Source organism: Callorhinus ursinus, unplaced genomic scaffold (genome assembly GCF_003265705.2).
Source record: "Callorhinus ursinus isolate GAN/ISIS: 27379988/994484 unplaced genomic scaffold, GSC_fseal_2.0 scaffold15, whole genome shotgun sequence".
Classification (NCBI taxonomy): Eukaryota; Metazoa; Chordata; class Mammalia; order Carnivora; family Otariidae; genus Callorhinus; species Callorhinus ursinus.
The window spans coordinates 5,494,755-5,565,598 of NW_027397077.1; the positions used below are offsets into that span (position 1 = coordinate 5,494,755).

Here is a 70,844-nt window from a genome sequence, read left to right on the forward strand (position 1 = left end):
TTAATAAGCTAACATGTATTGTGAGTCTCCAAGAACCAGCAAGGGAGGTTTTACATAATTACTTGAATAAGGGATGCTTTTCATAGAGAGTCTTGCATGACCACTATTCCATGGAACACACTCTGAGGAGTACCTACTTAGTTCAGTGTGGCCTCCACATTCATTTCACACGTGTGGAAATAGAAATGCAGAGGAGGGAGTTGTTGCCCTCGGTCCCAGGTTGGTGGGCTCCGCTCCTGAATACAACCTGGGTCCCCCTTCCCTGGGCACACTCAGAACCTTTCCAAGTGGGCAGGGAGGGGGCACTACAGGTCTACTCCTCTTCCTCACTGCGCACCCTTTCTCCCATCTGGGCTCAAGGGCCAGGTCATGTAAGCCTGGGCTTCGTGTTCACAGAGAGCTGAGGAGAGAGAACAACACTCCTTCCTGGAAGGATATGCCCACACCTTGCCAGCACTTATCTGTCCACTCTACAGCTTTTTTATTTAAAAAATTTTTTTAAAGTAATCTCTACACCCAACATGGGGTTTGAACTCACAACCCAGAGATCCAAGAGTCGTGTTGTCTACCAACTGAGCCAGCCAGGCAGCACCCCTCCCCGCCAGCCTACAACTTTTAAAATTGAGCTATACATTATCTACTGTAAAATTCACAATTTTAAGAGTAATTATATGAGTTTTGACAAATACATGTAATTGTGTAACCACCAGCACAATCGAGATGTGGACCATTCTCATCACCCTAAAACATTCCCTCAAGCCCCTTTGTAGTCACTCTCTTCTTCCCAGCCCCAGCTTCTGGCAGCCACTGATCGAGTTTCTACTGCTATAGTTTTGCCTCTTCTGGAAACTTCACAGGACTAGCATCATACAATAGGTGATCTTCTATATCTGGCTTCCTTCACTGAGCATAATGTCTGTGAAGTTTATTCGTGATCTGTACACGGGCATTTCTTTCCTTTTTGTCAGTAGCATTCCATTGCAGGGATGTTCCACAGTTTCATGGGCCTGCTAATGGACATTTGGGGTGTTCCTGGGTTTATTCTGAATAAAGTTGCTGAGCACCTTCTCATACAAGTTTTTGTGTGGAGGTATGTTTTCATTTTTTTTCTTTAGGTAAGCTCTGTGCCCAATGTGGGGCTTGAACTCACAACCCTGAGATCAAGAGTTGTGTGCTCGGGCGCCTGGGTGGCTCAGTTGGTTAAGTGACTGCCTTCGGCTCAGGTCATGATCCTGGAGTCCTGGGATCGAGTCCCGCATCGGGCTCCCTGCTCAGCAGTGAGTCTGCTTCTCCCTCGGAACCCTCCCCCCTCTCATGCTTTCTCTCTCTCTCATTCTCTCTCTCAAATAAATAAATAAAATCTTAAAAAAAAAGTTAAAAAAAAAAAAAAGAGTTGTGTGCTCTATCGACTAAGCCAGACAGGTGCCCCACATTTCCTGACGGTAATCACCCAGGAGTGGAATTTCTGGGTTGTATGATAAGCTGTATAATAATATGATAATATGTATAATATGTATATTAAATATATATATATAATAAATGAAATTTATTTCATTTATTTATTTGTCAGAGAGAGAGCACAAGCAGGGGGAGCGGCAGGCAGAAGGAGAAGCAGGCTCCCTGGTGTGCAAGGAGCCCGACGCAGGACTCAATCCCAGGATCCCGGGATCATGACCTGGGCCAAACAACCAACTGAGCCACCCAGGCATCCCAAGCTTAACCTTTTCAGAATGATTCCTGGTTGTCCTTCTCCCATCATCTGCAGCGGGGAATGGGGGGTGAGAGGGTGGGCTGAGGCCAGGAGAGGCTAGGGAATAACCTGGGCCTCAGCCTTACTTCCATCTGTGTCTGAGTAGCTTGGTGTCTTCGGCGAGTTGCTCTGTCCTGCCCCGGGCTGGCCTTACTTCACGCAGCTGTGAAATGATAATAACACCACCACCCTCCCTGTCTGTCTCAGAGGCTGTTGTGGGGATGAAAGGAGATGGTAGGGGTTATTTCTGGAAGCTGCGAGGGGCCTGCACTCTGAGGGGTGGAATGAAGGTTGGTGGTGCTTGGGAGACAGAACACGGACCTGGGAGAGGGCCGCCCTTTGAGAGCTCTTGTCTCTCTCAAGTCCATGCGGACGTGACAATAACCGGTTTCTGCGAATCTTGAGAGGTTCCTTTTGGCCCTGAACTGAGTCGGCTAGGGCTAATATTCTTTGTGGCCACGCATTTGCCATAAACACCTTGGAATATGGAGCTATAAAGGAGGAAGAACATTTTGCAAGGGGACCAAGGAAAAAAGTATCTCCACCACTGTCCTATACACATGTGGCTACTTAAATTTAAATTAATGAAAAATAAATGAAGAAATCATTTTATGCAGGACACCTGGGTAGCTCAGTCAGTTAAGAATTCAAATCTTGATCTCAGCCCGGGTCTATTTTTTTTTTTTAAAGATTTTATTTATTTGACAGAGAGAGCACAAGCAGAGGGAGAGAGACAGAGAAGCAGGCTCCCCGCTGAGCAAGGAGCCCGATGCGAGACTCGATCCCAGGACCCTGGGATCATGACCCAGGCCGAAGGCAGCCGCTTAACCGACTGAGCCACCCAGGCGTCCCTTTTTTTTCTTTTTTAAAGATTTCTTTATCTTTATTTATTTATTTTTTTAAGATTTTATTTATTTATTTGACAGAGAGAGACACAGAGAGGGAACACAGCAGGCTTCCCGCCGAGCAGGGAGCCCGATGCGGGGCTTGATCCCAGGACCTGGGGACCATGACCTGAGCAGAAGGCAGACACCTAATGGACTGAGTCACCCACGTGCCCTGAGGGGAGAAAGAATGTTAAGCAGATTCTGGGCAGAGCCCTATGGGGGGCTTGGTGTGGGGCTCAATCCCATGACCCTGAGATCATGACTTGAGCCAAAACCAAGAGTTGGAAGCTTAACCAACAGTGCTATCCAGGCGCCCCTCAGCTTGGGTCTTGATTTCAGGGTGGTGAGTTCAAGCTCCCTGTTCAAGCTCCATGACTGGCATGGAACCCACTTAAAAAAAAAAAATCAGTTTATGCTATGCTAGCCACATTTCTTTTTTTTCTCTCTTTTTTTTAAAAAGATTTTTTATTTATTTATTTGAGAGAGAGAGAATGAGAGAGAGAGAGCACGAGAGGGAAGAGGGTCAGAGGGAGAAGCAGACCCCCCGCTGAACAGGGAGCCCGATGTGGGACTCGATCCCGGGACTCCAGGATTATGATCTGAGCCGAAGGCAGTCTTTTAACCAACTGAGCCACCCAGGCGCCCCTCTCTCCTTTTTTTTAAAATTAACATATAATGTATTATTTATTTCCGGGGTACAGGTCTGTGAGTCATCAGTCTTACACAACTCACAGCACTCACCACAGCACATACCCTCCCCAATGTCCATCACCCAGCCACACCATCCCTCCTACCCCCCTTCACTCCAGCAACCTTCAGTTTGTTTCCTGGGATTCAGAGTCTCTTATGATTTGTCTTGTTTCATTTTTCCCTTCCTTCCCCTATGAGCCTGTCTTGTTTCTCAAATTCCTCATATCAGTGAGATCATATGATAATTGTCTTTCTCTGATTGACTTACTTCGCTTAGCATAATACACTCTAGTTCCATCCACTTGGTTGCAAATGGCAAGATTTCTGTTTGTTTTTTTTAGTTGTTTTTTCTTTGGATGGCTACATAATATTCCATTGTATATATATACCACATCTTCTTTATCCATTCATCTGTTGATGGATATCTTGGCTCTTTCCATAGTTTGGCTATTGTGGACATTGCTGTACACTAACCACATTTCAAGTGCTTAATAGCTTAATAGCCATGTGTGGTTAATGGCTATATTGGATAGCACAGACATAGAATATTTCCTTCATCACAGAAAGTTCTATTGGACAGCCTGATTGAGACCCCAAACCCTTTCCTTTGGGAGGGTCAGTATGTTAGAACATATCTAGTGGACTGAGGTAGGCTCCATGGAGGTCAGCAGGCTTATAGAAAAGGATCCCATAGTTCTAGTGGGCAGAGCTCATCGTAGAGAGTTGACTTCGCAGGGACCCTATGGTTGGCTGGTGGGGGAGACGGCCCCTGAGAGGGACAGGAGCACATGGTGAGGACCTTGCAGAGGCAGAGGGGTAGGATTGGGTCAGGGTGGAAAAGGAGGTGGCTGGGTGGAGCAGATGTTGGCGGGGATGGTTTGCTAGTGGGAAGATGTGGTAGCTCCATTTGAGGAGTAGGCAGTGGGCCTTCTGCAGAGTGCAAGGTGGTGGGAGTATCAGACACTTCAGGAGAAATGATCCCGGCCTCCTGAGACCATCTCCTTGGCTAGAGCCCCACAAGGGGAAATTGTGGCTACCTCCTGCTCTGAGTCCAGCTGCCTTCAGGATGGTAGCACTCTGTTGGTGATCTCAGCAGGACTCCCAAGGGTCACTGTTGTGTGCAGGTCTCAGCCTATCAATAAACAGTGTTATGGCTGGACCAGCCCTTGTGGTTCTTATCATAATAGCAAGATGCCCTTCAGCAGTAATCATCAGAAAACTTTGGGGGAAAAATGTTTATTACTTACAAGACCTGGAAATTACACAGCACACTTGGGGCCACACAACAAGGTTGTAGGTAGAGAGAGAGAGCGAGTGAGGTAGCAAGGGCCTGGGGTTCTGCTTTTATTGGGGTTGAGGGGGGGGCCTAGAGTTTCTGAGGCTCATTCTTTATTGCTGAATTTAAAAATATAAGAGCAGGAATTTGAAGGATGGAAAGAGAAAAAACACGTGGCCCAAATGGTCATTTATCAAAATCCACCAAGATCTCTAAGACAAAGAAGCCTGGGAATGGGGGCAGGGAACCTGGTTTTTTATCTTGTGGTGTGGCTGGCCCCTGTGTTTATCCAAGGTAGCTATCTGGAGAGAGGATGCCTCTTTGAAGTGGATTCCTCGGTAACTGGTAATTGAGGTAATCGATAATTGTAATCGAAGCTTAAGTCAGGTACTTGCATTACCAAAAAAAAAAAAAAAACCACACCACTAACTATCTGGGTTAACACTGCAACCCACCCTATGATGTCAAGGCATCAGAGCCAATGGTGAGGACATTAGCTGCCCAGGTGGTTGATAAGGTCACAGGGCTTGTAACCCAGAAAGTACACATCTAAATAGGATTATAGTAGCAAATTTTATTTTGTTTTTTAAAAGATTTTATTTATCTATTTGAAAGAGAGAGAGAGTGAGTGAGTCCATGTGCAGGGGCGGGGGAGGGACAGAGGAAGAGGGAGAAGCAGACTCCCCACTGAGCACGGAGCATGATGTGGGGCTCAATCCCAGGTCCCTGAGATCATGACCTGAGCCAAAGACAGACGCTTAACCGACTGAGCCACCCAGGCGCCCCGTAGCAAGTTTTATAATAATTCTGCAGGCAGTAGTGTGAAATCCAGTCTGTAGCCATGTCCCAAACTTGAAGGGTCCTGCCATGAAAACAAGTTAATGATCTCGAGGGCCCTGGGAATCTGCCTAAGGATTTGGGCAATATTGTGGAAAGTGTTAGTATTTTGGGCCAACCTGTCGTGAGTAGGTAGGTTGGTCCATGTCACCTCAGATCAGTCTCTTGGTCCTGAGAATAGGTCCGTTTAGTTAGAGGGCTGGGTCTCCTTTCAGGAGGAGATGGTGATGCAGGTGGGTTCCCCAAGGTAGGTCTATTGTGAACAAGCCATCAGGTATTTGACAAGAAGCGTTTCTATGGAAACAATGGCAACAGCACCGTATGGTTAATGCTTGGAGCAGATTAGAATCCCAGGTTCTGGGTTCTGAAGGCAGCTAGTTGAGATGCTTCTAGATGTTGGGCTTGAAGCATTTTCAGATGGAGTGAGGGCAGGCTGTGGCTCTCTGATGGATTTTCCTGGTCTGCAGCTTGAATGTCTCTGGTGATTTTTGTGAGTGGCCCACAGAGCATCAGGCACAAAGATTGTACATATATGAGCTGTTATAGTGATTTCTCTGAAGTTTATACTGTGTTGTCCCATGTTTGCCTGCATGCCTTCAGGAAAAGGACAGTTTTAGTTCTCAGCGATTCCAAGTCGGAAGGATGGGAGAAAAATTGGAAGCGTTGGTCTGGAGACTTATAGCCGGATATTGTAAGAAATGAGAAGAATTCAGTATCTAGTCCAGTTTACAGGTAGAAAAACCAAGCCTCAAAGACCCTTAACAGAACTAGAATCTAATATCCACAAGTGTGTATTATAGTTTCTACTGAAATATAATTTTTCTCTACTATCTCCTCCATTTCTATCAAAGATAAGCATAGTAAGACTAATTTATTTGCACATTAAGTCTAGTGTCAATAAAATTAGCCTGATTATTTATGTAAGTGTAGCAAGAATAGTAGTTGACCATATAGGCTCTTTTAAGTCTGCTTTACTGAAACTTTTTTTTTAAGTTTTTTAATTTTCTTACTGTTATTTTTATTATTTTAAAAGATTTTATTTATTTATTTTAAGATTTTACTTATTTATTTGACAGAGAGAGCACAAGCAGGGGGAGTGGCAGGAAGAGGCAGAGGGAGAAGCAGGCTCCCCGCAGAGCAGGGAGAATCAACCGAGTCACCCAGGCGCCCTAAAGATTTTATTTTTAAGTAATCTCTACACCCGATATGAGGCTCAAACTTACCACCCCGAGATCAAGAATCTCACACTCCACCAACTGAGCCAGCCAGGAGCCCCTGGAACTTTTCATAAGGAATCTCAGATTGACCTTTTAAAAGCCTCTCCAGGCTAAGAAGCCAAGCCAAGAGCTCACCATCAGATTTCACCTGGAATACCTATAGATTGGGTGAATTCTTGTCTTCTTGGTGTCCCCAAAATATCCTGAAGTTTTTGGGTGTGCCAGGAAGTGACCTCCCTTACTCACTCAGTAAGACTGCCAGGAACTTTTTTTTTTTTCTTTTTAAGATTTTATTTATTTAGGGGCACCTGGGTGGCTCAGTCGGTTAAGCATCTGCCTTCAGCTCAGGTCATGGATCTCGGGGTCCTGGGATCGAGCCCCGCATCGGGCTCCCTGCTCAGCGGGAAGCCTGTTTCTCCCTCTCCCACTCCCCCTGCTTGTGTTCCCTCTCTCGCTGTATCTCTCTCTGTCAAATAAATAAGAATCTTTAAAAAGAAAGATTTTATTTATTTCTTTGACAGAGAGAGAGAGAGCACAAGCAGGGGGTGCAGCAGGCAGAGGGAGAGGGAGAAGTAGGCTCCCCACTGAGCAGAGAGTCTGACGTGGGGCTGGAGCCCAGGACCCTGGGATCATGACCTGAGCGGAAGGCAGACTTAACCGACTGAGCCACCCAGGCGCCCCTGCCAGGAACTTTGTAAGCAAGATACCAGGCCAGTTTTTCCAAGGGGCTTTATCGGCTCCAGAAAGTCAACCTTAGTTCCTTAAAACTGTCTGGTTGTATCTGAGTCTATATACATTTCTCTCAAATATGACGCTGCAGTCAAAGCCTGGTGATATAACTAATGTTTCCAATTGTGTCCTATCACAAGGAGAACAGATTCTTATTGAACTAATGCAAATAATTATATTGCCATGAAAATAAGAATACTCTTTGAGAGTTTTCTAATTTTGGAGTTATTGGGTAGGGAGAAAAAGGACTTGTTTCCTCTTTGTTGACAAGGATACACTTTATCAAATTGCTGTAAGTCATAGATAGCTTATGAGAGGAGGTTTCCTTAAATCTGGAAAAAGCAAAACATTAAAGAACCATCATGTTTCTTTTTCTTTTTTTTTAAGTTTTTTTTTTTTAATTTATTTATTTGACATAGAGAGAGAGAGAGCACAAGTAGGCAGAGAGGCAGGCAGAGGGAGAGGGAGAAGCAGGCTTCCCGCTAAGCAGGGAGCCCGATGCGGGATTCAATCCCAGGACCCTGGGATCATGACCTGAGCCGAAGGCAGACGCTTAACCAGCTGAGCAACCCAGGCGCCCCAAGAACCATCATGTTTCAAACAAAAAAAAATCATAAAAATTATAATCATCTTCATCAGTTCATTCAGTTTCCTGTAATTAATTCTTGTTGATCTCGATCTTTTGTTAGCAGTTTTATGAAGCCATCAGTTTCTCCATTAGAGCTCTGTTCATTCTTATCTGTTTAATGGTATGATCTGAAAGTTATCAGAAACTTGTACTTGTCAGAATCGTTCCCAGGAATCTCACTGAAGATGAAGCACTTTTGCAAAAGCTTCAGAGGAAAGCAATAACTGTAAATAGCAAAAGACTTAAAAGCCATGGTTAAAGATCTTATTAGAGTTCATTACAATGCAATCGACAAAGAAATTTGGTTATTTCAGTGACACACAACATTTCAAGATAATAACTAGAATTATGAGTGATAATAAATATCAGGGTATATCAGAATTTTAGGAATTTCATACAATTTCTCAAACACATACTTACACAAATAAAACATAAAGAAGGTTTAGTATTACTTCTTATTTGACAATGTTTCCCATATAATTTAATATATCAAATAAGCCTAGTTAGGGGCACCTGGGTGGCTCAGTCAGTTAAGCATCTGCCTTCAGCTCAGGTCTCCATCCCAGGGTCCTGGGATCTAGCTCTGCCTTGGGTTCCCTGCTCAGCGAGGAGCCTGTTTCTCCCTCTCTCCCTGCTTGTGCTCTCTCTTTCTCTCTCAATTAAATAAATAAAATATTTTTCTAAAAAACCGAATAAGCCTAATTAGTTTAATGTCTCCCTTTTTATAGGGAGAGAGAACAAATATTTTGAGATGGTCCAGGGACCCTCTGGGTAATCTCAAAGTTAGTTTGAAGGCTTCAAGTCTTCATCTGGAATTTGATTTTGGGGGGCAATTTGTAAAAAATACCTAAAGTTTTGGACACTTGATTAAATAGGATCACAGGTCACTGTGAAACAATACTTGTAGTTATCCATTTAACCAAAGTGACAATAAAAGATTTCATAGGCAAATATAGAAGATTACATAACTGTAAAAAAAAAAGACTTTAGCTCTTAATAGGGAAGATTCAATTGTCTTAGGTAACCGAAGATGGATAAAGACAACATGAAGCACAGAAAATTATTTTGAGAAAACACAAATTCCTTTCTTTCTAGCCAGATTACTTAAAAGGTAAAGAAACCTTTCACAACCTCTCATCAGGAGCAGACTGATAATCAAAACTTTGTCCTTTTAGCAATGAAAGAAAATTTCATAAGTATACTATTGATATTAAAGTTTATTTTTAAAATTATTTTATTTTATTTTATTTTTTTACTTCTTTTTTTTAAGATTTTATTTATTCATTTGAAACAGAGAGATAGAGAGAGAGAGAGAGCGCAGGAGCAGAGGGAGAGGGAGAAGCAGGCTCTCCGCTGAGCAGGGAGCCGGATGTGGGACTCGATCCCAGGACCGTGGGATCATGACCTGAGCCGAAGGCAGATGCCCAACCATCTGAGCCACCCAGGCACCCCTAAATTTTTTATTTTTTTAAAGATCTGAGCCAAAGGCAGATGCTTAATCAACTGAGCCACCCAGGAGCCCCTTAAAGTTTATTTTAAAAATCCTTATAATAGCAAGTCAATTTTAGCCAACTTGACCACATAAGGTAAAATTCTCTTTTTTCTCCCTCTTCCCAAATTTCTTTTTTTTATTTTTTTTTAAGATTTTATTTATTTATTTAAGAGAGGACAAGCACATGAGTGGGGGTGGGGCATATAGGCAGAGGGAGAAGCAGACTCCCCACTGAGCAGGGAGCCTGGTGTGGGGCTCCATCCCAGGACCCTGAGATCATGACCTGAGCTGAAGGCAGATGATTAGCTGACTGAGCCACCCAGGGGCCCCTCTCTCTCCCCAAATATCTATACCATTTTGTTCTTTATTCTCCTTCATCCCACTCTGAAATAACTAGCTTTACTTTAGGACAAAATTACTTTCATTTCTCTTAAAAATTCATCTCAATACCTCATACCTTTCTTACCCCAAAACACATCCTACTTTCTTTGTATACAGAAGTTTTAACTGCACATATTAATTGGAATTCTTAACCCTTATAAACCTGAATTTCTAGAGAAAATTAAGAAGTAAGCAGTTGTGAACTAAAAAGTAGGCAATTATGAACTGTTACACCAGTGTTCTTTAGATTGGCAAATTGATGAATACATTTCATAATATCTAGAGACATACATTTCCCCATAGCACAGTTGTTCAATGTGGCACAAGATATGTTTTCTAACAGGTCCAAATATCTTTAGTTCCTCTGTAATAAGAAGTTAAAAGCAGGGAAACGGAGACATATTTAGCAATTAAAGTTTCAGTATTTCATCTTATTTGGAAGTGACTAGATATTCAACGAATTCTCACCATATAATTTAACTTAGCAAAATCCTAAGAGTGGAAGTTACCAAAGATTTGGGAAACTTTGTGTTTTTTTTTTTTTTTTTTTAAGTAATCTCTACACCCAAAGTGTGGCTCAAACTCATGACCCAAAGATCAAGAGTTGCACTCTCCTGACTGAGCCAGCCAGGCGCCCTGGGAAGCTATTTTTAAGCAGACATACCATAACACATAATCATTGCTAAAAGTTCACTTAGAGATGTTATCTCAGTTATATCTATGTAAATCAGCTTCTCCCAGCAATTATGTCTAGACCACCCATGAAAACTTCATTACACACTAGACAAAGTCAGCCATCATCCCGAGCTACTTTTCTTGCTCACAAATTTTGTGATAGAGATAACATAAATTTATTTGACTAGTAAAACCATGTAGAGGAATATAAGTTGTTTATCTGCATTGTATTTAATGCCCATAACTCTGAAGACATATCTATTTTAATTAAGCCACACTTAAAGCCAACTTTAATTAAGCCCAAACTAGCTTTTATTTAGCAAAGATGATCTCACATCATGTGAACTTGAAAATGCTTATTTTAAAGCCAATTAAATAGAACTCTTTTGCAGATTAAATTTTTTTTGAAGATTTTATTTATTTATTTGACAGAAAGAGACACAGCGAGAGAGGGAACACAAGCAGGGGGCGTGGGAGAGGGAGAAGCAGCTTCCCAGGGAGCAGAAAGCCCGATGGGGGCTCGATCAAAGGACCCTGAGATCATGACCTGAGGTGAAGGCAGACGCTTAACTGACTGAGCCACCCAGGCACCCCTACAGATTAAATTTTTTAAAAAAAGATTTTATTTTTAAGTAATCTTTATACTCAACATGGGGCCAGAACTCACAACCCTGAGATCAAGAGTCTCATGCTCTACTGACTGAGCCAGCCAGGCGCCCCACAAATTAATTTTAACAATACCATCTAGAGATAGAAAAATATTATATATCTATAAGATACATGTATACACACACACATGAACATACTGGCATGGTTTGGGTTCTAAAGTTTTAGCCATGAGTCGGGTATAATAATACAAAAGTCATTAATTTATAAAAGAACAGTTGAGGGCGCCTGGGTGGCTCAGTCGTTGGGCATCTGCCTTCGGCTCAGGTCATGATCTCAGGGTCCTGGGATCGAGTCCCACATCGGGCTCCTTGCTCCGCGGGAAGCCTGCTTCTCCCTCTCCCACTCCCCCTGCTTGTGTTCCTGCTCTCGCTGTCTCTCTCTCTCTCTCTGTCAAATAAACAAATAAAATCTTTAAAAAAAAAAAAAAGAACAGTTGATACAAATTGGGTCTCTGGCAGAGGGACAAGTTATGGTTACCCACTCCAGTGGCTAAAGCTTTTTTTTACTAATATTTGTGGAGAAGACTTTTAAGATTTGTATTTGTCTTTGATAAGTAATGTTAAGGAGGTTGTTGACTAGATTTTTGGGCAATAGAGCTTTTTTTTTTTTTTAAGATTTTATCCATCTATTTGGTAGAGAGAGAGAGCACAAGCAGGGAGAGCAGAGGCAGAAGGAGAAGCAGCCTCCCCGCTGAGCAGGGAGCCCGATGCGGGATTTGATTCCAGGACCCTGGGATCATGACCTGAGCCGAAGGCAGAGGCTTAACCAACTCAGCCACCCAAGTGCCACTGGATTTTAGGGTCTTTAGTGACACGGACCAGTTGATGCATTTTGGCAGCAGTGAGTAACAATTTAGAGCCCGTTCCAAACAAAGAAACAAATAACAAACAAAAACCACAATAGCCAATTCATTTGCCTCTCTCCATCCTGCTGCATAGAATCTTTTTTTTTTTTTTTAAAGATATTTTTTAAGATTTTATTGATTTATTTGACAAAGAGAGAATGAGAGAGAGAGAGCATGAGAGGGAGGAGGGTTAGAGGGAGAAGCAGACTCCCTACTGAGCAGGGAGCCCGATGCGGGACTCGAACCCGGGACTCCAGGATCATGACCTGAGCTGAAGGCAGTTGCTTAACCAACTGAGCCACCCAGGCACCCCTGCTGCATAGAATCTTGAAGAAAGATTGAATTTGAATTTCAGTTAAGGCATAGTTTTTGATCTCAGTTTGTACTTTTGATTTTTTCCTGTTACCTTAATCTTACACATTGTTACTAGAAAATTTCAGATGATATCCCTTGAGCCCTCTTGGTAGGTGGCTGTTCTCCTTTCCAGGGTGTCCCAAGAGACTGCTCTGGGATTGGTGTCAGCCTCCACTAGCACCATACACACATTCTTTGCGTAAAGCCTGTAGGCTTCTGGAGCGTGAGACCAGGGTCTTGGTGTGTTGGTATGCCGTGGCACTGAGCATGCCCAGAAAGCTTCCATGGAGTTCTGCGTTTATTAGGGAGCTGGTGCCTCACCTCAGGGTTCTTAGGAGGCACTGGGACTAGATGTTCAGGATGTTTATATTGGTCCATTAATTTTTTTAGTGACATCACACCAAGGGATTGGACCCAAGGAACCCCATCGGGTCAGAAGACAAAGAGTAGGAGCAGTGAGTGGTGACACAGAGACAAAAGGTCTCTGTTGTATAGTCCCCCTGGTGGTGCCAGTGGTCTCTGGTTGCAAGGCTACTCACTCTTCTGGGGTAGGACGCGTAGCAGGAGCACTACTTCCCCCTGACTCTGTAGTTGCAGGCAGAGGTCTCCCATCCTCACCTATGGGTATATTTTCCTGTGTGTCTTTAGCCCAGAGCCTCTTGGGCAGTGACAATGGCTTTATGATCCAGTTCACCCTTCTTAGCTCATCTTGGCTTTAAAGCAAGAAGGACATCTACGCACATTAACAGTCAATTATGGCCTTTATAATTAGCAGTCTAATTGTCTCATTAGAACACAGGGCCATAGGGGGCGCCTGGGTGGCTTAGTCGTTAAGTGTCTGCCTTTGGCTCAGATCATGATCCCAGGGTCCTGGGATGGAGCCCCGCATCGGGCTCCCTGCTCGGCAGGAAGCCAGCTTCTCCCTCTCCCACTCCCCCTGCTTGTGTTCCCTCTCTCGCTGTGTCTCTGTCAAATAAATAAATAAAATCTTAAAAAAAAAAAAAAAGAAAAAGAAAGAAAGAACATAGGGCCATAGGGCCTGGACCACAGACTAGCTATCTTTATAGCCGGACTGAATGAATCCCCATTTTATTTTGTTTTGTTTAAAGATTTATTTATTTATTTGAGAGAGGAGAGAGAGCGAGCATTGGGGGAGAGAGAGGGAGAGAGAGAATCTCAAGCAGACTCCCAGCTGAGTGTGGAGCCAGATGCAGGGCTTGATCCTGTGACCCTGAGATCATGACCTGAGCGAAAATTGAGAGACGCTTAACCAACTGAGCCACCCAAGCGCCCCATGAATCCTATTTTCTACCCTCCTCTGCTAAACACCAGAATACTTCTCAGTAATAGCTCTGAATAAACAGGTAATAATTTTTATTTTCTTGATTGATTCTTTAGGTTTATAACAATGTAAAAAGAAAAAAATAGAAATTTAAAGTCATTTAAATTCAATAAAATATTTCATATATATATAACAAAAAGAACATAGCCTGATCATGCTGCTCGGAGGAGATCGTTAGATTATTATGGCGGCTGTGACCTTTTGGGCTGGACATTACAGGCAACAACACACAACAGAGGCAATATGTGAAAGCACACAGCGGCCCACCAAAACCCCAGCACGTGGTGCTCCTTTCCCACATGGTGCTCACCATCTGAGTTAGGTGGTTAATAAGCAAGTTACAGGTAAAGTGCATTCCCCTTGGTTAATTGCAGAGGCAATTGTGCAATCCCGCCAACTATGCCATTTGCTGTATGTTGGTCTTAGCCTATCAATAGCCAATAGTTGTGGCTGGAGCAGCCCTCGTGGTTTTTTTTTTTTTAAAGATTTTATTTATGTATTAGAGAGAGAGAGAATGAGAGATAGAGAGCACAAGAGGGAAGAGGGTCAGAGGGAGAAGCAGACTCCCCGCTGAGCAGGGAGCCTGACGCGGGACTCGATCCCGGGACTCCAGGATCATGACCTGAGCCGAAGGCAGTCGCCTAACCAACTGAGCCACCCAGGCGCCCATCTCATGGTTCTTATTATAATTGCAAGGTGCCCTTCAGCAGTAACCATCAGGAAACTTTGAAAGAAAAAAACAAGTTTATTACTTACAAGACCTGGAAATTATAAGGCACACTTAGGGCCACAGAATGAGGCCCCAGGAAGAGAGCGGAAGCAAGAGAGAGCAAGCCTGGGGTTCTGCTTTTATTGGGGTTGAGTGTGAGGGCCTAGGCTCACTTGTTACTGGTGAATTTAAAGGAAGAGAAAAAACCAAGTGGCCCAAATTGTCAGTTACTGAAATCAACCAAGATCTCTAAAACAAAGGACCTTCATTGTGGGCAGGTGGCCTGGTTTTTGACCTAGTTGCGTGGCTGGCCATGTGTTTATTTGAGATAGCCATCTTTGCTATTTTATTATTTTATGTTATTTTTTTAAGTAAGCCCTACATCCAATGTGGGACTTGAACTCATGACCCTGAGATCAAGAGTCTACTTACTGAGCCAGCCACACACCCCTGAGATAGCTATCTTTGAAGTGGATACCTGGGCAATCAAAGCTTAAGTTTACATTTGCATTATAAAAAAAGTGAAAACCAACCACCTGTCAGGGTTTACACTACAAACAGGCTGAGCAGAGGCCTCAGTGAAGCTTGGCTTTGATATGCTCTGATGAGTTGATCCAACTGGTTGCCCTTGTTGTTGTTCCAATGAAGGATTTTGATGAACTCATCTGATTATACCTGGACCTCTTCCTGGCTAGATTACCAGGGTTGAGAACACATGGATAGTTCTGAGTTATGACTCTGAGCTGGCGCCTTGGCTAGATTCCTTCAGGTCGTACTAGATGTGGGACTAAAGGAGATTTGGGCTAACCCCCAAGTCCAGCACATATAGGGCCTCTCTGGAGATGGCCCTTACTGCCCAGTCCCTTGGGGTGTGTGTGTGTGGCCTTGCCCAGGGAGATCCAAGTTGGCATATCATTTCTGTTCTACCCTCGTGGTTTAGTGGTGAGGCCAGGGGTGAACTCTGAGCTGGGGCCTTTCTCCCCATCTTCCACCAGGACAGGGATGTGAGTTCATTCCAGACCCTAAACTTCACCCTCCTGGAGACAGTAAGCCCCACAGAGGAACTGGTAAGACCTCTAGAGGACTGTGGCTTGCTGGAAAAGGGGGTAAAGTAGGGATCACACCAGAGAGGATCTCTTCCTCAAGGGTCATCATGGGGCCTCTTCCCTGGTTGCTTTGGCTTCTCTCCACCATCCCTTCTGTCTGATCCTCTTGGTGAGTCAGCCAGCTGGGCAGTTACCTCTTCTTGTAGGTCTCATCGGAGGGACAGGGAAGCCAAAAGGTGAGGGGCTGGCTTGAGGTAGCAAGGTACCTTCCTGAGTGGGCCACTTCAAGGTTGGAAGCCAAGGACGCTCTTTCCAGAACACAGTGGGGCCTTGAACCAAGCTGAGGAAACCACAGAGAAGCTAGGGCTTGGGAACAGGAGAGGGCATCGTGTTCATCCCAACTGATGATTCCCGCTGCGGGGGTGGGGCGGCAGGGAAGAAGGCATCCAGGCTCCCAGAGTTTCTCAGAAGGGTCTGCACCAGGGGAGTTAGAAGAGCTCCCCCATGGGATTTGGGCAGATTTCCATCTCCTTGGGAGGTTTGCTGCTGCAGGCCAGCTGCACCCTGTAGAGATGAAGGCAACCTCCTACGGAGATATAGCTCTTGATTGGAATAACCACACACTGTTGATGATACAACACTGCCCGAGGGAAGAACTCTGGGAACCCAAATTTTCCTGTAGGTGTCCTTGGTGTGGAGACATGTTGCTATGTGTGAGGAGGGGACTCCGCAGCTGCCTGTGCATGAGGATGGGGCCTGGGAGTGAGCATGTGTGTATGAGTATGTGTCTGGGGGAGTGTGTGTTCTGTGTGTTCATGCTGACTGGAACTCCTTAGTGGCTTCACCTGGGGACATGGTGGACCCTTCCCCTCATTGACTCTAAAGTTGGTAATTATTTCTTCTGAGCAAGGAGTCCCCTGCCTTGGAGGTCATTCCCACTGGGGAGAGATTTCCTATGGAGGGGAGGAGAGATACTCTCCTCTCTTCAGCCCTATTCCAATGAGTTTGGAAACTCAGAGCCCTCAGAGCAGCCCTGGGGCCCTTGCCATCACCAAGGCAAAAACCTGTGTCTTTGAGGTTGTCATGGTAACCAACACCTTGAGAGCGTGTCTGGGGCCATAGAATCCTACAGTCATGACTGCCCATGGACATGCTGCCCATGGTCTCCATCCACCTGAGCCTGGATGTGATGTGTGTGTGGCGTTCCTGTGTCATCTGTCCCCTCTGAGCTCAGAGCAGTCCTGTGAGGAGGTCAGGGCAAAGGGTCACCACTGTTCCCATTTGGCAGAGGAGGAGACTGAGGCCAGAGAGTGAGTTGCCTAGGGTTGCAGAAGGAGGTCTTAGTGGCTCAGGTCTTTTTCAGCTGAGTCTATACTGTGGCCACACCTGTTTCCTTGGGTTAGCTACTGTCCCTCAGTACCCAACCCTTCAGCTCCAGAACCCCTGTCCCAACCTTCTTTACCTCTAACATCTGGTCCTATTTCCTTTTCCGAAGCCCATCTGGGTCAAGAGATTGAGATTCAGCTTCCATTGGTATATTAGAAATGGAGGGGCTGAACTGGAGGTGGCTGGCCAAGGGCAAGGGCTGAGGCTTTTCCTCAGGTGTCCCCTGACCACAGAAGAGGACGGAGAGCTGTGGGGTCTCTGCCAGCCGTGTGCACTGGGGCAGGCCTGAGGGATGCTCTGTGCTCCCAGAAGCTCAACACTACTACAGCCTTGGCGTGGCCTCACCATGGCCTTGACGCCTCCAGGCTAAGCAACTTGTTCCCCGCCCACACTCCTTTTTTTTTTTTTTTTTTTTAAGATTTTATTTATTTGACAGAGAGAGACACAGCGAGAGAGGGAACACAAGCAGGGGAAGTGTGAAAGGGAGAAGCAGGCTTCCCGCAGAGCATGGAGCCCGATGCGGGGCTCGATCCCAGGACCCTGGGATCATGACCTGAGCCGAAGGCAGTTGCATAACGACTGAGCCACCCAGGCGCCCCATGGATGCTTCACTCTTTACATGAATTAGTCACTGTGCACAGAATCTGCTGGACCTTCTCGCTGTCATGCCTTGGCTCACACTGTCTCCACTTGCTGTGCTTACTGGTCTTCCACAATACCACGGGCGGCCCTCTCTAATACAGATACCGTGTCCTTGTCCATCTTCCTGCTGAACGGGGACCTGCTTGGGGGTGGAGATCACCTCTGAATCACCTTTGTGCCTCCACCATACACATGGCACAGGGCCTAAGAATCAAAAGGCATCAGGACATCTTGGGAGCACACACAGGGCAAAGGTGACTGTGGTTGTCTCTGAGGAGCAGGCCTGGGGGTCTGACACTTTGGATTTTTTACTAAGCTTCTCATGGATTCTCTTCATCGTGTGAATAGAAGAAAGAATCTCATCGTGATTGGGATGGGGCTTCTCCCAGGACCCACAGGGGCCCCCACCTGTGTGTGGCTCCAGCTTTGTCAAGTGTGCACTCCACATGTTTTTGGCCGTTGCTCTTCCTCCTGCCGAGCACCTAGCCCTTCAGGGCATCTTGCCTTTCCGAGCGGCTCGCTGTCCCTCCCCCCCAGGCGCTTCCTCCATTTTCTCTCTCTAGGTTTTCCTCTTCTCCCTCCTCCTCCTTTTCTTCTTTTATTTATTTATTTTTTAAAAGACTTTGTTTATTTATTTGAGAAAGAGAGAGCACGAGCAGGGGGAGGGGCAGAGGGAGAAGCAGGCTCCCCGCGGAGCAGGGAGCCCGATGTGGGGCTCGATCCCAGGACCCCGGGATCATGACCGGAGCCGAAGGCAGATGCTGAACTGAGCCACCCAGGCGCTCCTCCTTTTTGTCTTTGAATTATAAGCATTGTTAGAGGACATAGTCTCCTTAGACAAATTCAAACAAGCCCAGTACAACAGAAGTCCTTTGGACAGCTTGCATCCCTGCCCCACTCATCCCAATCTCCACGTCAGAAATAACCTTCATTCATCAACTGGGAGGATACCTGTCCTGATCTTTTTCTTTGATGTTTATATACGGTAACGAACATCAAGAAATAGAGGGTATTATTTTACAGCGATTGATGTTTCGCATAAGTGGAATCACCTGCACATATTATTCTGCAATGTGACTTTTCCCCTCCATAATTATATTGGCATCTTCCTACCTTTTTTTTTAAAAAAAGATTTTATTTATTTATTTGACACAGAGAGAGAGCACAAGCAAGGAGAGTGGGAGAGGGAGAAGCCGACTCCCCGCTGAGCAGGGAGCCCATCATGGGGCCTGATCCCAGGACCCTGGGATCATGACCTGAGCCAAAGGCAGATGCCCAAATGACTGAGCCACCCAGGTGCCCTGGCATCTTCCTACTTTTAATTGAAATATATATACATATATGAAAAAATGCACTAATCATAAGTGTGCAGCTTGCTGAGTTTTTGCTAAGTGAACACATTAATATAACCAGCCCCCATAAGTCCCCTCGTGCCTCTTTGAGGGGCTACCCGTCCCTATAACCATGACCCTGACTTTGAATTCCATAGACTAGTAGTACCAGATTTTAAAATTTATAGAGAATAGAACCATACACTATATACTCTTTTGCATACTGTCTCTTCATGCATCATGACATTTGAGAGAATCACCTGTTGTTGTATATAATTATAATTTGTTCAATTTTTTATTGCTGAGTAGTCTTCCACTCTATGAATATACCACAATATTGTTATTCTTTTACTCTTGATGGCTATTTGGGTAGTTTCCAGCTCATTCTTTTTATTTAAGTTAATTAATTAATTTAAAAGATTTTATTTATTTATTTGAGAGAAAGAGAGCGTGCACACGTAAGTGGGGGGAAGGGCAGAAGGAGAGAGAGAAAATACCAGACTCTGTGCTGAGCCCAATGCAGGGCCCAATCCCAAATCCCATGACCCTGAGATCATGACCCGAGCCAAAGTCAAGAGTCGGCTGCTTAACTGACTGAGCCACCCAGGCACCCCTCCAGCTCATTCTTTTTAAAAATATTTTATTTATTTATTTGAGAGACAGAGTGAGCATGAGTGGGGGTGGGATGGAGTGGTAGGGGAGGCGCAGAGGGAGAGGAAAAAGCAGACTCCCTGCTGAGGACCCAGGACCCTGGGATCATGACCTGAGCCAAAGGCAGACACTTAACATACTGAGCCACCCAGGTGCCCCCCAGCTCATTCTTTTTAAATGGCTGCACTGTAGGCCATAGAGTGAACATACCATTCCTTCCTGACACATGTTTGGATAATTTCTAGTTCACCAAATAGGCCCAACAAAGCTGCATGGAGCATCTTGGTTCATGCCTCCTCACGCGCATCCTTGAGGGAGATTCCTGAAAAGTGGGGCTTCAGGGGGCACCCTGACAATGGTCTGGGCTGGGCCAGGGCTTCTCCCAGTGAGCGGGTCCCATGGGGCAGGCATGGATCTGATGGCTGCTATCCCCTTTCACCCTCAGGAGGCAGAGACTGGGTCTCTGATCCCTCACCTTGAAGTTCAGAGAGACTGAAGTTCAGGGAGAAGACAATGGCCTTCCAAGCAGGTATAATAATATCTTCTATTTTGTAGACAAGGGGGAGGTACAGCTGGTGAAAATTTTGTTTAAGTTCTCATAGACGGTCAGCAGGTTGGGCAGGGGGCAACCCATGTCACTCAGCCCTGGCCCCTGCTAGTTCTCTTATACCACTTAGCATTGATGGCCCAGAAGTCCAGGACTCTGGGGCTTGGATCAAGGAGGTGTTTACATACAAGTGAGGCTGTGTTTGTCCAGAGTGCAGGTTTTAAGTGCAGAGCATGATGGGAAGAACATCTGACTCAACCAGACTGGGAGGGGGAATAGAAGGGGACTAGGAAAGGTGGGAGTCCAAAGTTGGGGATGAGGTGGTGATAACACTCTTACACCAACCTCTGCAGGACCATCTGTTCCCACCTCTTGGGCTGGTGTCCTTTGTTGGGTTAGGAGCGGGCATGGGGTGGGAGGGTGCCCAGAGCCCAGCATGATCATCTCAGGGCTTAGTTACCACAGCCTCTGAGATCTTGACCCTCCTCTACTTTTGCTTTTCCCTTTGCTCCAGGCAAAGTGTGTATTAGGAGAATGGAGTGAGCATCCGGAGGGACCAGTTAGTTCTATAGCTTGTTCTCCTGTTCTCCTGCTGGACTTCTCAGTTATGCCTGAAGCAATGTGAATTGGGCTCACCCTCACGTGCTGCTGAGAGTCTCTCAAGGGCAGAATTCTTCCAAAGAAGTCACAGCTAGTGAGAGGTACATCAATGATTGAAACATATGTCTGCCTGACCCCAGAATCTAAGGTCCTGATCAACCCTTGGGGGTGGCTCCTCCCCCTGTTGATAATAACATCGATTATGGATCAAGTTCTTTATCTGTTTTGACTCCTTTATCAGACTTCATCCTTTATCAGCCACTGGAGGTCTGTGCTTTCCAAGAACAACTTTACAAAGAGGGAAATGGACAAACAGAGAAGGTGGGAAGCTACTTGCCCCAAAGAACACAGCAAGTAAGTGGCAGAGCTGGGACCTCAACTTGGGCACCTAGCTCCAGCCTCTGTGCCCTTGGCCATTTCATGGCATGGCCTTCATCAGAACCCATATTCCCAGAGCCCATCCCATCTATCTTAACCCCTATGGGCGGGGGGGAGGGCGGGCAGAAGAGCCACTTTTTTTTTTTTAATTTTAATTCCAGTTAGTTAACAATATATTGTTATATTAGTTTCAGGTGTGTAATGTAGCGATTCAACATTTCCATACAACACCGGGTGCTCATCACAGCAAGTGCCCTCCTTCATCCCCATCACCTGTTTCACCCACCTCCCCATCCACCCCTCTCTGGTAACCCTCAGTTTGTTCTGTGTAGTTAAGAGTCTGTTTCTTGGCTTTCTCTCTCTTTCTATTCTCCTTTGCTCATTTGTTTCTTAAATTCCACAGATGAGTGAAATCATATGGTATGTGTCTTTCTCTGACTGGCTTATTTCGCTTAGCATTATACTCTGTAGCTCTCTCCGTGTCATTGCAAATGGAAAAGATCCACTTTCTTGAGGAGTTTCCCTAGTTTCTTTCCAGGAGACATTGCCTAGATCCCCTGCTCACTTGTACAAAAGCTGAGAAGGGCACTTATGGAGTCTGGGATGCTCATGTGTTTCCTGGCTCAGCTCCCAGGGCCCCCTCGGTGGGGTGGGGCTGGGAGAATCCTGAGTGTCCCTTCCTGAGCTCACAGTGCAGGGCACCCATCTATCCACCCCATACTAAGTGCCTCTGGGGTCCAGGGCCACTCAGAGCCGGGCCACAGATGAACCGGTCTCACCCCTTGCGGGCCCGCAGTCTGGAGGAAGACCGACAAGGAAATGGACCTGGCCTCCAAGTCAGTCAGGTAACAGCCTAAGACTCCAACCCTTTTTCCTACCTCAGGTCTTCCTGACATTCCTCCCCACATGCTTCTCTGCCTGCCCCTCTGCTACAACACCAGTAGCAGCTTACTGAGTATCTCTCCAGGATTCCCCAAGAGGAGTTTTGTACTTGTCTCGATTGTAATATTTTCACACCCCTCACGACTCCCCCCAGAGACTGCACTGTGGGGCAAAGTGCTGAAAGATCTGTGTGCGGTGAGCCCCAGGAGCTGGGGCCAAGGACAGTCAGGGTGGGCTTTCCTGAGGAGGGGAGCCTTGTTCTGAAGGAAAGTAGGACTCTGGCAGGTCAGGAAGCCTGGGCGGGGGTTAGGGGTGGGAGGAGGGTGCTCTAGCAGAGGAAAGAAGCCAGTCCTTTGGGGGGGCCCCACTGGGCCTGTGCAGGCTTAGAGGGTGTGGGGGCTGGAGAGGAGGCCAGAGGCCGGCTCACAAAGCTCCAGACTGCCTCCTAGGGTCCGATGGCGGCATGCGGGGTGGGGGGCTGTGCTGTGGGACCCGAGCCAGAGCACTGCCCTGTCTGTGGCCTTGCTAAGCCCCCTTCTTCCTTGCTCTCTGGGGACCTCAGTTACTCCTTCTGAACCGTGGGGAGTTGTAATAGTCGGCATTGTTATGTACTTCTTTGTGCCCTTTTAGAGCTCTTAATTTCTTTTCTTTCTTTTTTTAAGATTTTATTTATTTACTTGACAGAGAGAGAGAGCAGGGGGGAGGGGCAGGGGGAGAGGGAGAAGCAGGTTCCCTACTGAGCAGGGGAGCTCGCTGGACTCAGAGATGTATCCCAGGACCCTGAGATCATGACCTGAGCAGAAGGCAGACTTAACCAACTGAGCTTAACCCACTTAGCCACTATGCCTTTGCTCAGGGTGTACCCCTGGCCCTGGAGCTCTCTCTTTCAGTTCAAGTTTACTCCCTCCCAGGTTCTTCCCCTGATGGCTGTGGCCTCTATCACTCTCTGGGGTAAAGGATAAAGGATAAAGCATCACCAGTGAGACCACCTAAGGACAGTATGTATACTTTGGGCCCCAGTATGTATACTTTGGGCCATTGGCAATTAGGGAGGGCATCTGGGGGAGGTGTGATTTGGGCTGAACTTGAGAGATGGATTGGGTTCAGGTATGCCTTGGGGTGAACCAGGGACACCCAGGAGGGGCAGAGGAGACGCCTTAGCAATGCTCGCAGGCAGAAGCCAGTGTGGTGTTCCAAAGTTTAAGACCTCTGTATGCAGGTGGGAGGAACAGGAAGTGAGGAGGGTAGACAGGTTGGCAGATGATGGACAACCTTGAATGCCCGGCTAGAGAGCTAAACCTGGCCCCTGTAGTCCATACATAAGGAGTCGATTAGAGGGCCGCCTGGGTAGCTCAGCCAGTTAAGCATCTGACTCTTGATTTCAGCTCAGGTCATGATCTTGGGGTCTTGGGATTGGGCCCCGCAACGGCCCCTGGCACAGAGTCTACTCCCAAATCTCTTTCTCCCTCTCCTTCTGCCCCTCCCCCAACTTGCGTGTGCGCGCGCTCTCTCTCTCTCTTTCTCTCTCTCAAAATAAATAAAATCTTAAGAAAAGAGAGTCAATTAGAACTACTTGTAATAACCAGGGGCGCCTGGGTGGCTCAGTCGGTTAAGCATCTGCCTTCGGCTCAGGTCATGATCCCAGGGTCCTGGGATCGAGCCCCTCATCGGGCTCTCTGCTCTGCAGGAAGCCTGCTTCTCCCTCTCCCATTCCCCCTGCTTGTGTTCCCTCTCTCACTGTGTCTCTCTCTGTCAAATAAATAAATAAAATCTTAAAAAAAAGAATTACTTGTAATAACCAAAAAGTAGAAACACCTCAAATGTCCATCCATTGATATGTGGGTAAACAAAATGGAATGGAATACAATGGAATATGATTTGGCTCTAGAAATGAAGTACCAATACATGCTGCATCATGGATAAACCTTGAAAACATTATGCTAAATGAAAGAAGCCAAACTGTTTATATGAAATGTTCAGAATAGGAAAATTCATAGGGACAGAAAGTAAATTAGTGGTTGCCTAGGGCTGGGGGTGCAGCTTGGTGGGGGGAATGGGGAGTGACTGCTAACAGGGTTTTCTTTTCTTTTTCTTAAAATTTACTTATTTATTTTAGGGAGAGAGAGAGAGTGTGCAAGCGAGCAGGGGGAGGGGCAGAGGGAGAGGGAGAGAGAATCTCAAGCAGACTCGCTGCTGAGTGCAGAGCCCGAGATAGGGCTCAATCTCAGGACCCTGAGACCATGACCTGAGCAGAAATCAAGAGTCAGATGCTTAACCGACTGAGCCACCCAGGTGCCCCTCCAGGGGGGTTCTTTTGGGGATGATGAAAATGTTCTAAAATTGACTGTGGTGCTGGTTGCACAACTCTGTGAATATACTAAAAATCATCAACTTTACACTTTAAATGGGTGAACTGTGTGGCATGTCAGTCATATCTCAGTAAAGCTATTACAACAAAAAAGAGTTGATTTGGGAGCAGGCACCTGCTTCCCAATCCCTACAGCCACAGGTGCATGCTTCCTGGCCCGCATGGGAGAGGGGAAGACGGTGGTCATGGACCAGTCCTGCCTTCGGTCACATCACTCTGGGGGCTCCCTGGTTGGGGTGGGGGCTGGAAGGGAAGGCTGAAAGAGGGAGGTTCATCAGGCGGCTGACTTTTCTCCTGCTGCACTGGCCCCAGACACCTGGAGGCACAGAAATGTTGGAGCTGCACAGGGTTTATGGATCACTGACAAGGGGAGAGTCTGGGAATGGGGAATGGAGCTGGGCAAGGTCACCAGGCAAGCAGGAGGGGCTGCCCAGGTCAGGAAGCTGAAGGTCTCATCTTCCTCATTGGCGGCAAATGTGGAGATGGGAAATCTGATTTTGCAATGGGTCCCTGGCCCGGGGTGGGTATTCTTGAACAGTACAGGGTGTGATTGCCCACAGCTGTCTTGGCCTTTCTCAGGAAGAACATGCTTTGGTTTGACACTTCCTGCCCCCACTCTCCACCTTGCAACCACCACCAGGGGAAGACAGATGGGCCCTAGAAGCTGAAATCCGGGCAATATCTGGGTTTCCCCCTTCTGGCTGGACAGAGCTTCCCGGGACACCATGTCCCAGACCCTTCTTGGGAATCACTCCAGGAAACAAAGGCATATTTGCTAGAAATTACCCATCACCACCCCTATGATGGGCAACTTTTCTTTTGACAGACGTTTTCTAAACCTGGCTCTGGACCCGCTGGCTGCTGGATCCCTTTGAAGGCAGAGCCCAGTGCTGGGTTCTGAGAGGGGTCCAAAGATGAAATGGGTCCTGTCCCCTCGGGAACCTGTGGGATGAAGGGAATGCAGAGTCTTGCCCTCGGGAGCCTCTGTCTGTGGGACAAACTTGTCACATTTGGGAAGCCCTGGGGGGAAGGCTAGACAGAAGGGGTGGCTTGGGGAGTCCAAGTCTAAGAGGGCAGCTCAGGCCTTCATGACTCTTGTCTAAGGAGATAGGTAGCCCTATCCTGGGGACCAGCCTGAGACTAAAGGTAGGGTTGGAGAGCTGCCTCCCATCCTGGTGCTGGGTGTGGGGTGCATCCTAGAGGATGCCAGCTGGGGGTGACACTGGGCCAGACCTCCTGGAGAGGCTAAATCTGAGGAGAAATGTAACGGGGGCCTGGGGCAGCGGGTGGCGGTGTTGGCAAGGAAGGCACAGCTCTCAAACCTGCATGTAGGCATGCATCTGTTGGGGAACAGTTGAGCTTGAGTAACTGCAGAGCAAGGAGACTTGACCCTGACCTCACTCACAAAAATGCCCTGGGAGTGCAAGACTTGACAGGACACATGCACTTTTGCACTCACGGTCACATGTGTCCCCATGCAGACACTAGAGGGCATGTAATCCCCATCCTAAAGATAAGGAGAACCCATTGAGGCCCAGGAAAACAAAGCAACTTGCTCCAAGTCACACAGCTAGGAAAGGATGGTGCTCAGGACCCCCCCCCCATTCCGGCAGTGCAATCCTGCAGGGGAGACAAAGGTGCGCAGTGGTCATTGCGGAGTCTGGGCAGAACCGCTATAAAAGGCCCCAATGTGAAGCCCTGCTTGACCAAGAGGCCACTGGGGCAACAGCTGGCCTGCGAAACCAGGTTGCACAGCAGCCCATTCCTCCTTCCTTTTCCCAAGGCTGAATGCGCAACCAGCAGCATGCATCCAGGCTGCCACCTTCCGAGGTGCCCCACCCGAGCCCCCAAGAGTCCCATGGGCCCCTGGAGTCAGGAGCTACCCCAGGCCTCACAGCCTCATGGCCATGCCACAGGAGATTTGGGACTGGCATTTGCCTCATGGCCTCTGGACCTCTCTGTCACTTTGGCTGATCATTTCTCCCAGCAGTGCTCTCTCCACCCCTAAGAAACAGCCACCCTAACCTGGTGTCTCAATCAGAGCATCGGACAGAGAGTCATCTGGGGTCAATTCAGAGGAGACTTTCTGGAGGAAGCAAAAAGGAACAAAGAGGAGGAGGTTGCTGTGTCTGGTTGGAGGTCGGGGAAGTCTTCACAAGGTGGAAGGGCACGCCAAGCAGAGGGATCAGGTGCAGAGGTCGAGAAAGAGAAGGCGTCTCAGAGGAGTCTAAGCAGTTGGAGTATATGGGGCATCCTGGTGCCTGGGGTGTGCAGGACTGTGGGTGAGGGCAATGGGGAGCAACAAGACTCCAGGCTCTGATACCAGCCCAGGAGGCGTGTGGGCTCCTAAAGGCAGGGGTTTGAAAGAGTCCCTGAAAAATTGCTGTGGATGGTAGATTGTGGTCTGGGGAGAGCCTGGAACCTAGAGAAGGTGGAGTCTGGAGATTATGGTCACACTTCAGAGGAGAGAAGATGATGGTAGAAACCAGGACAGGGGCCATGGGGGAGGTCAGAAGGGAATATCCCCAGGAAGAAGAAGCGGGTGGGGCACTCCCCAAGGTTTCATCTCGGGGTTCATGCAATGGCACTGAGCAAAACAGCAGGCCAGGTGACCTTGGCGGGGACAAGCAGGTCTGTCTCTGATAACTGGTGTCCCGAGAGTGGGTGTCCCCAGGGAGGTGTGAGGACTGGGAAGAGAAGCAGCCCCCCACATCAAGAGAGGGGTCCCTGGAGGAGATTGAGAAAGAGTACCAGGGAGGTGAGTGGGAAACCAGGAGACTGGCATCAGGGGGCAATGGAGTAGCAGTCTTCGGTGCCTACACAAGTAAAGACAGGCCTTGGGAGAGACCACTGCATCCAGCGAGGGCTGGCCAGCCTGCAGCAGCCTTGAGTGTGAGAGAGAGTCAAGGAGGGGGTCAATGAAGGTAGATGACCCTTCCTCAGGCTCAGGTGGGGAGGAGCCAGGGCAATGGGCCACATCTGGTATTAGTTGGGGCCATTTTTAGACTGAGAAAGGCAGTGGAGAAGAACCCAGGAAAGGGGGACAGCCAGAGCTGAGCCCCTGAACTGGCTGAGGGCTGGGTCCAGAGAACAATATGGTGTGACCTTGAAGGTCTCCCTTAGGACTAACTGGGTGGGGGTCAGGCTCTAGATGAGGGGTGGTTACTGTTATTCATTCATCAAACATTAGCTGAGTGCCTACTGGGTGCAAGGCAGTGCCTAGGCTGGAGATTGAGTGGTGAATACACTATGTTACTGTGATTCCTGAGGAGGTCATCTGGGGAGAAGGGTGTTCAACAGTTGCCTGTCTCCCTTTCTCCCCGGGAGGACTCAACTCCCTTGAGCAACCCCGGCAATGACACTCCCCTGTGGGGCCTAGCAGAGGCCAACACATTGTCAGGGAGATGGAGAAACTATTTCTTTAGTTGCACATGAGGAGGACTTGCCCACTGGCCAGGGAGCCCCGTGAGGCAACAACAACAGGGGCTGAGGCAAGCCTCAGCCCACATCCTGGCAGGCAGCCAGTGATGGGAGGGTCAGGAAGGCTCCTGGTTGGGTCTTCACATGAAGCCCAGGCTGGGCATAAAGGAGGGACCTGCAGGTTGGGAGGAGGCTGACTTGGGGACCATGGAGACCCAGAGGGACCGCACCTCCCTGGAGCGGTGGTCACTGTTGCTAGTGCTGCTGGGCCTGGTGATCACTCCAGCCACATCCCGGACCCTTAGCTACAGGGAGGCTGTGCTCCGTGTTGTGGATAGCTTAAACCAGCGGTCCTCAGAGGAGAATCTCTACCGTCTCCTGAAGCTGGACTCAGAGCCCCAGGGAGTGAGTGGAAGAGGGAGGCAGTGAGGAGGGAGGCTCTGCTCCAACCAGCCAGTCTTGGCTATACTGTCCCTCCCTTTGTTCATGCTTTGCTCACGTCAGGAAGGCTTTTCTACCTTTAAGTGCGGTCCCACCTCTTCCAGGAAAACTTCCCAGAGCTGTGTGCTCCCCCCCCCCACCAGCATGAGTGCTTCTTGCCTTGGAATCTCTACTGGGTGAAGAAGTGCCACTTCCTTTCAGCCTTCTGGAAGTTCCAGGGTTAAGAGTGGGATTACTGGCTCTGGGATGTGAGTTCCCTGCCCAGGGAAGGGCTCTGCTCAGCCTTGAGATTCCAGTGGCAATTTCTTTGCCTCCAGGAGGCCCATGCTTTCCTGTGGCCCCCTAAGGGGGAGGTGCTACTCATTAGAGCTTGTCTGAGGTCTGTTCATGCTCTCTCAGCTTGGTGAGGGCAGGAATGGGCTCTGTCCTCACCTCTGTGCCTTAGCTCAGAGCCAGTGCCAGGCACATAGCAGGGGCTGTTGAAAGGCTGCTCTCTTAGTTGGGAGGTTGGTGGGGGGCGCAAGGTTTGGGGGAGGGGTGGGAAGGAATACAGATTAGAGAAGGCAAGCATGAGCCTGAGTCTGGTCTTCCCACTTCCTCCCTTGACCAGGACGAGGACCCGAACATCCCAAAGCCTGTGAGCTTCACCGTGAAGGAGACTGTGTGTCCCAAGACAACACAGCAGCCCCTGGAGCAGTGTGATTTCAAGGACGATGGGGTGAGGCTGCGGGTGCTGGCAGATGCCCGCCTGGGAGCTAAACAAGTGGCTTCCTGGGAATATTTCCAGCCACTGGGGTGAGGCTGGGAGGTTATGGCACAGGGGTTCCAATTTGACCTAGAACCTCCTCTTCTCAGCCGGTGAAACAGTGTGATGGGACAGTCATCCTGGACTCGGACAGAAGACACTTTGACATCAACTGTGATGAGGTGAGTGGCCCCTTCTGGGTTGCAGGGGTTGATGGGGGTGGTGGTGCATAGAACATCCTACGGACCAATTTTTTTTTTAAGATTTTATTTATTTATTTGACACACAGAGAGAGATAGCGAGAGAAAGAGAGAGAGAGAGAGAGAGAGAAAGCACAAGCCGGGGGAGTGGCAGGCAGAGGGGAGAAGCAGGCTTCCTGCATGAGCAGGGAGCCCGATGTGGCGCTCGATCCCAGGACTCTGGAATCATGACCTTGAGCTGAAGGCAGCAGTTTAACCAACTGAGCCACCCAGGCGCCCCATCCTATGGGCCAATTAACCACTGTGGCATCCAGGCAGAGAAAGCCCCTCCTACCCTGGGCTTCTCCTTCAACCTGAGCCTCAGGTCTCCAGGACTGTCTCTGCAATCCCTTAGAACAGTGGTTCTCAACGTGTCGTCCTGAGAATCTGGGAATTTGTTAGAAATGCAAATTCTCAGGCCCCACTCAGACCTACAGAATCAGATTCTGGGGTGGGGCCCAGCAATTTGTACTTTAACAAACCCTCCAGGGGATTCTGACTCCTGTTGATGCTTGAGAGCCCCTTTGAGTAATGAGCTTTCAGCTGTGAGACCCTGGGAAGGCCCCTGCCATCTCTGGGCCAGTTTCTTCATCTGTTTGTGGGTGTAGGGATTCAATCAACCACACACTCCGAAGGTTATAGCCAGAGGATGAACTGAAGCCTCAGGGCTCTTGGGGTGGCCCTAGAAGGGGGGTGTCTAGGAGGGGAGGGGTCTTGTCTTGACCCTGGGCCCAGCCCAGCCCCCATAAAGAAACTGCTTCCTTCTGATGCACAGGTCATGGAAATCAGATTTGGCCGGCTGCGTGATCTCATCAGGAGAGGGAGGCAGAAGATTGCTGAAAAGATTCAGAGAATTGGCCAGCAAATCAATAACATTTTTAGGAAACTTCAGGCCAAGAAAGAGTCCTAAGGGTCTGCTTTGCCCTGGTTCAGGCTTCTGGACCCTGAAAAATAAAGTTTTGTGAAAGCAACTTCCTCCAAGCTTCAATTTTACTTATCCTGCCTCCTCGCACTTACCACGACCGAATCCTCAATTCTGGGAGGACGTGTGCGTGTGTGCGTGAACGCGCATCCATGCAAAACACCAAAGTGGGGACAGCTAGTCCATCCAGAAGGCCTTGGGGGGAGGCTGTAGGGCCAGGAGGGCCAGGATAGTGTCTCCATTCTCCGGGTTCTTCCCCATGCCCTTCAGATGCCTCCCACCATCCTTGTTGAACACCACCCAGTAGTGATTCAGGAGCTCCACCCTGAGTGTAGTGGTAGTGGAGAGACTGCAGAGCTGTTCCTGCTCCTATGGAGGTGACAGCTGAGGGAGGGACCAAGCATTTTGTGAAACACAGAGGCACAGTTCAGTCTCCTGGCTGGCTGGGTTCTAAGGTCCGCCTGCTGGTACAATTCCCATAAATTTCCAATTCCCCTTGAAAATCTTAATGAAAATCTTAACTCTGGGGGCACTTAGGTGGCTCAGATGTTAAGCGTCTGCCTTCAGCTCCAGTCATGATCCCAGGATCCTGGGACTGAGTCCCCTGTCCGGCTCCCTGCTCAGCGGGAAGCCTGCTTCTCCCTCTGCCTGCCACTGCCCCTGCTTGTGTTCCCGCTTTCACTGTCTCTCTCTCTCTCTCTCTCTCTCTGTCAAATAAATAAATAAAAAATCTTAAAAAAAAAGAAAGAAAATCTTAACTTTGGAAAAGACTATATCGCTCCTGGCATCTCCTCTGGCATTGGAAAACACTGTTTCTTTAGCTGGGTAGCAGATTTAAGTTGGGGGCTTGTGTTTAGGGATCAAATGGTACCAACATTTGGCACCATTAAAAGCAAGAATCTTGCTCAGCAGGCTGAAGAGCTCTGGCTAGGAGAGACATGGGTGTTTCAGACACTGTCAATGTCTTGCCCACTTGCCAGTCAGTAGCTGACTAGAAATACCTGTGGCTCTTTGCTAGGGGAGTTGGGCACTAGGGCACTCCAGGGAGCAGCCTCAACCAAAGACTGGTGGGAGTTGGTGGAAAAATATTTTCTCTTCCTTGATCCTTGGGTGGGTCCACTCCAAGATGGGTTACACATCGCCCAGGTCCCCAGCTGGTTGTGCCCCTGTCGCCCACAGCAATGACCTGTTTATTAACACACCCTGTTCTGGCTTCTGTTCCTGCTCTGTCTCACTTGTGCTCCCACTGCTGCTTTCTCTCTTTGCCTGCCAAATAAACTCCTTCCCCTTGCGTCCTTGTCTTAGATCTGTTTCTGGGCCAACCAAAAATAAGACATAGTCGTCCTGCTCTGAGAGCAACAGGAAGCAGGATATCACACAGAATTTCCTTTGTTATCTGTCATACTTGCTTCTTCCTGGTGAGCAGGTCATACTAAGATTTTTTGTTTTGTTTGTTTTGTTTTGTTTTGTTTATTTGAGAGAGAGAGAGAATGAGAGATAGAAAGCACGAGAGGGAAGAGGGTCAGAGGAAGAAGCAGACTCCCTGCTGAGCAGGAAGCCCGATGTGGGACTCGATCCGGGACTCCAGGATCATGACCTGAGCCGAAGGCAGTCGCTTAACCAACTGAGCCACCCAGGTGCCCAACGCTAAGGTTTTCTGCTTCCCGTGGCTCCCACCTTCCCAAGCGGGCCCATGTTGAGTGGGCTCCACTCGACCCTCCCTTCTGTGACAGCCGCTCTTCATCAGTTACTGAATTCCCATGCCCTGTTGTGGGCCATCGTTGTGATCACCCTGGAAATCAGAGCTAATTGTCTCAGTGAAGGGACGTGGTCTTCTCTGATTACAAGGATCTGAAAAGGCTCTTGCTTTAGGAAATAGGTTTTCTCTCTTCCATCAAAGGTGTTCATCTTTGTGATTTATTTAGTTTTTAAATTTTTCTCAATATTTTATTTAAAAAGTAGCTAAGCAGGGGCACCTGGCTGGCTCAGTCGGTAGAGCATGTGACTCTTGATCTCGGGGTGGTGAGTTTGAGCACCACATTGGGCATAGAGCTCACTGAAAAAATAATAAAATTAAAAAATGAAAAAGTAGTTAATTGAAAGAATTGAGTTAATTTGAAGTTAATTAACTTTCAATTAAGTTAATTGAAAGAATTCAAGTACATTGAAAGAATTGTACATGTACCCACCTATTAGAATCTACAATCAATATTTTACTTAGATTATTTTTGTAGTTGCTTTAGAGTCAATCATTTAACTGCTCCTTGGATGGTCTTTGCTCCTTGTGGCTGGTTTGGGGGCAAAAGCATGGATTCAGGAGCCACATTTTTAGCCTGGTCCTTTTAGGGGAAGATGGCCTCCACAGATGTTTGTGATCAGAGGAACCACCCCAGACAGACAAGATCAGAGCAGCTGGTGACATTGACCTGTATCAGTCACGGGGGCTGTGGGCTGCCGCCTCCAGAACACGTAATAGGCACCCGAGAAATGGCAGTCCCTCTCTTCTCTTTAGGGGAGAGTTTTGCCTGATGGGGAACGTGTATTTTCTAGTGATTCCAAGGATGACTTTGGTAAGTCAAGACTGGAATGTCTTTAAACACGAGGCAGAGGAAGCATATTGCCTAGCTGTGGTCTCGTGGTGAAAATTGCGGATAGGAACTCAGAGTTTGGGGCCACATTCACTGGAGCAGCCCCAGGACACACAGCAGGTCAGGGGCATTAACTGGTGCCTTGTAACCAGCCAGATGCCACCCATGAGCAGAGATGAGTGGAGTTTGGCCTTGGTCCGCATCTGCTCACCTAGTGCAGAATGTCACTGTATTGCTCCAAAGATGAACAATATTTTTTACTTGTGATCTCAGTGCCAGTTTTGGGATTTTTGTTTGTTTTTGTTTTTAAAGCTCTTGATTGGGGGCACCTGGGTGGCTCAGTCAGTTGAGTGTCTGACTCTTGATTTCAGCTCAGGTCATGATCTCAGGGTCATGAGATTGAGCTCTGTATCAGGCTCCACGTTCAGCATGGAGCCTGCTTGAGTTTCTCTCCCTCTGCACCGCCCCCCCTGCACACTCACACACACTCTCTCTCTCTAATAAAGAAATAGTTCTTTAAAGCTTTTGATTGGTATAAGGGCCTCTAAACAACTAAATAAATCAGTAGGGTGTCTCCATGGGTCTGTCTTTAGCCTTTTGCTGCTTTTAGACATACTGTTTGTCACCGGACTGACCCATAATATGAACTTCAGCCTTAGAGCACACGGGTTCATGGCTTTTACAGGATGAGGATGGTAGAGCGTGCTCAGTGGGGCAGGAGGTGTTTTCCCCTCTTCCATATGTTGGAGCTAGTCAGCCTGTTGCTTTTTGTGACCACCAATGGTCCTCCCTGTTCACAAAGGCCTTTTTGGCATTTGAAAGATACCAAGTGCCTGTTTCTAGTTTGGCCAGATCCTGTTTGCAGGGATGAGGATGTGTACATCAGTGTGGTTCTGAGGGGACTCTGTGGTCTGGTTCTGGGCCCCTGGTTCCTGCAGCTGGTTCTGGGGCACAAGGGCAGGTCTGGCTGACAACCTCAGGAGCCTGGGGTACTGCATCTTTGGCCTGGGGCAAAAAAAAAAAAGAAAACGAGTTAGGGGAGCCTGTGGAATCCAGAATAAAAACCTGAGGTGAAGAAGCAATCCAAACAAACCATTAGTATGCAGGCGGGTTCGGCCAAGAGAAGCATCCCATGGGAGGTCCAGGGCGGGCTGGACAGCTGAACCAGAGGTGGTGGTTTTTAAAGGAGCCAGAAGGAATTTCCTCAAGCTGAATCTGTAGCCCCATGGGCTGCTTCCAGGGTACCTGGAGCTTTGGTCAAGAGCGGGGAGGGAGCACTTAGAAGCCTCCAGTGAAGTCAGCCACTGGGAATGTCTGCTCCTCTCCTTCCCTGCCTCTTCCTTAACGAAGATAAAGGGTAACCTCCCCACATCGCACATGGGGGATAAACCAAACCAAAACAAAACAGGGAAAACAGAAACCTCACACAAGGTAGGAAAAAGTCAAATAATTTCTCCAGGATAGACAGATTTACTTAAATTGCCTGAAAAGACTTTAGTAAGCTAAATATAGGACAGTCTCACCCAATCATGGCACGATCTTTATTGCATTCCCCATTGCATGCTAGGGAATAGAAATTTCACATGACTTGTTGGATTCCAAAATCCGAATAAGGTGCAAATTGGCAAGCCTCAGCTACAGTTGGTAAAAGAGAGGACAGTTTTCTTGCCCATTGCGAAAATCCAGCTTCAGAGCCATCCTGGGTCTTGCTCGCCCTTCCTGTCTGCCAGCTTAGCCCCAACCCCTGCCCTGTCTGCATCCGGATGCTGCTCTTGTCATCCAAGGAGCACAGCGGAGCTCAGACCCATCAATACCTCCCTCACCCTGGGAGTGTTCCTGGTTGATGTTCCAGATCCAAAGTCCCAGGGATGCAGACAGGGAAGGGCTTTGGGAGGGTTGGGTGAGTGGGGGAGGTGGCCGGAGTGGCCTTGGTTATCCTTGTCGGGATAGGGTGAAGGAGGCTCCTGGGTAAGGCTGTCTCAGTCCAGAGCTGTGGGCACACTTTCTCCCGTAGACACGCTTAATCCATCCAGTCCCTAAGTTACATTAGTACATTCCTTCTTGGGATAATAATTCCGTAGTATTTCCACAATAATGACGGTATAACGTCTGTAATTACAACCTGATTTTGAATCTGATCTCTTTACCTAATATATATTCACATCAGAACACAAGAATATACTGAGTTTTTTTGTTTGAACCAGCCTAGTTTGAAATACTCAGCTTTATCTACAAAGGAAAGCCCAATTAAACTGCTTGAGGAGATGTGATCTTTTAAGCCTCCTTCCCTGTATCTGAGAGGCAGTGTGTTGAGTGGACGGAGGACCCCTCATTTACATTTCGATGATGGGGAAACTAGGACTTCAAAGTGAGGAAGTGGTGGGTTTTGGATTTTCCATCAGTTCTTTTGGATTGTAAATTCAGTGTCTTCAACAGCCATATTATATTGCTTAATATGAGATAATCTGAGAGGATCAAAGGTCACTAAAAAACATGGAGAGCATAAGGGAAAAATAAGTCCTTCACACTCCCTCCCCAACTTGTCTGGCTGCTCCGGGATCCAAGACCTGCAGGACCCTCTCCATCCCGCAGCAGGGTGCGGGTGCCTGCCGCTTCCCTCCTGAGGGCGGGTCAGAGCCTCCTCACAGCTGGGAGAATGGGGGTTACGGCCCTGAGCATGTGGAGGTCATGGTCCTGATGAGGTGGGTCAGGGCTCTGGTCACCTGTGGTCATGGCCCTGAGAAAGTGGCATTAAAATCTCTCCCATCCTATTGATTGATTGATTGATTGAGATAGAAGTTTATTGAATACGCTGCAAGGGAGCGGTGGGCAGGACAGCAGAGGAGAGACTGCTAAAATCTCTCCCACCCCTAATATGTCATAAAACCATTCCGACTGGGGTCAGAGCCATGATTTCCCTTTGCCTTCTCCTTCCCCCTTTCCCTTCCATAGTTTTTTAACAGGAAGAATGGAAATCACTTCGCCACCCCCACAAATTATTCCATCCATCTAACTCAGTGACTTATCTACACCTAATTTATAAAAGATGGCTAATGACATGCCACCTTGTCATACCCTGCACGAGGGGTAACAACTCCACCTGAAGTTGGGTTTCCACATGAGGACGTGGGGTCCCGGCCACAAAGACCTACGGTCCAGACCCCAGTGAAGTTGGGTCGTGGTTTGGAGAATAGGCCCTGAGCACTATAGGGGTGACTGCTCTGAGCAAGGTGGTGGTCACAGCCCCCGAGGACATGGGGTCAAGGCTCTGATCAAGTCGGGTCAGGGGCCTTAGCACAGGGGCTGCATGCCCTGATTACGTGCGTCATGGCCCCAGCATGTGTGGGTCACAGTCACGGTTAGTGGGGTCACAGTTCCCATCACTTGGGGCCAATGGCTCTGATCGTGTGACGTCATGGTCCTGATTACATGAGGTCATGGCACTGTTCACACGCGGTGACGGCTCCCAGCACCTAGGATCACATCTAAGAACTGGAGGGGGTTTACTGCCAGAGGAGCGTTCTGCTTCTGAACTACACTTCCCGGCAGGCTGCTCGCCGCACAGTGACGCCCTTCCTTTAGAATCCCCTCCGCCGTCTGACGCCACTGGCGGCCCGGGGGATCTCTGCGCGGTTCTCCTTCGACTTGCCTCTGCCACTGTCACCGCTGCCGTCCCCGCCTCGCCTCCCTCTCAGCCCAGGCGCGGGCTCTGCTCCGGGTTCGGCGGCTCACGGTGAGTCGGCCGGCCAGGTGGCCTTCGGCCTGGCGAAGGGACAGGGAGACAGGAGGTGACCGCCTGCTTTCTCCCGCACTCGGACCTCAGGCGCCGAGCCCCAGCTCTCCTGGTGTCCGCGGTATCCGAGGCCTCGGCTGGCCCTCAGGGTGTGCGGCGGTTGAGGCTGGGCGCTCCTGTACACTGTCCATGGTGCTAACAGCCGCCGCCCGGAATCTCCGGCCCCCCTCCCTCCGGGGGACCGTCAGCACTCTCTGCTCTCACAGCCATTGGCCGCAAGTGCCTGTGGACCACCTGTTGTGGCGAGTGCTACTGAGGAACCACATTTTAAAATGTACTTTTAATTAATTTGTAACTAAATACTGAAGAAGTCTAAAATATTTCCCCATCAAACACAAATTTATTTATTTAATTAAAAAACTTTAATTCCAGTATAGTTAACAGACAATATAATATTAGCTTCAGGTGTACAGTATAGTGATTCAACATTTCCATACATCACCCAGTCCTCGTCATGACAACTGCATTCCTTAATCCCCATCGCCTATTTCACCCACCCCCCTACCCACCTCCCCTCTGGTAACCATCAGTTTATTCTCTATAGTTGAGTCTGTTTCTTGGTTTGTCTCTATCTATTTTTCTCCCCTTTGCTTGTTTTGTTTCCTAAATTTCACATATGAGTGAAATCATATGGTATTTGTCTTTCTCTGACTGACATATTTTGCTTAGCATTATACTCTCTAGCTCTGTCCATGTCAGTGCAAATGGCAAGATTTCATTCTTTTTTATGGCTGAGTAATATTCCATTATATATAAATACCCCATCTTCTTTATCCATTCATCTATTGATGGACATCTGGGCTACTTCCATAATTTGGCTATTGTAAAAATGCTGCTCGGGCATCTGGGTGGCTCTGTTGGTTGGACGACTGCCTTCGGCTCAGGTCATGATCCTGGAGTCCCGGGATCGAGTCCCGCATCGGGCTCCCTGCTCGGCAGGGAGTCTGCTTCTCCCTCTGACCCTCCCCCCCCTCACGCTCTCTCTCTCATTCTCTCTCAAATAAATAAGTAAAATCTTTAAAAAAAAATGCTGCTCTAAACATGGGGTGCATGTATCCCTTTGAATTAGTGTTTTTGTATTTTGGGGGTCAATATCTAGTAGCGTGATTACTGAATCATAGAGTAGTCCTATTTTTAACTTTTTGAAGAACCTCCATACTGTTTTCCGCACTGCCTGCACCAGTCTGCATTCCCACCAAGAGTGCACAAGGGTTCCTATTTTTCTGCCACCTCGCCAACACTTGTTGTTTTTTGTGTTTTTGATTTTAGCCATTCTGACAGGTATGAGGTAATACCTCATTGTAGTTTTGATTTACATTTCCCTGATGATGAGTGATGTTGAGCATCTCTTCATGTGTCTGTTGGCCATCTGGATGTCTTTTTTGGAGAAATGTCTGTTTGTGTCTTCTGCCCCACAGGTTTATTTATTTATTTATTTATTTGGTGAAGACTACATTTTCCTTTAACCTTTGAAAATTTAAGGTCATTATTGAGATATGCTCTGTCAAGTATGCACCTGATTCAGAAGAGATGTTTGGAAGAAAAGAATATAAACTACCAATAACCTTTCAATATTGCTTATGTGTTGAAATGATAGTATTTTATTTTTAAAAGTTTTTTTTTATTTTAAAAAGATTTTATTTATTTGAGAGAGAGAGAGCACACGCAGGGGGAAGGGCAGAGGGAGAGGGAGAAACAGACTCCCCACTGAGCAGGGAACCTGACTTGGGGCTTGATCCCAGGACCCTGAGATCATGACCTGAGCTGAAGGCAGATGCTTAGCCAACTGAGCCACCCAGGCACCCCTAAAGATTTTTTTAAATTTATTTTTTGAGAGAGAGAGAGAGGGCGCACACATAAGTGAGCAGGGAGGAGGGGCAGAGAGAGGGAGAGTTTTTTTTTTTTAAGATTTTATTTATTTGAAAGAGAGAGAGCATGAGCAGGGGGGAGGGGTAGATGGAGAGGGAGAAGCAGACCCCCTGCTGAGCAGGGAGTTGGACATGGGACTTGATCCCAGGACTCTGGGATCATACCTGAGCCAAAAATGCAGACACTTAACCAACTGAGCCATCCAGGCATCCCTGAATTTGCTTTCAACTGGCCAATCTAATCTGGTCTTGTTTTTATCTTGTTTCATCTGATCTTATTCTCTATGCTCACATATTTTGTTGATTCTGAGGACTATGTTAAAATTGCCTTAAAATAACCTGATTCAGATTAATCTTTACACTGAAACTTTGGATCCTATTGGATCGATTTTAGGCTTTGAAATGTTTTGCCACTCTTGATTCATCCTTTCCTTCCTCTCCATATTTTTTTCTCTTATTGCTGAATTTTTTAAAACAAATCCCATATGAAGTGGCATACCACTCCTAAGTAAATCACAGTGCAACTCTACTAAATAAGGACATTTTGCTTTACATAACCACAGTATCATTATCATATCTCACAAAATTGTCAGTAGTGCTTCCATATCATCTAACACTTAGTCCATGTTCGGATTTACCTGAACATCTCAAAAAAGTCTTTTTGCAAACTTGAATCAGGATCCGGACAAGATCCATGTATTCCATTTTTTTAATGTCTCTTCAATCTGTATCATTCTTCCCTCTCCTGATTTTTCCCCATGGGCCATGAATCTGTAATGCTCTGAATCTTAGAATATAAATCTGTTTTAGATAATATTGTAAGGTAATTTTTGCATAGATTGTAAATCGAGGAAAATACTTTCAAACTTTACCAAGAGGTGTTCACCAATATGAAAAAAAAATCACATCACCAGTGGCAGTGCTGGGTAGTGTTTGAGTCATCATCACCTCTACAGCACACGTGTGTCTGTCACCAAAAAAATAGACACATGTCTGTCATCAAAAGGTACATCCACGTCTGTCTGCATGTGTAACTTCACGTCCACGATGATCTGCCTATAGCTGTGAGCATCTGATTGCTTTGTTATGTCTCTTAATGTCGTCCTGACAAGAAATTCATATTGAAATGCATAATGTTTTATTGTAAATTCCTTTTTGATATTTTGGATAGGGTATTACCTTATCTTAAAAATATTCTTTGTATGGGCACAACTTATTAAATTGAAATTTCATTTCAGGACAGTAAACGAGATGTTAGAAAACAGATGATAAAAGGAAGCTTTGGCGGTGCCTGGCTGGCTCAGTTGGAGGAGCATGTGACTCTTGATCTCAGGGTTGTGAGTTCAAGGCCCACGTTGGGTGTAGAGATTACTTAAAAATAAAATCTTTAAAAAAAGGAGGCTTTGGTTGTGACAGTGCTAACAATCTCTTACCTGTCTTCTGCTTCACCTTTTAGTTCTTTCTTAATTAACTCTGCTCCTATCACTCATTCATTCAAAAATATCTATTAACTCTTCAATGTTAGACCCAGTTTCAGGTTCTTGGAATATACCAGTGATATGTCTGGGAGAAAGGTGTTCCAGACATAGGAACCAGCCAGTGCAAGGCTTCAGGGGGGAGATCAGCATGGGTCCAGTGGAGCAAATGAAGGGTGGAGACCAAATGGAGTCAGAGAGGCAGCAGATCACCAGAGAATGTGGAACCTAGCAGGCCTTCTGAGGAGCTTGGCTTTTACTCAGAACATTATGGACTTTAAAAAAAAATGTTTTAAGTGAAGAATCCTATTTATTAGAAATGTAGAATAAAGATGGAAGAGGGGCACCTGGGTGGCTCAGTTGGTTGAGCAGCTGACTCTTGATTTTGGCTCAGGTCATGATCTCAGAGTCACGAGATTGACCCCCTGCCTCAGGCTGTGTGCTCAGCATGGAGTCAGCCTGAAATTTTCTCTCCCTCCTTCTCCCCGCAACTCTAAGAGAAAAAAAAAAAAAAGGGAAGAGAAAGAATTGGCTTTATTCACCACTCCCACCCCTTTCCTCTATTCCTGATCTCAGGGCAGAGCTCTCCAGGCTCCAGGGAATACTACCTTTTGAATGGGTGAGGGTCCTGGTAGGATTGGGTTCAGTAGCTCCTCTGGAGCAGCATGACTTAGCTACCCCCCATTTTGTCCTGAGTCAGTGCAGCTGGGCTGGGTGTTTGGAAATCACCTGATCAGGATGTCATGGTGGCAGCTTTGCAGCCCTAGACTGCCTCCAGATTTAGTTTAGACACCAAATTTGGTTAGCTTTTCCCCCAGAAGACTGCATCTGTGTCCAGGGCTTAATTCTCATTGGCTTCTTTTCTACAAAAACCTAGTCAAGGCAGCAAGAGTGTCATTTTTTGCTTAGAAGCTTTTTTTCTCCCTTTAAGGACAGATTGAGTAGGATATAAGCCTTTGTATGCTAAGTAGTCAGTTATCTGTGGTTTGTTTAAGAGCACATCCTGAGACCTGTCTTGTCTTTTCTTAGTTTGTAACTGTGGATAAGTTACTTAGCCCCTCTAAACCTCAATTTCCCCATCTATGAAATGATAATAGCAGAATTAAATTTGATTTTCATGAAAAACATTGTACAGCAAAATGCTGGGCCATAGCAAGTGCTATTTATTATGGCAAATACTAATGGTAAAAACAACTCTTACAATCCAAATGTCAGGTCATAAAGCAAAGACCACCAAAACTTACTAAAAAAAAAAAATTCTGAGTTTATTTAATTGTCAGATAAAGATATAAATACCAGTAGAAAACCTTTTACTGAATAGTTCACAGAGAAATGTCAGGGATGTTTAAGGACTAGAAAGGCAGTTTTATGGCATTTGTGCTAATAAAAGATTAAAAAATTAGCATTCTGCATGGGATGGAATGCATCTGGAAAGAGTCTTCAGTTAGGGCCAATAAAGGGTCTTCTGGTCTCCCATGATTTCAAAAAGTTCATGATTTGGGGCATCTGGGTGGCTCAGTCGTTGGGCGTCTGCCTTCAGTTCGGTTCATGGTCCCAGGGTCCTGGGATTGAGCCCCGCATCGGGCTCCTTGCTCAGTGGAAGGCCTGCTTCTCCCTCTCCCACTCCCCCTGCTTCTGTTCCTGCTCTCACTATCTCTCTCTCTGTCAAATAAATAAATAAAATCTTAAAAAAAGTTCATGGCTTATCATCTTTAGATGGTTAGAAACAATTGCGATCCAGTTTTGATTATTTCTTAGGTAAGTGCAGCCAAATGGTAAAATTTGTGTATGTGTTGATTTTTGGAAACAGAGAAGAGCATATCTTGGACTAATTCAGGAGGCCAAGAGGCAAGGTCACTTAAGTCAGTTGTGCCTACCTGTCTTTTCTGTTGCTGAATCTCCACTGCCTGGTAGCATGATGCATACTAGTCCTTTAACTAGTATCTCTGAATGGATGGGGAAACTCAAACGTAGATTTCACATATGCTCTTTTTTTTTTTTTAAGATTTTATTTATTTATTTGACAGAAAGAGACACAGCGAGAGAGGGAACACAAGCGGGGGAGTGGGAGAGGGAGAAGCAGGCTTCCCCTGGAGCAGAGAGCCTGATGTGGGGCTCGATCCCAGGATCCCGGGATCATGACCTGAGCCGAAGGCAGATGCTTAACGACTGAGCCACCCAGGCACCCCTCACATATGCTCTATAACCACTGTTCCATACTACCGTCTACGTTGGAGGACATCCAGACTGAGTGACTCTTATGTCAATTATTCTTTCTTTCCATAGGAAAAGTCACAAAGGACATTCCCATATAGGTCATAAAGATGGTTCTCTCTTGTTGGAAACAAATGGTTGTAGCTATTTGTGTCAGTGTAACTGGTTATGGCCTATAATATAATTTTAGTATAATTACAGACACTTACAGAGCTGAAGATGCCCCTGATGCTTACTTGGAGGATTCCTTGTTAGGATAATATATACAATATTAGGTAGATAATAAGTTTTGCTGTGGGTTTTTTGGGTTCAAGTAAAAGATGTAATATGTAAAAATTGAGTACAGTGCATAATCTGAATCTAATCATGGGAAAACATTAAGAATGCTCTCTCTATATTCTAGACCATGAGGAATGTTCTCTAAAAATAGGGGAAGGAAACTAAAGAAATGTGATAACTAATTATAATACCTAATCCTAGACCGGATCCTGTACTGCAGGGAAAATGCTATAAAAGGATATTATTGGCTCAACTGACAAGATTGGAATATATATGGAAGTTAGATACAGGTATGATATAGATGTCAAATCTACTGAAGTTAATAACTGTATTGTAGTTATGAAAGAGAATACCCCACTTTTATGAGATACACATCCAAGTATTTAGGATTAAAGGACCATGATGTATGCAGTATACTCTCAAATGGTTCAGAGAAAAAATACACATACATAAACCTATACACACATACACACAAATATAACATACACATGTTAACAATAGGTAATTTGGGTAGAGGGTGCCCAGATGTTCTTTGTATTGTTCTTAATCTTGCAACTCTTCTGTACATTTGAAACTATTTCCATATAAAAAGTTTAAAGATGTTGAATGGAAATGTGGGTCCTGTGAAGTTCATCTTGGGGAGATAGACATGAATCATTGTGAATGATTAATGGATTAGATCTTAACCGTAAGACAAGGAAGAAGAGCCCAGTGAGCCTTTCCTAGGACTACTCTGACTCCGAACTTCATTTCTTCCTTTCTTCAGCAGAATCAAAACCGGAAGTTCATCCCTGGCCCTCCTGCCTTCTGGCCTTTGGCAAGCAGCAATTTCTCAGTCCAAGTTAACTACTCAGCATCCTATATTCCAGATTTACGTTCAGTAAGTCCACTCCAACCAGGAGATTCTTGCCGAGAGGATCAGCAGTGGCAATGGCAACAGCGTTCTGATAAAAACCACCGGGGGGCCAAAGCAGAAGATCAAGGAAGAGGAGGTTCTAAACCCTTGTCTGGGAGTACAAATGAGAGGGGGACTTCCAAGGTTTTCCCTAGCTCACCCCAGGGACCATCAGTAAGCTCCCAGGCAGGCAACTGAGTATTTTTTTTTTTAAAGATTTATTTATTTATTTGAGAGAGCGAGAATGAGAGAGAGTACATGAGGGGGGGGAGGGTCAGAGGGAGAAGCAGACTCCCTGCTGAGCAGGGAGCCCGATGCGGGACTCGATCCCGGGACTCCAGGATCATGACCTGAGCCGAAGGCAGTCGCTTAACCAACTGAGCCACCCAGGCGCCCGGCAACTGAGTATTGAAGGTAAAACTCAGTCTAGCCCATAGGACGAGCTCTGGGGTGTGCACACGGTTCCTGAGAGGGTAGAAACCTCAGGATTTGGAGCAGTTGAGTTTGGAGAGCGTGGACTAGATTTCAGCCAGAAGACAAACCTATTCAGACACAAGGCAGTCACAGGGGAAACGTGTGTGTGGGGAGTGTGGGCGAGGCTTCGGCAGGAAGTCACATCTCATCAGACATGAGAGCACACACACAGGGGAAAAGCCGCATGTGTGCGGGGAGTGTGGGCAAGCTTTTAGCCACAAGACAGTCCTCAGCACACACCAGAGGACACACATGGGAGAGAGGCCTTACAAGCGCATGGTGTGTGGGTGAGACTTTAGCCCCAAGTCTACTCTCAGCACACATCAGAGGACACATTCAGGGGAAAAGCCTTATGTGTGCAGGGAATATGGGTGAGGCTTTAGCTATAAGTCAGCCCTCATGAGACACCGGAGGACACACTCAGGAAAAAGGCTTAGGTGTGTGGAGAGCGAGAGTGTGTGTTTAGCAACAAGTCAACCGTCAGCCACACCAGAGGATGCACTCAGGGGAGAAGCCTTGAATTGTAAGGTAATGTGGACAAGGCTTTAGCTGGACATCACTCCTCATCACAGAGCAAAGGACATACTCAGGGAGAAGCCTGTGTACAGGGAGTGCAAAGTGTTAGCTGGAGGTGACCTCTTAAGAAACACCGAGAGTCACATCTGTCCTCCATACATGACCAACCCCGTGCCAGCTCGGAGAGGGCTTCAGGAACAGTCTTCTGACCCCTGACCCCTTCTGTGAGTGTGAAGGTGGTAGAGGTCTAGCTTCTGCGAACAGAGATACCAGGTGATGCTCCCCTTGGAGAAGTGGACTTCACACCTCATCGACTACTTGTTGCTTCCTTCTGCAAGTCCATTAACTTCCATTGACTTCTATGACACTCTCCTGTTCCCTTTTTTTCTATGTCCCTAACCTTTGCTGCATCCTCTTCTACCCCTCCCTTTAGGGATTGCTCAGGGTTCAGTCTCTAGCCTGTAATCTGAGGGACTCCTCAGCCATGTCTTCCTGCTACCCCTCCAATCCCAAACCCAGGTCCCTTTAACCACACCCCAAAGTTCTTCGGTCTCGGGACTTAGATCTCGTAACCATGCTGCTTTGGTCCTCCCCTGGCAGGTGTAAGATCACTAGCAATGCCCACCATCAGCCTGACAATACCAGGTTTTGGGGCTTTTAAGCATGGCCCCTCTAAAGCGCCCCCACTCTCTGGGTCCAGTCTTTTAGCCACAGGCTCATATCTGTCCTCACTATGTTGCTAAAGCTCTTTGAACCGGAGCCACTCTTGCCTATGTTACCTCCCCAGGGCCCAAATGACCCTTCCTGACCCACATGATGGAAAGAAAAAATGTTCGTTTTCTATTAAAATCCACACAGACATCGTAGAGACACCGCATGTGCCTGTGAGACCACTGTCAGATTCAGGAATCACAGGAAGAGATGCAGAGGGGACCGATGTCCAGGCCAGGGCAGATAGCTTCGGGTTCCTTTCGGTCAGGAATCAGTCCCTCCTGTGTCTTCCTCTTTTTTTTTTTTCTTTTAAAATTTATTTATTTATTTGAGAGAGAGAGACAAAGAAAGAGAGCAGGGGAGGAGCAGATGGAGAAGGACAAGCAGACTCCATGCTGAGCACAGAGCCCAATGCAGGGCCGCATCCCAGGACCCTGACGCCTGAGCCGAAATCAAGAGCCAGACACTCAACGGACCAAGCCACCCAGGTGCTCCTAGCTGAAGTTTTGCTGTAGGGGCAAATGGCTCATTTCTGACGGATGATAAGAGACTTAAAAGGCTGCAGGGCCTGAAATAAAACTGAGACCAGGACAGCTCCTGTGTTCCTACTGGCATTGTCCTTCAACCTCACCCCAAAGTTCTCTGGCTCTGCCCCTTTTGAAGCAATTTTCCTTAGCCCTACAAACGCTTCACCCCCTTTTTTTCTCAGCTTTGTCCCTCAGTATAGACTTCTTCCTTCCTGCCCCAAATTTTCTTTTCTTTTCTTCTCTTAAGATTTTATTTATTCATTTGAGAGAGAGAGAGAAAGCGAGCACAAGCCAGGGGAAGGAGCAGAGGGAGAGGGACAAGCAGACTCCACGCTGAGTGCAGAACCCAACGCAGGACTCAATCCCAGGACCCTGAGATCATGACCTGAGCCGAAACCAAGAGACAGACGCTTAACTGACTGAGCCACCCAGGCATCCCAAATTTTCTTTTAATGTTGAAGTATCTGCAGGCTGGGACTGTGGGGAAGAGTGCTTTTTGGGGGTGGGGTGGGGCAGAGAGGGCGCTGGAGGGGCTACTCACTGTTTCTGCCCCTATCCCAACTTCTGCGGGGATGAGATAGAAGCTTCAAAGTTCAGCTCTAGTTGCTGTAACTGATTCCCTACCCTCTGCCTCCCCGAGTAATGGAGGTACCCTCATTACCCCATCCCACTTTTGCACAGTTTTAACATCTTAAGAGGTCTGTGTTTTGAGGCCACTTTCCCATGAGGCTTTGTGGGAGTGCTCTATTGACTCAGTCCAGGGGTCCTGGTTTTCTGCAGCTGTTTCCATCATCATTCCCACATCCCCTGTCTCTGCTCCTACTTTCCACACTTGAGAGGGCCCTTCATACCCTGTCTCTTTCTAGGTCTTGCGGTGAGAGATGGGAATTAAAGTCCCCATATGTGGCTCCTGTAGTTCAGATGCTGGGCCCCAGGGTGAGCCTCTCTCTAGGGAGTGAGAGAGAAGGGTGGAATGAGGCTCAGGCATATATGAGTCTTAAAGGGATCATGGGCTCTCAGAACCTTAGAATCCAGGACAGGTGAATCCTGGATGCTCTTGGAGAACTGGGATAAATGTGGACTCAGTTTAGGCATCCACGCTGCTCATCTGGGGAAGTGAATCTCGCTCTTCGCCCTGCCCTTGGATGGTTCAAGGGCCCAGGCTCCCTAGGCCCATATGTGACCAAGAAGAATAAGCCTGAGGGAGAATTTGTTGGATAATGAATGCACGGGAGGGAATTCTTGGGTAGATGAATGTTTGAATTTAGAGATTACAATTCCATGGGAGAGGATTGTGTGCAGTGGGAGGAGGCTGACAGGTGAAAAAATTTTTTGAATGTTGTATAGCTACTGTGAAGAGGAAATTGTCTTTTGAAATGTCCAAATTTTGCTGGATTTCTATGTTACCACCTGTTTTCAAGCTGAATCTGTGCTAAAGATATTTTTATTAATCTGGAATATTTTTATTAATCTAGTATATTTTTATTAATCTGGTGTATTTTAGTCATAAGTGTTTCATTTGATTTTAAGTAAAGTTGCAGAAATAGAAAATGAATTTACTTGATTTCAGGTTAAAACAAATACATGTAGCCATCTTCTGTAAATAATCATTTTTAAACCTTGGAAGTTATTTTCTTACAGAAAATAATGGTCATATGGAGCCAGATCTGTGTCTGCACAACATGTAGTATCTATTATGATTTCTTTTCACTGTCAAACTTCTCTTTGGAAGATGAACCAGTTCTTAAAGCCCAGGGTGCCTAGGTGGCTCAATCGGTTAAGCATCTGCGTTCAGCTCAGGTCATGATCCCAGGGTCCTGGGATCGAGCCCTGAATCAGGCTCCCTGCTCAGCGGGGAGCCTGTTTCTCCCTCTCCCTCTGCCCCACCCCTCATGCGCTCTCTCTCTCTCTCTCCCTCAAATAAACAAATAAAACCTTTAAAAAAAGTTTGAACCAGTTCTTGAAGCCCAGGTCTCAATCCAGTGCTCTTTCCTTTCTATCCCATGGATTATCTATAGTCCATTCTTTTTTTATTGCTGAGTAATATTCCATTGTGTGAATAAGTCATAATTTAACCATTTACCTGTTGATGGACATTTGGATTGTTTCCAATTTGGGCTGTATTATGAACATTCATGTACCATTCTTTGTATGGGCAAATGCTTTCAGATACCTTGGGTAAAAACATAGGAGTGGAATGATTGTGTCATATAATGGGTGTATGCTTGACTTTTTACTATAAAACTACCAAACTTTTCCAAAGTGGTTGTCCCATTTTTTATACTCACCAGCAGTGTATGAGAGTTTCAGTTCCTCCACATTCTTACCAACATTTGCTATGGATAATATTTTTAATTTTAGAGATTCTAATAAGTGTATAGTGGTATCTCATCTTGGTCTTATTTTACATTTCCCTAATGGGTAATAATGTTTAACATCTTTTCATTTTGCCCATATTCTTTATTGGGTGTTTGCTTTCCTATTATTGAGTCTTGAGAGTGCTTTATGTTTTTGATTCAAGCCTTTTATCAGATATGTAATTTGCTCTCAAATTAATGGAAGACATAAAGGTAAGAGCTAAAATTATAAAACTCAGAGGAAAACATAGGCACAAACCTTTGAGATCTTGGGGTAGGCAGTGAAATCTTAGATCTCCAAAAGCACAACAAATGAGAGGAAAAAATGATAAAATGGATTTAATTAAAATTTAAAACTATTGTGCTTCAAGAGACACCATTAAGAAAGTGAAAGTAAAAGATGACTTTTTTGGTATGTATTTATTCACTTTTTAAAAAATATTTTATTTATTTATTTGTCAGAGAAAGAGAGCACAAGCAGGGGGAGTGGCAGGCAGAGGGAGAAACAGGCTCCCCTCTGAGCAAGGAGCCCAATGCAGGACTTGATCCCAGGACCCTGGGATCATGACCTGAGCTGAAGACAGACACTTAACCAACTGAGCCACCCAGGCATCCCAGTATCTTGATTGTATTTAGTCACTTTTACCTTGGAACTGTACCTTGGATCTGGACCTTTAACTTCATATGTTAGACGTGACCTTAGTCATAGATATTGGATCAGGACCTTAGGTCTACACATGTATGTTAGGCATGCACCTTGGACCTGGATTTGTCTAGTTCCTTGGAAATGCTCATAAGCTAGATATTATAAGTGGATGTGAAACTTTTACTTAGACCTTGGAATTTGTCCTGGACTTAGACCCCTGGACCTTGGTCAATATTTAGATCTTGGGCTCCAACCTGAACTGGACTTTGGACTTGGACCTTGAACCAGAATTTGTACATGACTTTGTACCTAATCTTTGGATCTAAATCCGGACCTGGTTTTGGATGTTGGACTTAGACTTAAGGCTTTGATTTTACCTGGAACATATACTTGACATTAGACTTGGTCATTAGACAAATACCAGGACTTGAGAGAGAGATGTGGGGGGAGGAGCAGAGGGAGAGGGATGAGCAGACTCCACGCTGATCATGGAGCCTGACACGGGGCTCAGTCCCACGACCCTGAGATCATGACCTGAGCCAAAATCAAGAGTCAGACGCTCAACTGACTGAGCCACCCAGGAGACCCTGAATCTCAAATTTTGCTTTTTCTTGGACAATAGGCCTTACCTTAAAAATAGAAATTGTGCCTACATTTGGATCTTTGACCTGAACCTGCATGTATGAACAAGATTTTGGATCTTACCAGTGAGTTTTAGCAATGAAATTGACTTTGGTCCTGGACCTCAGACATAGATGTAGTTCTTAGACTTACGCTTCAGTCCTGGATTTGGATCTCAAATGTGAAATCAGATCTTAAAGCTGAACCACATTTCTGGACCCTAACCCTATAATTCATAATGGATTATACATGACCTTGGAACTAGAACTTGGATTTGGATCTTGGAGCAACCTGGTACTAGATTGTCAACCTGGACTTTAGACATGGATTTAATCTGGATCTTGGACTCATCTTAGACCTGGGAAGTGGACCTAGAATTAGACCTTGGACCTGGTCCTTGAACCTCAGGTTTGGATCTGAATTTGGGTCTTGACCTAAACCTGAATTTTGGAATTGGTTGAGTGTACCTCAACTTTGAACATTGGGCCTTGAATCTAGACTGTGATCCTGGACCTAGATTTGACATTAAACACTAACATTGGACCTGAGACTCAAATATGAACATAGGTGTTGGACCTAGACCATGGACCTAGACTTGGATCTAGATCTTAGATATAATCTTTGGAACTGAACACCAACCTGCTCCTGAACCTTGTAGATTTTGGGTGTGGAATTGGCCTGTAAGTTAGTCCTGATATTAAACCTGGTCCTTGGACATGGACTTGGACTTTGATATTAGAACTGTATTTTGGACCTCAGACTTGACACTGAACATTTTAAACTTGGATCTGCCCTTTGGACCTGAATGTAGGGTGTGAATCTGCATTTGATCTTGGATACTTATGTTGGACCTGGGCTTTGGAAATGGACATGGATCTTGGACCTGGACCTTGACCTGTTATGTTGTAGACTTAATGACCTTGTTCTCAAACTCTGGACCTGGACCTGGAACCTGGAACCTCAGCCTTGGGCCTCGATCTTGGACTTGACCTTTAGATCTCAAACTGGTCCTTGGACATAGACTTGGACCTTGGACTTAAACATCAAATCAATTGTGGACCTCTGTTTGTCTGTGATATTGGACCTGTCCTCAGACTTGGTTTTTTGGAACTTACTTGAACTTCAACCTCTAACCTGAGACTTTGACATCATGTCAAGTCCTCAGACCTACACCAGGACATGACCTTGGACCTGGAATGTTGATCTGAACCAGAATCCTAGACCTAGACTGGGGGACCTGGGTCTTAGACTGGAACCTTACTTTGGAACTCAACTTGTCCTGGACATTGAACTCAGACATGGGATTGACTTGGACATTGGAGCTTACCTTTGACTTTGACTTAGATGTCTAACTTTGGTCACAGAACTTGGACTTAGGGCACTTGTTTCAGTCTCTCTTGTGGGTGTTAACCCACCACCTTAGTATTTTTCCATGGGTGATGGTAGCCTCAGACCTGGCTAGGAAATAGAGTGCTTCCCCTGGCTGCTTACTGATAGCTGGTACTCCTGATCAATTCTCCTTTGTCAGTTTGCCTGGTGTTTTGAGCTGGACTTTCTACTTAGTCCATTCAGTCATGGGAAGGAATAGGCCAGATGGGCTGTCATCTGTTTCCAGGTTAGGGTTTGGGAAATTCCTAGTCTGGATCACCTTGTTCTGTTGTGTAGGGAGACCTAAGATGCCCTGCTGCTGTGTTGTTCCTCTAGTTTGGAAGTCTCCTTCGGAGAACCTTTCAGAGTTCTCCTTGATTGTTTCTTGCATTATTTTCAGGTTTATAGTTGTACTCAGCAGGGAAGAGCAGAGATAAATGGGTCTACATCATTTTGTCTAGACTGAAAGTCACTGGTCATTGCTGTTCTAGGTTACTCTGTTGAGAGTTTTGCTATAAAGGTGAGCAGAGATATGGGACAGTGGCATGAAGGAGATGTGATGTTAAGAAAGGTTTGCTTTTATTTATTTTTATTTTTTAAAATATTAAGTAGGCTCCATGCCTAACGTGGGGCTTGAGCTCATGACCCTGAGATTATGAGTTGCATGCTGTACAGACTGAGCCAGCTGGGAGCCCTTATTTATTTTTTAATGAGAGAAACTACAGCATGTTTGTAAGATCTATCTCCCGATGATACAGGAAGCATAGGAAATAATTACTGGAGAAATGCCTTGAATAGGTAGCAGACAATAAGCTTTCCTGCACAAAATGGGGAAGCCTTTAAATAGGAGGTTGGAAGGTTTGTCCATTGTTCATCCAAACAGGAGGGAAGCAGAGTACATGAGCACAAAGGCAGGTGGGTGCTCAGTAAGGTCTTGGAAGTCTAAGAAGTTTCTTTCCTGGCTGTTTCTGTTACCTTCCTGAAAGAGGAAGCAGGGTCAACAGCTGGACAGTGAGGAAGAAGGAAGAGGTTGTTGGAGGTTCGGAGAGAGAATATATGAAAGTTACCTAGGAGAGTAGATGAGCAGATGGCCTAGGTTTAGAAGATGTGAGAGAGCAATATAGAAGACTATGATTTAAAAGTAGGATTTAAAGACTTTAGAGATGGAGGGATCCTAAGTGATGTCAAAGACCAGGATATGGATGGCCTAGTGCTATTTACAAAGTAATGATACCTATGTCTGGCACTGTACTGGGCAATAGTGATAAAGGCATGAGGAAACCAATCTCCTCTGGAGTGGTTACTGTGCAAGCCACACTGGAGTGGGCTGCTGGGAAAATGGGGATGAGCCTGTTAGAGCAGACAACCGGTGTAGGTTTGTTTGTACACAGATGAAGAAACAGAGGTAGCTGAAGGGGAAAGTGGGGCTAAAAAGATTTTGAAAGATGGGAGACACCAAAACATGTTTGAATTCAAAGGGAAGGGACTCAGCAGGGAAAGGTGAAAGTGCAGTAGAGACCAGAAAACCAAAACAGCAAGGTGGGATTCAGAGCACGTGGAAGGACTGGCTTAATGGGAAGCAGGACCCTTTCTATGTTGTAACAGGAAGAGAAGAGGGAAGCATATGCAGATACATTTATAGATTCAGATGTGAGAAGCTTCTCTGACTCCCAGACATCTCACTCTAATCCCAGGGTACCAGGACATTATAAATGCTTTGGCCCATTATCTTCCATGCAAGGTAACCCCTCTATTGGCACAGAGGTGCCGCTCTTGCCAAGGTCACAGTAACCTCCATGCTGCCACATTTAGAGGGTATTTTAAAGGCTTCATCATTTTGGACTTTTCAACAATATTCAACATTGCTTCATTCTCTAGAAACACTCTCTTGACTTTCCTGATGCACACATCCTTGTTTTTTTTCTTTCCTTCTTGGGCTATTTCTCCATCTCCTTTGTTAGCTTGTACAAATATTTTTCAAAATTCTATATAAATTCAAGGTTCCTCACTACTCCCTGTATGGTAGATTATCGTAGTAATGGTCCCCCAATGATTCACAGCTGCCAGTATCCATGCCCTTACGAAATCTCTTCCCACATGGACTCTGGGCTTGGCCACGTGACTTACCTTGGCCAATGGGATATTAGCAAACATGATATAAGCAGAAGCTTAATAAGCTTGTGAATGGGGGGCCTGCCCTCTTGGAACTCTGAAACAATCATGCTATGAAGCAGCTAAGGATAAAAAACCACATTTGACCCACCTGCTGAATGCAGCCACATGAGTGAGTCCAAGTGAGACCAGCAGAATCACCCAGCCAATTCAGAGACACATAAAAATTAATCAGTTTTTTTTTAATTTGGTGTGTGCCACTTACCCTTTTTTAAAGATTTTATTTATTTATTTGAGAGAGAATGAGAGATAGAGAGCACGAGAGGGAAGAGGGTCAGAGAGAGAAGCAGACTCCCCCCTGAGCAGGGAGCCCAATGTGGGACTCAATCCCGGGACTCCAGGATCATGACCTGAGCCGAAGGCAGTCGCTTAACCAACTGAGCCACCCAGGCGCCCAAAATTAATCATTGTTTTAAACCACTAGATTTTGAGGTGATTTGTAATGCAGCAATAGGTAACTGTCATCCTCATCTACAACAGAGACATGGCTAACTTTAGTGGCTTTATGCAAATCAGAAAAAAAGTGAGTCATAAAAACATGCCTCTACTGGGCAGACACACCTTTGTTCAAATAAAAAGCGTCCCTCTAGGATGCAGCCTTATGCCAGGTGCACAGCATGGATTTGGACCCACACTCAGCTCTGTCACTGGGTGCCTTTATGTACTAGTGCATAAGCTTGCACACTGTGTGTGAACCTTCTCGGAGATTTCTACACAATTCTCTCCATTTAGCATAGACCAGAAACTTGGCTTCAGGACAGTTGTTTTTTTAATTTATTTTTTATTTTATTTTATTTTAATTTGTTTATTTGACAGAGAGACACAGCGAGAGAGGGAACACAAGCAGGGGGAGTGGGAGAGGGAGAAGCAGGCTTCCTGCCAAGCAGGGAACCCGATGTGGGGCTCAATCCCAGGACTCTGGGATCCTGACCTGAGCCGAAGGCAGACGCTTAACCGGCTGAGCCACCCAGGTGCTCCTTTTAATTTATTTTAGAGAAAGAGAGAGAGAGCAGGGGGAGGGGCAAAGCGAGAAAGAGAGAATCTCAAGCAGACTCTGCACTGAGCATGGAGCTTGATGTGGGGCTCGAGCCCACGACCTAATCATGACCTGAGCCGAAATCAAGAGTCAGATGCTTAACCGACTGAGCCACCCAGGCACTCCTGTGACAGGTTTAATTACTTCACTTAAGGAGAGCGAGAAAGCACCTCGAGTAGTGCTCCTAGCCTTGAGGATTTAGTAGAACGTTGACTTTTATTGAGGAAGACAGGCCACATGGTGCTTATTAGAGAGTCACTGCATTTTTCAGGCAAGTCAATTAGGCAAATTCCTTGAAAAAGATGAATAGTTTTCAGAGAAAAGAGGAACCATTATTCCTCTGAATCACCCATGAACATTCTGGAAAAGAGGTAGATAGAGAACTAGATTCTAGAGCAGGTGGCAGTGAGGAGCTAGATCCTCAGGTGGGTGTGGTGCCCAGCAGAGATGGCGCCATGATCCCCAGGCCTCCCTGGTCCCAGGAAGTCTCTGAGAAAAGGCTGGGCAATGCCACCAGTCTTCACAGACCACCAGGCTTGCATCAGGCTGGTTCTGGGCCTCCTGGTCCGGCTGCACAGTGGATGCCTCCCTCTGGACTGTAGTGCACAGGGCCACAGCGCAGCTGGGGCTCCTCTTCCTCATACCAGCGCTGTTCACTGAAGTCAGGGAAGAAGGCTGCAATCTCTCTACTGGCTGAAACCACAGAGTCTGTAAGGGGAGGTAAGAAAGAGAAGGGGTTCTCATAGGGAGTGCAGGATGGAGGCAAGGGGCAGTTATAATCAGATTTAGAAACCTGAGCCTCTAGTTCTGTCTGACCCTCAGTCCTGGGGCCACATCTGCTGAGATGGCCACAAAGGACCAGAAATGCAATTGGGAGGAAGGTTCACGGCAGGGTTACCTGGCTCTCAACTCCAAGATATGGCCTAACCACCAACCACAAACTATCCTCCCTTATTTGTGGCTGAGGACAGGGGAGGCAGATTCACCAGAGCCATGGGTTGTGTTGCGGGTGTCAGTGAGGCCGAAACTTCCACGAATTGAATCTGGGGCCACATGACGTGCTCGAAACACTCTGGTGGGTCCCATCAGTGTCCTCCAGAGCTGGATGGCATCCTTGTGGGCGAGGATGTAGGCTCGGATTGGCCCGCTGTGTACCAAAGGAACACATGTGAGGAACCTGGCTGTGTGGTCAAGGAGGGCACACTGTAAGCAGGGCATGAATAAAAGCACACTACATCCTGAGAGCTACCCTGCTAAATACCAATGCTGCTTCAAGTTGCAGGTGATGGAAGGCCACTATGGGTGTACAGAAAAGGCCACGGAGGTCAGCAGAGTTGCTAAGTAGCATTCAATGATACTCTTCTATAGCCATTGGACCAAAAACCATCATGGGACAGGTGCTACCAGGTCAGTGTTGGCTTAGTCATGGTCCCAAGCCATGTTTCTTCAAAGATTTATTTATTTATTTTGAGAGAGTGAGAATGAGAGAGAGAGAGAGAGAGAGTACATGAGAGGGGGGAGGGTCAGAGGGAGAAGCAGGCTCCTCGCTGAGCAGGGAGCCCGATGTGGGACTCGATCCCAGGACTCCAGGATCATGACCTGAGCCGAAGGCAGTCGCTTAACCAACTGAGCCACCCAGGCGCCCCCAAGCCATGTTTCTTCAGACACTTAACACTGATTACAACTCTACACAGTGCCAAATGAAATCAACAAATTTAGGGAGCAGGGGAAGGTAAATCTTGGTGGATAAAGATGCCGAAATGAAAATTAGAAGTACCTGGCCATGAACTCCACCAGCCGCTGATAGAAAAAACGCCCTGCAAAGAGAGAGTAACCATCAAGACATGGTGCCCAAGAGAATTTTTTGTACTTCTGCCTCCTTACTTGGAATAATAAAAACTGTTTTATTTAATTTTATTTTTTAAAAGATTTATTCATTCACTTTTGAGAGAGTGTGCAGGCGGGAGGGGCAGAGGGAGCTTCAGGCTAAACGTGGAGCCTGACATGGGGATTGATCCGAAAACCCTGAAGTCATGACCTGAGCTCAACCAACTGCACCACCCAGCACCCCAATAAAAACTGTTTTAGAGAAGGACCTTGGAATCTGACATATCTGGGTTTGAATCCAGGCTCTGCCACTTACAACCTGTGCAGTTTCGGGTAGGTCATTAACTTCCCTAACTCAGGTTCCTAATCTGTGTACTGGAGATATAACAATACCTATGTCATAGGGCACTAGAGAAAATTCAATGAAACCATGAGCATTAGGACAATGTCTGAAAGTGTAAACACTCACTAATAACTACTGATATCATCAGGACATAAAACTAAATTTCTGGTCGGGACTACGAAGTGGAACCCTCCTAGAAAATATATATATTAATAGATTTAAGTAATTCATTTGAATGAGAGAGAGAAAGAAAGAGCACAAACGGGGGGAGAGCAGTGGGAGAGGGACAAGCACTCTGAACTGAGCAGGGAGCTGGCGCAGGGCTCGATCCCATGACCCTGAGATCATGATCTGAACCGAAATCAACAGTCAGACACTCAACTGACTGAGCTACCCAGGCGTCCCCTAGAAAATATTTTTAAAAGATTGATAATCATGAAAAGTTTGTGTATAAAGCAAAGCTTTAGAAGAATGTCTGCAATTTGACAGTTGGTAGGTCAGAGACAGCCTGCCATTGTGCACCCAGCTAAACTCTCTTGCACACGTCTTGGGAGAGAGAAGCCTCCCATTCGGAGGATTGTTGATCCTACCTTCATGCTCTTGGTAAAACTTCTGGCATTCTTCTTTTTTCCACAGAAGTTCTCTCATTCGTACAATAAGGAACTTGTTGCTCAGAATCTGCTGATGAACAGCCTGGGTAACGTCAGAGATAAAAATCGGTCAAAGGGACTATATGTGTGAATAGGAGACCCAGGATGACCAAAAGAACCATGAGGACCCATCAGAGCCCAGGACTTGAGGGCCTGTCCCATTGTTGGGTCAGAAGAGCAGGAAGGTGGGGTGAGGTAAAGACCTTTTGTCACGCGGCCAGAGCATGAGCCTCGGGTGCCATCTCGGCCCTTCCGTTCCTCCAGCCCCTTGAGCTGAAGCCCACATGACCCAGCCTCAGACCATCGAAAAATCTCGATAGTGGTCCTGCCTTGAGTTTGTCCCACTCTCTCCAAACCATCACACTTGACAGATTAAAAACATAGTAACTTACACGTCACACTCTGGTCAGAACCTTATTCATGGAATGAGGTACAACTATTTTAGCCCAGTGCTCAAGGCTGTACTTTCCTTGACCTCCACCTCTTCCAATTCTCCAGCCTGCCTGTGGCCCCCAGATCCACCACACACATTCCTGCCTCAGTATCTCCCTTTGTAGAACTTCTGCCCTCCTGTGCACTAACCGAAGTCTACCCCGCCTGGCCAGGTCCCAACACTTGCGGGCCACCATTCCTGAATGCTCTGGTCTTTCTCTGCACCACAGTGAGCTGACCTAGCAGAGCTGCTCAGTTAGTATTTATCGACCCTCCCCCAGTTCCAACAAGATTCTGCACCCTTCTCTCCAGGACTGTGAATAGGAAGCAATATGATTGTTACATTACATGGCAAAAGGGATTCTGCAGGTGTAATTAAGGTTGCTATCAGTGGACTTCGCTTTATTTTTTAAGGTTTATTTATTTATTTTAGAGAGTGAGAGCATGTGTGGGGGAGAGAGAGACAGAGAGAGAGAATCTCAAAAAGACTTCCTGCTGAGCGTGGAGCCCAACACACAGCTTGATCCCATGACCCTGAGATCACGACCTAAGCTGAAATCAAGAGTCAGACGCTCAACTGACTGAGCCAGCCAGGTGCCCCATCAGTTGACTTTGCTTTAATCAAAAGGGAGATTATCCAGAGGAGCCCAATTAATCACATGAGCTCTTTAAAAGCAGAGTTTTATCTGGCCAGGGGCTAAAGGAGAAGTCAGATTTAAAGCGTGAGAAGCACTAAACACACTGTTGCTGTCTTGAAGATGGAGTGAACCATGTGGTGAGGAACGTGAGTGGTCTCTAGAAACTGACAGCAGTCCTCTCCTGAAGGCCAGCAAGGACCTCAGTCTTATAACCATAGGAACCAAATTCTGCCAACAACCTGAATGAGTTTGGAAGTGGATTCTTCCCCCAGACCCTCCAACTAAGGACCTGGTCAGCTGATACCTTGACTTTGGCCTTGTGAGACCCTGAGGAAAAACCTACCTGAGCCTACTGGACCTCTAAATTCTAGAATTGTGAGATCATAAACATTGTTTTAAGCTGCTAAGTTTGTGGTAATTTTTTGCACAGCAATAGAAAACTAATACACATACACTGTCTTGAGGTTTGGTTCTTATTGTATTGGATCCTTATATTTTTAATCTGCCCCAATTCTCCAGTAGATTTTTAGTCTTTTTAGGGTCAGAGCCCATAGCTCCTAGCTTTGCCTCCACAGCATCTTGCACAGGACTGTGCTGTCAGTCTTCACAAGTGGCCCTGTGGCACCAGAAAGAGAAGCAGTGCCCAGGGCATACAGTAAGAGGCTTAGGATTCCTTCTTACCTCCAGAATCAGGGGGTGAGCAACAGCATCAGGCTTGATCAGGGCCAGAGTAAGCTGGAGAGCCTGAGGGCTCCGCAAGATTGAGGTCATCTCACTCCTGCCATCAGAAAGCTGGATTAGGGACCTATCAGTGCTGTGCTCCCCATCCTCCCTACTCCAGAGCCATGCAGCCTTGCAAACCCACAGCAATCTCACTCCCAAAGCCTGTGGCAGTTACATACAAAGGAGTTACCTATTCAGGAGAAATTCAAGTTTAAACATTACCCATCTCTGCCAATATTCCCTTCACTTCCTAACTTTTCTTTGTGTTTTAGAGGATTTATAATTTACATTGCTAAACATCCTGGCCACAAAGGTACGATAACTGTTTCCTTTCCTAAGGCCTTCTATCCCATAGTGTGCTCTCATCAGTTCTAGAACTGGAAGATTGGATGGACAAGAATTGGGATGTTGCCAGAATACCCCAAAGAAGTCTGCTGGATACGTACCATCTCTTATCTAATCTTACAGATAGGTCAGGATCTCCCAAATCAAATCCTTTAATACACTCGGCTATCCTCAATGGCAAGGCTTGTGGACATGTAACTCCAAGGTCAAGGACCAGTTGTAACCATTTTGGCAGCTGAAACAGTGCCTAGGACAAAGGTCAATTTAATTGACTAACTGAACGTCCACAGCCTTATTCTGTCCATCTTTGTATTTCTAGTGTCTAGCATGGTGTAAGAGCTCAATAAATAATTGTGGAAGTGATATAAGGAACATAAAGGTATTTTTTAAACCGGACTAAGAGAATTTGAGGTCTCTCCCAACTGTGAGATTCTATTCAGATGTAAGAAATTGATCATCTGATCAGGACTAAGAACTAGGTCTCAAAAGATTACCTGGTGGAGCTCCTAAATTTGCCAACAAATATGGAGAAGGCTTCCATGAACACACACAGGGACAGTGTGGACAACACTCTTCTTTCTCTTAGGCTGAAAGTAGCCTGACAATCATGGTAAGGCAGTGCTAGGGTCTCCCCTACTCATGTCCTTTCTACAGTTTTCAGCTGGATGCTCCACTCAAACCACAAAACTAAGTCTAGTCTAACTAGTGCAAGATCAGCCAACCCTTCCTAATATCCCAGTTGTCAGTAACCCAAAAGCAAATGGAATCTTCAACGTAATCTAGGGAGAGATATCCTTGACACTTCCCTTCCCTCACTCTCCACATGCATGTTAATCACCAAGTTCTGGCAATTTTACCTAAGCAGTATATCTCAAATCCATACAATCCTCTCCTTCTCCAGGACCACCACCCAAGTCCAAGATTCATTATCAACCTTCCCTGGACTTCTGCAACAGCCTCCTCCATGGCCTCTCAATTTCTACTCCTGCGAGCCTCTACAATCTGTTCACACAACGGCCAGTGAACTGGAATGGAAAATGGAAATCTAATCATATCATTTCCCTCCTTAACCCTTTGCCAGAGATGTTTCCACAGTCCACAATGTGCTTCCTCTGGTTACCTCCTATTCACCTACTAGATCTTACCTCACTTCCCCTATTATATAGCTTTTTGGACATTTTCTTCAGTTACATCTTCACCTGTTAGGTCAACTCTATTAAGGCAGGGGTCTGTTTTGCTCATCATCTTATTCCCAGTACCTAAGCAGAATGAATGTTGTTGAATGAATGAATGAATGAATGAACCTCATCCAGCTATTGCAAGGCGAAGCTGCCAGGGGCTCTCCAGGGAAGGATGTGGTTCCTTTCCTAATGCCAGCTAAGTAATGACTGTCTTGGCCCTTGGTTTAAAACAAATGCTGACAGGTTAAGAAACTCGCTCAATTTTAAAGTTACTCCACCAGAGAACCACAAATTTCATAAGTCGCCTGGGTATTCGCCTTCACACCTGAGGTGCCCATTCCTCTGCTTCCGGGAGGACGGTGACCAAGACCCCGCCCCCCCCAGGCTCCGCGGGGACCTGGAACCCCCTAACTCTGTCTCGGGTCCCCATCCCCTACCCTCCACCCCGACACCTGAGGCCCAGCTCCCCAACCCCCCAGGGTCTCAGCCCCATTTCTTGACACCAACCCCTCTCCTCGCTGCCCCTCATTTCTCCGGGCCTGCAGCCGCGCGACTCCTGGCCCTCGTACCAGGACCTAAGCGCACCCCAGATTCAGGGCTGTTCGGGCCCCAGCCCAGCGGGAGTTCTGGTCTGGATTCACCTGGTCCTCCACCGCGGAGCCCGGCCACCAGGCACCGCGATAGCTACCCTGCGCGGCCCCAGCGGGGTCCTTCGGGCGTTCAGCCGGGCAGCCCTGCTGGGGGTCCTTGCCGGGAGGCCGCGGAACTACGGGGCCGCGGAGGCTGGGTGTGTGAGGCCCGCGGGGAGACGGCGCAGTGGGAGCGCCGGCCCGAGGCGAGGCGAGGCGAGGCGAGGCGGCCTGCAGCCCGAGGGCGGGCCTTGCCGGTGGCCCTCCTCTCTCCCCAGCGCTTGTCCCGGGCCGCACGAGAGGACAGAGCCGTCTTGGGCGGGAGCAGCCCCTCCGAGCCGGGGCTCGGGCGCCCTCAGGCGGGAGGGAGGCCGGCGTTTCCGGGCGGCCCTGCGCGGGGGGAGGTGGCCGTCTGGCGGTGGGACGGACCTTGTCTGACTGTCCTTTCTTCCTTTTCTGTCTAGGCTGGTGCCTGGCACGTGTTTGGTGGCCAGTACTTGTCGGAGGTACGTGGAGGGCGAAGGACTTGTGCGCTCGATCGCGATCGCCGAGGCCGCCGTTGAAAGTCTCGAGCTGCGAGCGACACGGAGACACGAGGGAGCACAGCTCGTGTGGGGGTGATGACCCAGGGTTCTTGGCTGGGGTCCAGGTGTCCGTAGGCCGTGAGGGGAGCTAGTCGTAAGGGCCTTGAACATGTCGCTAAGAAATTTGGGGTGCGGTGGGTTACCCAGGAGTCTGTTGAAGCAGTGCAGCGTGAGATGAGAACTGCGGGTATTCTTGGTGTGTAGTCTGAGTATGGAGAGGGAACAGTGTGGCAGGTTGAAGAAGGGTGGTAAATTTTTTTCTTGGGAAGAGTCACTGACTTTGCAAAGAGTGAAAATAAGCCATAACTGTCATCAATGTAAGTATATATGTATTTTTAACTGACTCTGCTGCCAGATATACAGGTGTTGCTCTCCTGGAAGGTTGGAAGGCAGGTCGGTGTTTCTGGCAGCTTGTTTCCACCAGGTGTCTTTGGGAAAGTCGAGTCCTGCCTGGCTGGTGAAGGCACAGGTCCATTTCTGCCTTCACAGGATGAGAGTAAACTTAACCATGTGATACTGCCCAGACATCAGGTTTAAGTTTTATTTTCCAAGTACACCAGGTCCAATTTTGTTTTCTACCTTTTTTTTTTTAAGACTTTATTTATTTATTTGAGAGAGAGAGAGAGAGAGAGAAACAGCATGAGAGGGGAGAGGGTCAGAGGGGGAGAAGCAGGCTCCTTGCTGAGCAGGGAGCCCGATGCGGGACTCGATCCCGGGATTCCGGGATCATGACCTGAGCTGAAGGCAGTCTCTTAACCAACTGAGCCACCCAGGTGCCCTCTACCTTTTTTTTTTTTTAAGGTTTTATTTTTAAGTAATCTCTATACCCAACAGGGGGCTCCAACTTAACAACGGTGAGATGAAGAGTGGCATGCTCCACTGGCTGAGCCAGCCAGGCACCCCGTTTTCTACCTTTATCTTCATTAATATACCTTTGAACTGAAGGGACTTTGCCAATTTTTAGACCATGGTCATTAGTTCACCTGTCTTACACACTGGAGAAGGCTTTAGTTCCATATTTTATAGTTGCTTTGACTATCCTCAGCAACAAGCCTACATAATGTAAGTAAGGCAGATGTGATTTTAGGAGGAGACCCAATAAATAACACCCTTTTTCTGAACTTGGGCTCAGAACCAACAGAAATAGAGGAATGGCAGGCAGGTGGAGACCAAATATCAGCTTATCTAATACTGATGGAGTTGATGGAGAACATAATTTAGTGTGAGAACCAAATTCGCCTGCCTTCTAATTCTGTGCTGCCAGAGTTCAGTGCCAGGTCTCTTAAAAGCTTTAAAGCAATAGCAACAACAAAAAGAATCTAAATCGTTAACGGCATACAAAATGATCGCAGTATTGCCCCACATTCACTGAATTTAAAAAGCGGACCACCCCTCGCTCGTAGCAGATTTTGTCCCTAGAAACCTGTCAAAAGACTCTGATACTCAGTGGTATGTGAGGGAAGGTGAATAGGCTGAAAAGGTCTTGATTCAATGTCACTGGGACTCAAGTAGTTCTATACCAGTTATTCAGAGTCTCCTAACTTGTGAGTCTAAACTCGGGAGAATCACCCATTATGAGGTTAATTATGACCTGTGTTCATTATATCCTGAGGGGCATCTACCTGTGTCTAGTCTTGTCTTTAGCCAGTGGTATTTAAGACGATGCCACCTTCTTGCATTGTTAATTTACAGTAGTGGCAGCCCCAAACCAGATCTTTGAGATGCCTTTCTTTTTCATCCAGCATATTCAAATTTCTTAATACCATTTCTCTTTTGGGTCCTTTGTTTCTGGCATCCCCAGGCTGCATTGAGAGTGGGCTCTTAGGACCTAGCTTACCCAGCCCCACTGTGAGCAGTCCTCAGTTGGCCACTGCTTTCTGCTGTTGAGTTGGTCAGGCCCAGGACACTTGGCCCCTGTGGTTGGAGGGCAGGAGGGTGGTCCTTTACCCCATGAGTTTCAGTTGAGAATCACTCTGGCAGGTTTTTTTTTTTGTTGTTTTTTGTTTTTTTAACCTGAAGCTGATGTTATTTCTTCTAAAGTTTGTTGCTTCAGGGACCCAATGAGAATCAAGACCTCTGCCATTCCTCAAGATACTATCTTCGGCTTCTGGATGGGTCACATGGGGAGTAGCATTTCTTTCAGACACTTCTCTTTTGGCAGTTTTTTCCCCCTGTGTTCCCCTACTCCTTTCCAGAAGGCTCATTGAATTTCTGGCATTCTTATTGTTGGAGAGAAGGAAGACCTTGGAGCCAGCTCTTTGCTAGGCTACAGAAAGTAGGGAAGGAACCAGGGCCATGCCCTGGAGATTGTCTCTTAATTGTTTTCCAAGATGTCAACTTTCTTTTAAGAAAATCTCTCTTAAAAAAAAAAAAATCTCATGTCCTTTGTTTTCATTCTTGTACTGCTTCTAATCTGATGGAGTAGGTTTCTAAAGCTATGCATTTCTTCCTGGACTTCCTAAACATACGTGATTCCTTAAGACTGTGTTCCAGGCACAGGCTTTTCTCATCTTGTCAACCTCTGTGGCTGTGGTTATTGCATTGAGTGGTTTTTCTACTTCAGTCTGAGAAGATGACATATTCTATTTGTAATAAGGGCATTGTTTTTGTTGTTATAAATAAAACCTACCATCTTTTTAAGATTGAAGCTGCATTGTAAATCTCAGAACTATAAAACCCTAGCCAGAGTTATTGACAAACAGACTTGCAAGTGGGGAGTGACCCTTAAACCATGGAGAAAAAAAAAACAACACATGAATTCTTCTGGTTTTAGCCTTTGGCTTTGAGTCTAGCTCAGAGCATAAGGGATGGAATTTGGGACAGCCTTTTCGTGGTTTCTGCTGGACTGGGACTAACAAAGTTTGGAGCTTACACACTTGTGTTCCTTAGCATGTGTGGAATTTAATTGCATTTTAAAGCCCCTGGCCTGTCGAACTAGCTAAAAAACATAGTAAAGGACCAAGTACTTCTTTTACCCCAATATCTAAAAGGCGTGTATAGGGAAAGACTTCCCTGTAGTCCAGGCTGTGCCTCAGCAGGGCCTGCTCACCAAGGGTCTTCTCTGCTGCTTAGGCTTTGCAGATGCCCCCACAAGGGAAGGCAGTGGGTCTGTGCTAAGGCCAAGGTCAGTGCCCACACCTTAACTCTGACGTGCTTAAGCCATAGTGCTTGTGTAAGGACAGTGCCTTTGCTGAGCCATGTGACTGGCATTTCACTAAGGTACTCATTCATCCCTGCCTGTATATAAAATCGGAGTTATAAAAACTCTTGCCAGTGAACAAAGTGGCCAGCATTTCCACATGGCCAACTTGGGAAAAGTGTTTGAAATGCCTCAAGTGCTGGTTCCATCATAGCCTCAACTTGTATGTGATATTTCACTCCCAAATTCCTCACCAGGTTTCTCTTTTATGTTCTCTGCCAAAACAAGAGATCCTAACATTCCTTTGAAAAGGAATGTTTTCATTCATTAATCCCATCCCTCCACCCCTGCCAGAATTTTACAATTCCTGTAAAACTTCCAACACAGAGCAGCAGAACTTGTGGGCAGCTGGCTTCCGAAATAAGGAACAGAATAAAGGGCAAAGCTACACTTAACCTGGCTCTCTGTCCCTGAAGCTTCAGCCAGGGGACGAGAGTTACCCTAAGAGTTCAGGAGTGTATAGAGGAAATCCTCGTGGACCCAAGGAATCAGTCCAGGAAGCATTCCCTTTCTAAGAGAGTTGAAAATAACTCTTTGGTTTCAGCCTGTGTGTTTGGGAATTGGTTAAGAGGTTGGCTTAAAGATGAAAATGAATTCATTTGGGATGTGGTGAGTTTGGAGTGATGGTGGGACATTCAAGCAGAACTAGCTTGGTGGCGGTTGGATAGTTAGGTTTGGGAGTTATCAGAGTGGTGATAGTCGGAAATACGTCAGTGAAGAACCGACCATGGGAAAAAATGCAGACAGAAGACAAGGTCAAAGACCAATCCTTCCCCTGTCAATAATTTAAAAACTTGTTTATAAAGGGGCGCCTGGCTGGCTCAGTCGAAAAATCAGCAACTCTTTGATCTCAGGGTCGTGAGTTCAAGCCCCATGTTGAGTGTAGAGATTACTTAAATAAATACATAAACTTAAGAAAAACTACTTGTGTATAAGGGAAAACAATAATTGATTTAATCTAGCAGCAAAAACGATTTATGTATAAGAAAGAGTAGAGAGGGAAGAAGGAAAAACCACAGATCGTGTGAAAGTTGTAGCTTTTGTTTCCTTTGGGTAGACTGCTCATCAGCTAGCAGCCAACAAAGAGCCAGTATTCTTTCCTGGGGCAACTGAATGGATTATAAAATATCAACTTCACTTGCTTCTGGGTTCTCCAGAAGACCTCTAGAGTTCCAGTGAGGTGTATGTGTCACGCTGTTTCTGGATGAATAATGTCTTATCAGTATCCTTTGTAAGCCCCATCATCAGTTAGGCCAGGTCTGCTATTTCCCTTCTCAGAATCTCTGACCTTCTCCCTATTAATCAGACTCAGCTCTGGTCCACGTTAGCCCTGAGGGTTTCAGTTTCCTTCCGAGGTGGCAACATGAGTTGAATGTTGTTTTGGGGGCATTGGCTGTATAACAGTATTTAAACCCCTGAATATTAGCAGACAATGCCCAAAAGAGCAAGGGAATCCTAGATACTAATACAAAAATTTGGAACCCATTTTATATCCTGTTTACTCACTGGCCTGTTTAATCAGGAGATTAAGTTCCAAGGGTTAGTTTAGTCAGGTTTAGCTAATGAATATTCACAAACCAAGTGGATCATAACTGAGAGCATTTACTTTTAAGAATAAAAATCCTGATAGAAGTTTCTAACTTTGAATCACCATCTCTGCTCACAACTGCTGAAACATATTTTCCATTAAAAAAAATATGTAAACACTCTCACACTCACTTTTTAGATGAAGTGTGTATTGTTTCTTTTGCCATAAATGTTACAAAACAACTTTCAATCCCCTGAGCTGCACTCCTGCCGTTAGCCATCCAGTTTTCCAAAAACTCAGGCATGATTCTTGGTTTCATTTTTTGCCAGACTCCCCTCAACAATCCCTCAGCAAACCTGTCCACTTAACCTTCAGCTGTACATTAAATCAAATCACCTCTGGCCATCTCCTAGCCGAAGCCAGCCTCATCCCTTCATGTACTGTCTATCCCTTCTGTGGCTTGTTTTTCATACAGCCATCAGATTGATCTTTTAATTTTTATTTTTTAAAATAAATATATATTTTTAGGTAATCTACACCCATTGTGGGGCTCAAACTCACAACCCAGAGATCAAGAGTCACACGTTCCACTGACAGCCAGCCAGGTGCCCCCATATTGATCTTTTTGATGCATAAAGCAGGTCACATCACTCTCCGGCCTAAAGCACTTCCGTGTTTTGCTGCTCTACTGAGAACAAAAGCCATACTCCTCACCATGGCCCTTAATGCACGACCTGACTTGGCCTTTGCTGACCCCTGTTCCTTCCTCACAAACCGCTCTTCCCTCACTCCTACCATTCCACCACCTTGTTCCCACCTCAGGGCCTCCACAGGAGCTGCTCATTCTGCCTGAAGGCTCTTCTACCCAGTATTGCTCCATTCGCTCAGCATTGAGTCACCTCCTCAGAGAGCCTGGCCCGATTTCACGGCCGAAAGCCACACCCGCGCCCAGCATTCTCTTTCCCATTACCCTTCTTTGGTTTTCCTCAGTACCTGTACCTATCTTTGTTACTCTAGCCCACCCTTTCTTCTGGCTTTATTAATGAGAGGAAAATCCGGCTAGCTGCCCTCCAGGTCCACTTGCCTCTTCGCTGCGTGTGCGTGTGCGTGTGCGTGTGTGTGTGTGTGTGTGTGTGTGTGTGTGTAGGCTGCTTTGGAGGAGGAAAGGTGAGTCCCCTGAGCCAAGTGCAGGGGACTCCAGAGTCTGACTTTCGGATCTGGGGAAGTGCCCGCAGGAGACGGAGATGGGCCTTGCTCTCCTCCTGATCCTTTGAACCTCCGGGCCCAGTGCTGCCACGGTCAAATCGGGTGTGCAGTGGAGTAGTTAGTGTGAAACCGTGACATGTATCCTCTGGGAGCTGGGGCTTATAGAACTGTAGAACCTGAAGCCTCTATCTTCCTGGACGATCTGCCCACAGCAAGGAAAAAAGAGAAGTTACCCTCATTCTGCCTCCCTAGCCCTAGCAAATTCCAACCCTAGTACGTAACCTTTTACTCTAAATTCTATATTCTGACCCCTAACTGCACCTCTGGCAGTGATCTAACTCTTAACTTGTAACCTAAACCTCGCTCTTCTGACCCTGACTCATTCTCTTCTGACACTGACCTTGTAACTCTGACCCTTGATCCTTAAACTGAAGCCCTAAACCTCAGGCCTTTGCCACAGCCCAACATCTAATCCACCACAGTCCCTGACCACCACTCTAACCTTAACTCCTCTGATACTACTTTCTAACCCTAACCCAAACCCTAGTCCCTAAACTTCTAACCCTTTAACCTTAGACCTGGTTTCTAGATCCTGAGGCCCTGATACTTATCTTCTAAACTTGTAATCTGCCCTTAATCCCTAAATCCTGACCTATGGATTCTAACCTTTGAACCCTCACCCATAAACTGCTAACCTCCAGGATCCTGGAACCCCAGACCCCCAAACCTGACTCCACAAATGACAAGGCAGTACTTCACCCTACCATAAGCCACAGGCCAGGGGAATCACAGCAACTCAAACTGCGTAGGTCAGAGGACATAGTGAATGAATGCCAGCAAATTAATCCACCAGGCTCAGAACATGAAACAACAGGACTCCTAGAAAACCAGGAAAAAAAACAGAAAAACCCTAAATACAGGATGTGTTAGACTAGCAGCAAGCCTGAACAAGCCTTCAAATCTCAGAAGATGGGCAATGAAAGTCCCAGTCATTGTGACCATACTTCTATGTCCCAACACAGTAGCCTCAGTCAGCAGGTCATCCTAGACCCATGATGGAAGAGAACTGTCCTTAGTAAGTGGTAAAGCTCTCAGACACAGATGGATGGCTCAGTAAAGCCCTTGCCCTAGGACACAGCAAAAGAAACATGGATGGCTCAATAAAGCCCTTGTCCTAAGACACAGCAAAAGAAACCTCGGCAATACAATGACCACCATAACCCAGGAGATAGAAGTCATAGCCAGCATTACCATTCCCCCAATTTCCCTAGCACAATCACTGGGATTCCAGGAGAAGCCCAGAAACCAGCTAACAACCCAGCTGAACAAAAACAGGAACCTGTATGAAACCAGCTCTTTCCCCAAATTCCAGACCCTCACCTAGAAGGGATCCCAGAACTCAGTCTTCCAACATGAACCAAACTTGAAGAAACAGGCACAAATCTTCTTCCCTCATGGAGAGGACAGAAGTCCATGCTCTAATAAAGGTGGAATCCCAGAATCCTCCCCTTTGTCCCATTCCCAACCCCTTCCCCACCACCAGGGTCCCTATGCATACATAAGAGGCAAAGGACAACTAACAGTAGTGATAGAAAACATTTACTAATTGTACTGAGGAGGTGCTTTATCCTGCTTAAGCTTATGTGACTTCTGTATGTACCTTGCCCTTAGGTATAATTTGCTTTAATTTGAAGAATACTGCTGAAACCTAAAATACATATATTAGAAAAGAAGGCTGAAGAATCCATCATCTAAGCTCCATCCATCTCTACAAGTTAGAAAAAATAAAAAAGGCAGAGTTAAAAATAAGCAAGAGATTTTTCAAAATGAAAAAAAAATAAAATACAAGTTTATTTTAAAATTTTTCTGTGGTTACACATACAGCAAAATGAACAAATCTTAAGTATGCGGCTTCTAAATATATCTACACCTGAGTAACCATCACCTGGATCACAATACAGAACATTTCAAGCATCATGCCAGCAGTTAAAAGCAATATTACAAATGAGATCGGGGAATATTTAAGAAAATATTTTTAAAGATGACAGGAAAAAGCAGGCAAGAAAACCTTAAGAAATGGGAGTAATGAGATAGTGCTTAGATATTAAATGTAAACTGCAATAATTAAAATTTTGGCATTGGAATAGGATTGTCAGTCACGGACAAAACTTTCAGAATGAGGGTCTTGTGTATAGAAGAATAAGTGTTTGAAAAACAGTCAAATTATTTTTAAAAAGAAAAATGATTGGGTATAGACTTATCTTACAAAATATATTTCTTATAAATATAAGAAACTTCCATCAAATAGTGAAGTATATGTATATATAAAAGTCAGTGGTATTCCATGGGAAAGAGTAATGTTCATAAGGTTGAGAATTCATCTGGAAGGAAACCTACACTTTAACCTCAACCACATACATGATAAATTCTGCCTGACTTTAAATGGGTAAAAGTGAAATATAACGATGAAAATGTTGGAATGAAATTTAAGAAAATATTTTTATATCCTTCGTGGTGAGGAGACTTTCCCAAGCAAGATATGGTCTAGAGGCCATAAAGGAAAGGCTAGGCCACTTAAATAAGTAAATAAATGTCATAAAAGACCAAGAATGAACTATAGACTGTATTGTAAACAATTATAGCTTGTTGGCAACTACAATAAATAAATGTCCCTTACCCAATGGCTAATAAATACGACTCTACAAATTGATAAAGTGAAAACATGTCCAGGCAAATTACAAAAGAAGAAATGAGTTGTCTTCTGCTCTTTGGATTAGAGTTCTAATTGTCTTGAATGGAGCGTCCGGAGGAGTCATTTCTTAATGCAGAACTAAAGACTTGTGATCTATTAGGCGAGGGTGTATGGCTCTCCCTGACGTTCTTTGGAGCTCCAGTCACTCCCAGTTGCCTACAGCACATCTGTCCTTAAAATATAATCCTCATCTCAAATCTGTTATGTCCCCCACAAAATCCAGCATCTCCCTCAACAATTACCAACTGGATTATAGCATTTATGTAGAGTTCTTGTCTTTAGCCTTACCGTAGCCAGTCAAAATACTGTTCCATAAAATTACTTAGCTTGGTTATTTTCTTCCCTACCCCCTTCAGTGTGGTTCTGCAATTTAAAACACAGCTAGTGCAATCCTTAGTGTTTGTATTCCATCTTGAGTCCCCCCACATCCTGGTTGGTTTTAATTGTTTATGTTTGTGTATGTGAAACATAACTGTGGTTTCAAGGGAGCTGTACCAAAAGATGTGCTCAGAGAAGTGCTGCTCCCCCCTCATTCCTGCTATCTTGTTCCCCTTCCCTATTTCTTTCCATCATTTCCCCACCTACTCCCTACAGGGAACCATTCTTTTTTGTTTCTGGTTTACCCTGGGAGCCTGATGCGGGGCTGGATCCCAGGACCCTGGGATCCTGACCTGAGCCGAAGGCAGATGCCTAACGACTGAGCCACCCAGGCGCCCCATTTGGGTTGTTCTCAATTATTTGCAATAACAATGCTTCGGTGAATAACCTTGCACTATATATTTTTGTATAGAGGTGTGTCTTCAGAGTAGTAGATTCCTAGGAGTGAGATTACTGGCTTGGAAGCGAAGTATGTACCTAGGTTTGTTAGGTATTTGCCAATAGTTTTGTTAGGTATTTCTTAGGTATTTCCTTCTGCTATTGATTTCTAATTTTAGTCCATTGTGATTAGAGAATATATTTAGTATGATTTCAATCCTTTCAAATTTATTGAACATTTTTAATGGTCCAGGATGTGGTTTATCCTGGAGAATATTTCATGTGCACTTGAGAAATATGTGTAATTCTGCTGTTGTTGGATGAAGCGTTCTATAGATGTCTAGTTAGGTCTGTGATGTCTGTACAGGGATAGTTACTCCAGTCTTCTCTTTTACTTTGGATCTTCTGCTTAGTTCCTCTATCCAGGACTGAA

At 46.3% G+C, this 70,844-nt stretch overlaps 2 protein-coding genes across 10 annotated transcripts; one reads left to right on the forward strand and one right to left on the reverse strand.

The window, feature by feature from the left end:
- The first annotated feature begins 27,890 nt into the window (after window positions 1-27,890).
- On the forward strand, window positions 27,891-30,127 carry CAMP (cathelicidin antimicrobial peptide). The gene is made up of 4 exons (XM_025885675.2): window positions 27,891-28,136; window positions 28,783-28,890; window positions 29,028-29,099; window positions 29,932-30,127. Exons 1-4 carry the CDS (start codon window positions 27,939-27,941, stop codon window positions 30,064-30,066), a joined length of 513 nt encoding a protein of 170 aa, XP_025741460.1. The 5' UTR covers window positions 27,891-27,938; the 3' UTR covers window positions 30,067-30,127.
- Window positions 30,128-53,333: 23,206 nt separating this feature from the next.
- On the reverse strand, window positions 53,334-60,742 carry NME6 (NME/NM23 nucleoside diphosphate kinase 6). Of its 9 annotated transcripts, XM_073901138.1 has the most exons (8): window positions 60,265-60,471; window positions 59,434-59,601; window positions 58,678-58,823; window positions 58,190-58,286; window positions 56,379-56,481; window positions 55,396-55,435; window positions 54,605-54,765; window positions 53,334-54,326 (listed from the first exon to the last, which is right to left on the reverse strand). In XM_073901138.1, exons 4-8 carry the CDS (start codon window positions 58,277-58,279, stop codon window positions 54,160-54,162), a joined length of 561 nt encoding a protein of 186 aa, XP_073757239.1. In that variant the 5' UTR covers window positions 58,280-58,286; window positions 58,678-58,823; window positions 59,434-59,601; window positions 60,265-60,471; the 3' UTR covers window positions 53,334-54,159. The 9 variants fall into 9 exon arrangements, with proteins under 9 accessions (XP_073757239.1, XP_073757241.1, XP_025740736.2 ...); XM_073901140.1 differs by lacking the exon at window positions 59,434-59,601 and having other exon boundaries at window positions 60,399-60,742; XM_025884951.2 differs by lacking the exon at window positions 59,434-59,601.
- Window positions 60,743-70,844: the final 10,102 nt, after the last annotated feature.

Excerpts from the sequence above, each read along its gene's own strand:
- CAMP (XM_025885675.2), top strand. The coding sequence starts at position 27,939 with ATGGAGACCCAGAGGGACCGCACCTCCCTGGAGCGGTGGTCACTGTTG. Across the intron at positions 28,137-28,782 it reads TGGACTCAGAGCCCCAGGGA|GACGAGGACCCGAACATCCC; the intron begins GTGAGTGGAAGA and ends TCCCTTGACCAG. Across the intron at positions 29,100-29,931 it reads TTGACATCAACTGTGATGAG|GTCATGGAAATCAGATTTGG; the intron begins GTGAGTGGCCCC and ends TCTGATGCACAG.
- NME6 (XM_073901137.1), bottom strand. Across the intron at positions 56,482-58,189 it reads CTCACCCCCTGATTCTGGAG|GCTGTTCATCAGCAGATTCT; the intron begins GTAAGAAGGAAT and ends GACGTTACCCAG. Across the intron at positions 54,766-55,395 it reads CTGGTGGAGTTCATGGCCAG|CGGGCCAATCCGAGCCTACA; the intron begins GTACTTCTAATT and ends TTTGGTACACAG.